Raw genomic sequence first — 72089 nt, 5'->3', positions numbered from 1 at the left:
AAATCTAATAATTCCATCAAAATGGACAGAAGATCAAAACAAACATTTCTCAAAAGAAGACATACAAATATCACATATATACATAAAAGTGCTCAACATCTTTGATCATCAGATAAATGCAAGTCAAAACTACAATGAGATATTATCTCACCCTAGTTAAAATGTATTTTTTTTTCAAAAGAGACAATAACAAATGATGAGGGTGTGAAGAAATGGGAACCCTCATACGCTATTGGGAATATAAATTATTACAACCGCTATGGAGAACAGATTGGAGATTCCTCCAAAAAACTAAAAATGGAACTACCATATGATACTTCAATTCCACTGCTAACTATATACCCCAAAGAAAGGAAATCAGTATATTAAAGAGGTTTCTGCACTCCCATATTTATTGCAGCACTATTCACAATAACTGACTTGCAAGCAACCTAAGTGTCCATCAGTGTAAGACTAGATAAAGAAAATATTGTGCATGCATGTGATGGAGTACTATTCAGCCATAAAAAAGAATGAGATCTTATCATTTGCAACAAAATGAATGGAACTGGAGGCCATTATGTTAAGTGAAATAAGCCAGGCACAGAAAGACAAACTCCACCTGTCATCACTTATTTGTGGAAGCTAAAAATTAGAACAATTGAACTCGTGGAAATAGCGAGTAGAATGATGGTTACTAGTGGCTGGGAAGGGTAGAGGGAGGTGAGGGTAGTAAGGATGGCTAATGGGTAGAAAAATATAGTTAGAATGAATAAGATCTAGTACTTGAACTCATAACAAGGTGACTACAGTCAAAAATAATTTATGATACATGTTTAAATAACTAAGAGTATAATTGGATTGTTGGTAATATAAAGAAAAGATAAATGTTTTAAGTGATGGATATCTCACTTACTCTGATGTAATTATGATGCATTGTATGCTTGTATCAAAATGTCTTATATACACCATAAATATTTATACCTACTACATACCCACAAAAATTAAAAATTAAAGTCCAAAGTAAGCAGAAGTAAAGAAATACTGAAATTTAAAGCAGAAATCAATGAAAGTGAAAACAGGAAACCAATAGAGAAAATCAACAAAACCTAAAGCTGCTTCTTTGAAATGATCAATAAACCCCTACCCAGGCTAATCAAGAAAAAAAAAAAGGGAGAAGACACAAATTACTAATATACGAACTGAAAGAGAGGCCATCATTACAGATCCCATGAACAATGAAAATACAATAAAAAACATTTATGCACACAAATGTGATAGCTTAGATGAAATGAAGGAGTTCCCTGAAAAGCAAAATATATCAAATCTCATACAAGGGGAATAGATCATCTCAATAGTCCTATACTTATTAAGAAAATGAAAACAATTTTTTAAAAAAGCAAACATGTGCATTACCCCAAAAGTTTCTTTGTATTTGATTTTTATTTTTTTAGTTCTTTAGAAATGAAGTCTCGCTATGTTCCCCAGGCTTGTCTCAAACTCCTGACTTGAAGTGATCCCCCCACCTCTGCCTCCCACAGTGCTGAGATTATAGGTGTGATCCACTGTGTGCAGCCCCAAAAGGTTCTTTATGCACCTTTATAAGCCTTCCCTACTACCCCTTAACCTGCTGGCAATCACTCATCTGATTTTTTACATTATAGTTACATGAAACATGTATTTCCCTAATGCCAATGGTGCTGAGCACATATCCACATGCTTATGCAATCACATAGGCTTAATTTTCTAGAGGGTTATATAATAAATGGTGTCATATGATATCTAGCCTTCTGTAACTAGTTTCTTTCACTCAGCAAAAATCATTTTGAGATTCATCCCCATCGTTATGTGTATGTTTTAATAGTATATTATTTTGTTGCCAAGTAATTCATTATATAGCTATGCCATAATTTATTTTTTTCATCTGTCAATGGATATTTGCACTGTTACCAAGGGTGGCTATCACAAATAAAGCTTCTGTGAACACTCATGCACAAGTCTTTGTATAGGTATATTAAATGGCAGAGATTAATGGATGCATATTTAACTCTTTAAGGAATTACTAACCAGTACCAATTTGCATTCCGCCCCCCAGTGTTTAACAACTGGATTTGAGGCATATCACAAATATTTGGTATTATGAGTCTTTTAAATTTTTACCAATGTAACAGATGTATCATGACATTTCAGTGTGGCTTTAAGATTTCCTAATTCCTAAAATTATTGAGCATCTCCTCATATGCTTGCTTGAAATCTATAAAACTTGTTTGTTAAAACATCTATTCAAATGTTTTGGCCATTATCTAATTGGGGCATTTATTTTCTATTTGAATCTTGAAATATACTTCCTTTGTCAATGCTTGGCAAATATTTTCCTTCAGTGTGTGGCTTCTCTTAACATTGTCTTTGAAAAGCAGAGATTTTCATTTCAATGAAGTCAGATTATCAAATTATTATTTTATGAATCATGCTTTTGATGTTACAGCTGAGAAATCTTTTCTATCCCAAGCACACAACATCTTATCATTTGCTTTTTTCTAGTTGATCGCTTTAGATGTTATGTTTACATCTATGATTAATTTTTAGTTAATTATTATTAAGTGATGTGAGTTCTGTAGGAAACTTCAATTTTCCTCACTTATAGCTAATTATTGCCACAACATTTGTGTAAGAAATGTACTTTAGCCACTAATTGCCTTCTCAGTTTTGTAAAAAATCAATTATAAATGTATGGTTGGTCTATTTCTAGTATTGCAATTCTGTTTCATTGTTTTATCTTTCTGCTTTTGTGCCAGTGCCACACTTTTCTGAATGCTGTAGATTCGTAATAAACTTGAAATCACCTAGAATTAACTTTTCAACTTTGCCTTTATTGTTCAAGTTGTTTTTGCTCTTCTAGTTTTTTTTTTTTGCATTCCAATATAAATTATAAAATCAGCCTGTCAATTTTACCAAAATACTAGATAAGGTTTTGATCAGGATTGCTTTGAATACATATGCCAATATGACAAGAATTGACAACTTAACAATATTGTGTTTTCTGGTCCAGGAACAAGGTGTAGGTCATCTTTTTTTTAGATTTTCCAAAGATTTATCTCAGATTTTTGTTTTGGTGTGCATGTAAATCTTTGGTCAGATTTATTTCTAAGTACTTCATATTTTCATACAATTGTGATCAGAATTTCTCTTTGAATTTCAATTTTTGAAATTTGTCGTATACAGAATTACAATTGATTTGCATATTAATATTTTTATTCACTCTTGTTAATCATACTCATTAATTCTATTTTTAATAGAATCTATTATGTTTTCTATGCAGATGATTATGTTTTACATTGAAAATACATTTTTAATTTTTTCTTTCAATTTGGATTATTTTCTTTTTGTTACTTTTTATTTGTTTGTTATTTTGCTTCAATGTTTGGCTACGGATCTTAAGAGAAGAGCATTCATTCTTTCATCATTAAAATCAGCTAAATTTTTGTTGTTATTGTTGATGTCCCTGATGTAGTAAAGGAAGTTCTATTCTTAATTTGCTAAGAGTTTTGGTCAGAAATCGGTGTTGAATTTTGTCAAATGCTTTTTCTGTAGTTACAGAGATAATTATATGGCTTTTCTTTTTTTTTAGTTTATCAATATAATGGATTATAATGATGCTTCCAAATATGAAAGCCCAACTTTCCTAAGGTTAACACCATGTGATCATTATGAATTAGCTTATTTTATGAAGTTGGGCTGGATTTGCCAGTCTTATGTTTAGAACATTTGCGTTTATAACATGAGGAATGTTCATTTGCAGTTTTCTTTTTTTGAAATGTCTTTTTCTAGTATTGATATCAGGGCAATTCTGGCCTTCATAGAATGAGTGAGGAAATATTTCTTCCTCTTCAATTTTCTGGAAAATGTATTATTTCTTTCGTTACTGTGTGGTAGCATTTATCAATAAAGCCATTTTGCAGATGTGATTTCTTCATTTATTAAAAATGCAATTCAACTAATTTGTATATTAATATTTTGTTATGCAGTCTTGTTAATCATACTTATTAGTTCCATTTTATAGAAACTATTATGGCTTTTATACATAAATGAAAACATAGATGTCAAATGTACGGCTATTCCAATTATCTAGTTCATTTTGAGGAACAGTCAGTATTGTGTTTCTATTGAATTTTTTTTCCATTTCATATAATTCTGAATATATTCTCAAATTTGTTCCTAATATTTCGTATTACTCTTAGTAAAACTGTAGAATATTCAATGAGGCACCTCTCTTATTCCTGATATTTGTAACTTGTGCCTCATTTTTATCTGAACATCTGTTTTAGCATTCTTACTAATAAAGTTTCTCATCAAATAAACAACTTTTGATATCTTTTTAATTTTTTGTTTTGTTTTGTACCATACTGATTTCTGCTTTGAATATTATTAGTTATAGTATGTTGCTTACTTGCTTTTTCTAGTATTTCTTGGGTGTAAAGTGAGGTCACTGATTTGTGACTTTAAAAAATGTTCTAATATTGGCAGTTTTTAGTGCTGTAATTTTCTCCTAAGTCTTCTATTGGTAGCATCCCACAAATTTTGATATTTTGTATATTTCTTTTCACTCAGTTTGAAATATTTTATAATTTCCTTTTGATTTCTTCTTTGAACCATAGCTTATTCAGAAATAGACAATTTTGTTTCCATCTATTTGGGGATTTTTTTAGCTATCTTTCTGTTATTAATTATTTAAGTTAAATTTTATTGTGATTGCAGATTGCCCTTTGCATAACTTCATAATTTTTAAATTTTGTGAAGGTGAGATGTGGTGGCTCACACTGGTAATTTCAGCATTTTGGGAGGCCAAGACAGGTAGATCACCTGAGGTCAGGAGTTTGAGACCTGCCTGGCCAACATGGTGAAACACTGTCTCTTCTAAAAATATAGAAAATTAGCAAAGCATGGTGGCATGTGCCTGTAATCCCAGTTACTCGGGAGCCTGAGGAAGGAGAATAGCTGGAATATATGAGGCGGAGGTGGCAGTGAGCCGAGATCATGTCATTACACTCCAGCCTGGATGACAGAGTGAGAAAAAAAAAAAATATTTTGAGCCCCAGCAGATCAAAGGGAAGAAGGGAAGAGGTGAGTTGAAAATAAGAAGTTTCCAGGCTCTGCCTCTAGTGTAGTTATGCCAGGCTGATGGCATACAGTTACAGCTCTCTACATACAGCAATTTGTCTGCAGGTTATTTGAGGCCTATGAATAGCAAAGGCATCCCCACTGTTTACCAGCTGTATCCCTACTGGTTTCCCTATAGCATGCCTACACTCTTATACATAGTCTCTTATTAAACTCCTCTCATATTATCCAATTCAAGTGCCATCAGCATTTGCTAGTACCCTGACTGATATACACCATCATGATAATGTAAACATTAATGCTGACTTAACCAAAAACTCTTATTATATTGGAAAATAAGGAGGAAAAATATGTGGGTGTATTTTTAAAGTTTTATTTCACTTTTAATTAACACATAATAAACATATATATTTATGGAATACAGTGTGTTGTTTCAATACATGTATACACTGTACAATGATCAAATCAGGACAATTAGCATATCTGTCACCTTAAAGATTTATTTTTTTTGTGGTAAGAACATCAAAATACTCTCTTCTAGTTATTTTGAAATATACAATACAATATTGTTTACTATAGCCACTGTGCAGTAGAACAGAGAACTATTCTTCCTAACTGGATTATTGCACCCATTGATCAATCTCTACTCATAACCACTATTTCTACTCTGTACCTCTATGAGATAAGGTTTTTAGATTCCACAAATGAGTATGATCATGTGGCATTTGTCTTCCTCTGTCTGGCTTATTTCACTTAACACAGTGTCCTTCAGGTTCATCCATGTTATCACAAATAACAGGATTTTATTATTTTTCTTGGCTAAATAGTATTCCATTATGTGTACATATCACATATTCTTTATGCATTCATCTATTTAGGGACATTTAAGTTGATTGCATATATTAACTACTGCAAATAGCATTGTGATAAACATGAGAGTACAGATATCTCTCAACATACTAATTTCATTTTCTTTGGATATATTCCCAGTAGTGAGATTGTTGGATCATATTGTAGTTCTTTTTTCTTAAATTTTTTAGGATCTGTAAACTGTTTTTCATACTAGCTTTCTAATTTACATTCCCAGAAACATTGTGTAAATGTTTTCATTTCTCCACATCCATGCTAGCATTTTTTTTGTCTTTTTGATACTAGTCATTGTAATTGGAGTATCTCACTCCAATGTGGTATCTCACTATGATTTTGATTTACATTTCCCTGATGATTAGTGATATTGAGCATTTATTCATTTACCTGTTAGCCATTTGTATATCTTCTTTTGAGGAATGCCTATTCAACTGCTGTTGGAAATAAGAGTTCAGAGTCGCAAAGAAAATGATCACTCAAAGGATTTCTCAGCAAGGCAAATTTACTTCTGCAGAAGGGTGCTGCTTGCTCTTCTGGTTGCTGGGAGAGCACACTGAACAAAAGACAGAAGGGGTTTTTATCCCTGAGGCAGTCAGTCCCTGCTACTGTGTCTGGTCTCCATTGGCTGGAGTTGGACCACACAATCTAAGCTGATCCCAGTTGGCTACTTCAAGTGGAGCAGTGGTGGGAGCTACAGCTGCAGAAAGGACAGTTTTGGAACTAAGGGCACCAAATAAGGAACAGATGTGGGTTGTTACAGATTGGGAATGGATGTGGGTTACAGATTGGCAATGGCTGGAAGGTTGTTTACCATAACTAGGAGCAAGGAGGCAAGGAAGTTAGGCTTTGAAAATCGAGGACAAAAAACAAGGGAGTTGAACAAGTGGAACCTTTGAAGAAGAACTCACTGTATCCAACAGTGCTTTGCCCACTTTTTAGTCAGATTATTTATTTTCTTGCTATTGAGCTGTTTAAGTTCCTTACATTTTTCAAATGCTACCCGCTACTCAGATGTATAGTTTGTAAAAACTTTCTCCCATTCTGTAGGTGGCCTCTTCACATGTTGATTATCCCTTTTATTGTGCAGAAGCTTTTCAGTTTGATGTGATCCTATTTGTCTGTTTTTGTTTTTGTCCTCTGTGCTTTTCAGTTTTTATTCAAAACAGTGCTTTCCCAGACCAATCTAATGAAATATTTCTATGTTTTGTTCTAGTAGTTTCAGTTGGGGTCTTACATTTAAGTCTTTAATTTGTTTTGAATTGATTTTTGTAAGTTGTGAGAAATAGAGATCTAGTTTTATTCTCCCTGCATGTGAGGATCCAGTTTTCTCAGCAACATTTATTGAAAAAAAAACAAAAACTCTTTTCCCTAATCTGTGTTCTTGGGGTCTTTGTAAAGAATCATTTGGCTGTAAGTGCATAGATCTATTTTTGTATTTTCTATTCTATTTCATCTTTCTGTGTGTCTATGTCAATACTATGCTGTTTGGGTTACTGTAGCCTTATGGTATATTTTGAAGTCAGGTGGTGTGATGCTTCAAGCTTTCATCCTTTTGCTCAAGATTACTTTTGCAGCTATTTGTGGTCTTTTGTAGTTCCATACAAACTTCAGAGATTTTTTCTGTTTTGGGGAAGAATATCATTGATGTTTTGACAAAAGTATATTGAACCTGTAGATCACTTTGAGTAATATGGGCATTTTAACAATATTAATTCTTTCAATCCCTGAACAGGGAATACCTATTTATTGTGTCCTCTTCAATTTCTTTCATTAATGTTTTATAGTTTTTACTATGGAGATCTTTTACCTCCTTGGTTAAATTTGTTCCTAGCTTTCTCTCTTTTTGTTGGTGTAAGTGTTATTATTTTCTTGATTTGTTTTTCAGATAGTTCAGTAATGGCATATAGAAACACTAGTGGTTTTGTATGTTGATTTTGTATCCTGCAACTTTATGGAATTTGTTTATTAGTTCTAACAGGTTTTTTTTAATGAAGTCTTTAGGGTTTTCTATTTATAAGATCATGTCATCTGCAATCAGGTAAATTAGCTTCCTTCTTTACAACTTGGATGTTTTTATTTCTCTTTCTTGCATAATCTATCTGGCTAGAACATTCAGTATAATGTTGAAAGAAAATGATGAAAATGGGTATTCTTGCTTGAGTCCAGGTCTTAGAAGAAAAGCTTTCAATTATTTTATGGGACAGACTAAGATCAGACTATGATCTGTCTGATTAAATGGTTGCACTTGAAAATATGTATTCTGCTGTTGTTGAATGGAATGTTTTATAAATATCAATTAGTTCAAATTGATTAATAGTATTTTTCATTTCTATTATTTGCTTCTGACTTTTTAATTGTTTTGTGAATTTTTGAGAGGTTATTGATGTCTCTGACTACAGTTGTAGATCTGTTAATTTCTCTGTGAATTTCTAGCACTTTTTGTTCTATATATTTTGAAGCTTTCTGACTACACATATAAATGCTTAGGCTTTTTATGTCCTATGAAAAAAATTACATTTTATCTTCATGACATAAGCTTCTTTATAACTTGTAATATTTTTTGCTTTGAAATCTACTTTGATATTAATATAGCTATTCTAACTTCCTCTCAACTGTATTAACATTCTATATATTTTTCCACCTTTCATAGAAACCTATTTTGTACACCCTTCAACAAATTCTAATCACCTTGTTCTTCCTAGACCCTCAGCTCAATCTCCCCAACAGAGAGAGTACCCCAGGTTTTACCTATGTTCTCTGCACCACTGTTTCAAAATTTACTCAATACATTAAGCTAATAAATCCCAGGGCTGACATTATTTGTTTTCTATCACTCAAAGATCATTATATTTTATGTCATAATATCCAATGTCTTGAAAATTTTTGTTTCATATTTTTGGCTTTACTTTTTGCTTGTTGTAGATGGACTATAAATTGGTCCCTGTTACATCATTTTACCTGTAAATACAAAATCTCAGTTTTGAAAAAATTTACATTCACTTCTTTTGAATAAAATGAAACTTCTTCCCGTGTGTGAGTCATTTTTACCTGTTTTTTTCGTTGTTAAGATTTTGTTCACATTTTTTCTTCAATTTTCTATTAGATATTTGTACCTAACCTATATATATATTTTTCATTTCTGATGAAATGTTTTTTCAACTTTTATTTTAGATTCAGGGGGTATATGTGCAGGTTTGTTACAGAGGTATATTGTGTGATGCTGAGATTTAGAGTACAACGGAACCCATTACCCAGATAATGATCATAGTACCCAATAGGTAGTTTTTCAGCTGTTATCCCCTTTTTCCCTGCCCCACTTGTATTCCTCATTGTCTGTTATTTCTATCTTTATGCCCACATGTACTCACTGTTTAGCTCCCACTTGTGAGAACATGTGGTATTAATGTTCTCCAGTTGCATCTATGTTGCTGCAGAGGACAGGATTTCATTATTTTTCATGACTGCATAGTATTCCATTGTGTATATGTACCACATTTTCACAATCCAATCCACCATTGATAGGCACCTGGGCTGATTCCATGTGTTTACTATTGCAAATAGTGCTGTAATGAACATGCAAGTGTATGTGTCTTTTTGGTAGAACAATTTATTTTTGTTTGGCTATATACTCCATAATAGGATTGCTGAGTCAAATGGTATTGTTAGTTCTTTATGGAAACTCCAAGGCCCCAGCAACACATCATTGTATAAGGAAAAATAAAGTGCTTCTTAGAAAAAATAAAAGTAGGGGAGGGTACAGCACTTGTTCCAATATTGTTTTTGCATGCATTGTGAATGTCTCTCAGGTGAGATGTGTAGGAAGCTATAAAGCAACTTTCTTAAGGGTCTCAGAGAGTAGAACAAACTCTTTTATGCTCTTTTCATTTCTCTCACCTAACATTTCTGCTCTTTGGGAATCCAAGCCCAGAGATTCAAAACAGAGACATGACCATTTTCTTCTCTCTCTCTCTCTCCTCAATCTTCCCACGTTAATTCACGCAAATAGATAACTTCAATTTTCTTTCCCCTCATCATATTATTTCACCACCATAGAGTGCCATGGCTTGCCAGTTAGGTTGACCTAGATGGAAGACATATTAATACTCTGAGAATAAATTCTAAGATTTGAACCAACAAATTTGGTTTTAAAAAGCAGGAGGGATTTAGACATCTTCTCTATTCTTAAGCCTCCACTCCAATTTTATTTCCTTCTTAAGAATGTCAAATACCATCCCTCTTCTGCCCATGTAAGAAAAAGTATCCTTCTTCTACTTTGCAGCTGGGAATTCAATTTAAGAGGAAATTAAAATGCATTGCTAATTGTTACAAAATATGATTTCGAATGAAATGTTTAGTGGCCATCTGAAATTCTTCTTTGAGTTTCCTAATGGCATAGTTCCCTGGTTTTCTATTATTTTATGTTTTTACCAGTGTTTTTACTCCTTTTCTGTGACACATTTTGAAAATAATTTCTTCAGACTATCTAAATCAGTATTTACCTGTTTAATTTTTACATAGCCAGTTTTCTCTAACTTTTCTTTTGTGCCTTCTTGCTTTTTAATTTTATTTAGGGTTTTCGTCTCTAAGATTTAAAAGTTTCTTCCTAAAGTTTTGTTTTCTAGCATTTGGTTTATGCACTTCAATTTTTTGTTTTTGAGACAGAGTCTTGCTCTGTCACCCAGGCTGGAGTGCAGTGGCGCAATTTCGGCTCACTGCAAGCTCCGCCTCCCTGGTTCACGCCATTCTCCTGCCTCAGCCTCCGAGTAGCTGGGACTACAGGCACCCGCCACCACGCCCGGCTAATTTTTTGTATTTTTAGTAGAGACGGGGTTTCACCGTGGTCTCGATCTCCTGACCTCGTGATCCACCCGCTTCGGCCTCCCAAAGTGCTGGGATTACAAGCGTGAGCCACCGCGCCCAGCCTGCACTTTAATTTTTAAACAGACTTTATTTATTAGCGTACTTGTAGATCACAGCAAAACTGAGCAGAAAGTACAGAGAGTTACCCTATGCTCCCCTTCCCCCACATAAGCATTCAATTTAATTTTTATATTTAGGCAAGTAATCAGTCAAGTTATCCTGGTATACTAAATTAGGTATGGGATTTTCAGTAATGCAGACGGGTCACATTACTTTGCTGTGACTAAACACATATATCTGCTATAAATTGTCAATTTATATAGCCAAAAGTACAGGACATAATGAAAATTGGCTCCACAGAGGAGAAGCTGATATAAGATATCTTAAAACAGCTTTGCCTCTATTCCTTGGTTTCCTAAGGAGCAATGTGTTTAGTCCTTCTTAACATTCCATATGCAGGATACTGTCAGATAAGAGAAAGAGCAAATTCTTGCAAGTTATCTATTCATTCTCAGGTTTAAGCTACCGTTTCAAAGATATTGTACTAACACATTATGCACCTCTATAAGAAAGTATTTAAAAACACTGGGCTTTTCTATTTATAAGCCAAGCTCAGCACTCATATTGTCTTTTGGGGGAAAAAGCAAAATCTATTCCCAAGTGTTCCTGAGCATTACTTTGTCTTCTGCTTTTTAGTGTCCAAGGTCAATCACCCCAGTTAATCCCAGCATGGTTTCAAGTAATGAGATTGGAACAACAAGGAAGATTAAAAAAATATTTGTTTCCCCTTACCGTTGATGCGTGGTATTGTATCAATTCACTGCAATTCCTTTTGTAGTCAGACACAAAACTACTGGTTAACATTGGTTAATATGAGATTTCCTTAACAAACTTTGTATCCTTAAAATATTTAAGCATTTAACAGCTTCTGGTCTTTTGTTTGTTTATTTGTTTGTTTGTTTGTTTATTATTATTATAATACTTTAAGTTTTAGGGTACATGTGCACAATGTGCAGGTTTGTTACATATGTACCCATGTGCCATGTTGCTGTGCTGCACCCATTAACTCGTCATTTAGCATTAGGTATATCTCCTAATGCTGTCCCTTCCCCCTACCCCCACCCCACAACAGTCCCTGGAGTGTGATGTTCCCCTTCCTGTGTCCATGTATTCTCATTGTTCAATTCCCACCTATGAGTGAGAACATGCGGTGTTTGGTTTTTTGTCCTTGCGATAGTTTACTGAGAATGATGGTTTCCAGTTTCATCCATGTCCCTACAAAGGACATGAACTCATTATTTTTTATGGCTGCATAGTATTCCATGGTGTATATGTGCAACATTTTCTTAATCCAGTCTATCATTGTTGGACATTTGGGTTGGTTCCAACTCTTTGCTCTTGTGAATAGTGCCACAATAAACATATGTGTGCATGTGTCTTTATAGCAACATGATTTATAGTCCTTTGGGTATATACCCAGTAATGGGATGGCTGGGTCAAATGGTATTTCTAGTTCTAGATCCCTGAGGAATCGCCACACTGACTTCCACAATGGTTGAACTAGTTTACAGTCCCACCAACAGTGTAAAAGTGTTCCTATTTCTCCATATCCTCTCCAGCACCTGTTGTTTCCTGACTTTTTAATGATCACCATTCTAACTGGTGTGAGATGGTATCTCAGTGTGATTTTGATTTGCATTTCTCTGATGGCCAGTGATGATGAGCATTTTTTCATATGTTTTTTGGCTGCATAAATGTCTTCTTTTGAGAAGTGTCTGCTCATATCCTTCGCCCACTTTTTGATGGTGGTGTTTGTTTTTTTCTTCTGAATTTGTTTGAGTTCATTGTAGATTCTGGATATTAGCCTTTTGTCAGATGAGTAGGTTGCAAAACTTTTCTCCCATTTTGCAGGTTGCCTGTTCACTCTGATGGTAGTTTCTTTTGCTGTGCAGAAGCTCTTTAGTTTAATTAGATCCCATTTGTCAATTTTGGCTTTTGTTGCCATTGCTTTTGGTGTTTTAGACATGAAGTCCTTGCCCATGCCTATGTCCTGAATGGTATTGCCTAGGTTTTCTTCTAGGGTTTTTATGGTTTTAGGTCTAACGTGTAAGTCTTTAATCCATCTTGAATTAATTTTTGTGTAAGATGTAAGGAAGGGATCCGGTTTCAGCTTTCTACATATGGCTAGCCAGTTTTCCCAGCACCATTTATTAAATAGGGAATCCTTTCCCCATTGCTTGTTTTTGTCAGGTTTGTCAAAGATCAGATAGTTGTAGATATGCGGCATTATTTCTGAGGGCTCTGTTCTGTTCCATTGATCTACATCTCTGTTTTGGTACCAGTACCATACTGTTTTGGTTACTATAGCCTTGTAGTATAGTTTGAAGTCAGGTAGCATGATGCCTCCAGCTTTGTTCTTTTGGCTTAGGATTGACTTGGCAATGTGGGCTCTTTTTTGGTTCCATATGAACTTTAAAGTAGTTTTTTCCAATTCTGTGAAGAAAGTCACTGGTAGCTTGATGGATGAGGCCAGCATCATCCTGATACCAAAGCCTGGCAGAGACACAACCAAAAAAGAGAATTTCAGACCAATATCCTTGATGAACATTGATGCAAAAATCCTCAATAAAATACTGGCAAACCGAATCCAGCAGCACATCAAAAAGCTTATCCATAATGATCAAGTGGGCTTCATCTCCGGGATGCAAGGCTGGTTCAACATATGCAAATCAATAAATGTAATCCAGCATATAAACAGAACCAAAGACAAAAACCACATGATTTTTTCAATAGATGCAGAAAAGGCCTTTGACAAAATTCAACAACCCTTCATGCTAAAAACTCTCAGTAAATTAGGTATAGATGGGACGTATCTCAAAATAATAAGAGCTATCTATGACAAACCCACAGCCAATATCATGCTGAATGGGCAAAAACTGGAAGCATTTCCTTTGAAAACTGGTGCAAGACAGGGATGCCCTCTCTCACCACTTCTATTCAACTTAGTGTTGGAAGTTCCGGCCAGGGCAATCAGACAGGAGAAGGAAATAAAGGGTATTCAATTAGGAAAAGAGGAAGTCAAATTGTCCCTGTTTGCAGATGACATGATTGTATATCTAGAAAACCCCATTGTCTCAGCCCAAAATCTCCTCAAGCTGATAAGCAACTTCAGCAAAGTCTCAGGATACAAAATCAGTGTACAAAAATCACAAGCATTCTTGTACACCAATAACAGACAAACAGAGAGCCAAATCATGAGTGAACTCCCATTCGCAATTGCTGCAAAGAGAATAAAATACCTAGGAATCCAACTTACAAGGGACGTGAAGGACCTCTTCAAGGAGGACTACAAACCACTGCTCAATGAAATAAAAGAGGACACAAACAAATGGAAGAACATTCCATGCTCATGGGTTGGAAGCTTGTGGTCTTTTAAAGAAAATTGGTTCCAATTAATTGTATTCTTTTTCTGTTTGAATCTCACATTGTCAGAGGTGGTTAATGGGAGACAATTCTGACTCCTTTGTCAGTAACTAACATCTTTGGACTTTCTTTTCTTTCTTGAAGCAAAAGTTTCCAGGCACATCTTGAGTCCTCGTATTAAAGCATGAAATCACTATGTCTCCAAGGACTCCTAGAACCTTTCCACAGAGAAAGATATCAGAGATCAAAACTTGGTACTAATTTCTGGTGTTTCTTAATGCATTCAGGAGGCATAGCACTGTAACACTAGGGTTGCTAGAGACTTCTGTAATAGGAACAAAATATATCATTTCTAAAATCTGCATTTTGAAAAGAATTTTTCTTGCTTTAATAAAGCTCCCCTTGAGAGGCAGCATAGTGTAAAGGACACGGAGACTGAAACCAGACTTCTGTGTTTACCTCTTGACTTCACAGATGATGAGCAGAGAGACACTGGACAAGTTACCTACTATCTCTATGTATCATTTCCACTGTCTTCTTTGTGCCTTAATGCCCTCATGTATAAATTAAGGATAATAACTGTACCTGTCTAATAAGGTTGTCTTAGGAATTAACTCCCTAAGTATTTGGGATTCACTTTAAAAATTGTCTGGCACATAGAGAAGACCCAATTACTGCTAAGGCAATTTTTTTTTAATCTTTTTAATGCAATTTTCTTCCTTTTCCACCAAATTTTGTGCATCTCTGTATACATTGTAACAGAAAACATATTTCTAAATTAGAGTGTTGCTACAAAATACACAAATCTTTATTTTTGTCTTTTTAATCTTTAGCTCAGATGCCAACTAGTACAGTTTTAGATCATGCCTCGTGCTGACTTCACTTAAACAGCAACAATTGAAAAGAAAAAAAAAAAAAAACATTCTCTAAAGTAGCTAGGATACAGTGTATGTGATATGAAACCTGCACCCAATTTGTCTATGGATGCAACGGCAGAGACAAAAGGGACAATAGCATGCTTCTGAAGTTTTGTGTATAACTGCTTTAAAAGCTTCAATTTCTTAGGTCCCATTATTTATCTTTTATCATGGGAAGCTTTAGAGTTGAATTTGAATTACTTAAATGTCTTCAGATACATACAAATATTTTCCTTTTGTTCCTGGCCCTCTCTGATTAGTCTATCAAAACTTTTGATTCCACTGAGGGAAGTCATTGGTTTGATGCAGACAAACATAATAAATGTGGATCTTACTAATACCCTTCAGGCTTCATTCACAAAACAGTGCTAAATACAATTATACTTCGGAGAATTTTTTTGTTATTATAATATTTTGGATATTTTTCACGGATATATTTTACATTTGTAATATGGAAGCTTCATAGAAATAGTTTCAAGAGTTACATTTCTCAAAGTATAAAGTTTCTAAACTTAAAATTTTTGCAATTTGCCATATGGTTATTAGATGATCAGAGATATCTTAGGGAAATAATTATTCATTTATTTACTGAATTATCACAGGAGGTATATTGTCTGCCAAGAAGTCATGTTTAGTTGGCTCAAAGAATGACATAAACTAGCCTTTAGAATTCTGATTTTCATTCTTATTCTCTCTCCCTCTCTCCCCACCTTTCCTCCCGCTCTCTCTTTTTCCTCTATTCCCCCTGTCTTTTTTCTCACTCCTTCTTCTTTCCCTCTTTCTTATTTTTCCTTTCCTATTAGATTAGATGCTATGATAATAAACACTATGTATACTGTAATGTTTTACAGGTAAAACAAGCAGATTTATCTGTCTTATTGCCTGGCTGTATAAACTATATCTTTAGTTCTAGTTATTCCCTAAACTAGAAAGTAGGCCTTCACTAGACATCAAATCTGCAGCCACCTTAATATTGAATTTTCTAGCCTCCAGAACTGTGAGAAATAAACGTTTCTTGTTTAAACCATCGAAGTATTTTGTTATAGCTGCCCAAAGCAAGACAGCTACCATATGCCCTCGCCAAATTTTCTCTATTTATTAACATCTAACATTAGTATGTGAAATTTGCTACAAATCATTAAAGCAATGTGTACATTTATTATTATAATTGACGTGCAGATTTTATTTAGATTTCCTTATTTTTCTTTTAAATCTACACTTCTTTTTTTTGTTTTAGAATCCCGTTCAGGATATTACTTTACATTTAGGGCAGGTTTCTTAGCAATGAATTCCTTCACTTTAATGTTTTTCTTAAAAATTTATTGTTCTTCATTCAAGTTTGAAGATTAATTTACTGGGTATAGACTAATTTTGTGATTTTCTTCTTTCCACACTTTAAATTCTTCAGTTCATTTTTTTTTTTTCCTGGCATGGTTTCTGATGAGAGTCCAATATAGTATTATTTCTCTATAGGAAATATGGAGTTTTTTTATCTACTTTATTTCTGGATTTTCTCTACGTCTTTGTGGTTTCTTTTTGAAGTTTGCGTTAGCAGCAGCGAATTTGTAGGGTTCTGCAGCAACACAATTCTTGCCTCCTCAGAGGAAAAAATTATTCCGAGGAGCATAGGCAGAGTGAGAGACTGACACAGGTTTTTGAGCAGGAGTGAGAGTTTATTTAAAAATTTTAGAGCAGGAATGAAAGGAAGTAAAGTACACTTGGAAGAGGGCCAAGTGAGCAACTTGAGAAAACCAAGTGTGCTGTTCAGCCTTTGACTTGGCGGTTTTTATACATTGCAATGGTTCTAGGGTTTGTGTCTCTCCTCCCTTTATTTTCTCTTGGGATGGGCTGTTTGCATGCACAGTGGCCTGCCAGCACTTAGAAGGGGCCACCTGCACAGTATGTTTACTGAAGTTTTGTGTTTGCTCATTTGAGGTGTTTTTCTCTTACCAGTTGGACGTTCTTAGAAGAATGTTATATACCAAGTAAACTGCCATTTTGCCTCTTAGTTCACATGTTTGAGCCCTTGCCAAACTCCTGAGATCTTATCAGGAAATTGAGCATTGACCAGCTTTAAGTGTTTTCTGTCTATTGGGAGACTGCCTTTCCATGGTGCTGGCTGTGACCAATTATTATTTTAAAGAGAAAGTTTAACAATTGCCTGAACATCACCTGACGGTCACCTGACATACCTGGGGGGGGACCTCTCCTGCTCTGCTCATGTCTGGCTGGGTACCTACTCTAACATTTGAATATGATATGCCATAATGTAGATTTTTTTTTTTCTGGTCCTTATACTCTCTGGTGTTCTTTGATTTTCTGGGATCAGTATTTTTGTACCTGTAATTATTTAGGGATTACTTTTGCATTGTTCCCAGCCATTATTACTTCAAGTATGTGTTCTATTCTTTCTCCTTTATTCTTTTTATGCATATGTTACACTTTTTGTGATTGCCTCACTATTCTTGACTATTCTGTGTTTTTCTCTTTTTCCTTTCTTTAGCTTCTTTGCAATATTCAGTTTGGGACATTCCTATTGACCTATATTCAAGCTGATTCATCCTTTCCTTTAGGCTGGTTTACCATGTCCAGTCCACTGATGAATCTACCATAAGGATTCTTCATTCCTGTTACAGTGTTTTTGATTTATAGCACTGCCTTATGATTCTTAGTTTCTCTCTCTCCACTTGCATTACCCATCTGTCCTTGCATGTTGCCTACTTTTTCCTTTAGAACCCTTCACATATAAATCATTATCTTAAATTCCCTACCTAATATTTTCAACCTCTTTGTCATATCTGAATGTAATTCTGATACTTGTTTTTCTTCTTTAGACTGTGTTTTCTCTTGCCTTTTCGAATGCCTTCTAACTTTTTGTTGCAAGCCAAACATGTGTTGGGTAATAGAGCCTGAAGTAAGTAGACCTTTTGTGTGAAGATTAATGATGATATTGAGACGTGAAGCTGGCTGGGCTTCTGGGTCAGGTGGGGACTTGGAGAACTTTTCTGTCTAACTAAAGGATTGTAAATGCACCAGTCAGTGCTCTGTGTCTAGCTAAAGGTTTGTAAATGCACCAATCAGTGCTCTGTGTCTAGCTAATCAGGTGGGGGCTTGGAGAACTTTTGTGTCTAGCTAAAGGATTGTAAATGCACCAATCAGAACTCTGTGTCTAGCTAAGGGATTGTAAATGCACCAATCAGCATTCTGTAAAATGGACCATTCAGCACTCTGTGAAATGGACCAACCAGCGCTCTGTAAAATGGACCAATCAGCAGGATGTGGGTGGGGCCAAATAAGGGAATAAAAGCAGGCCATCCTACCCAGCAGTGGCATCCCACTCAGGTCCCCTTCCACCCTGTGGAAGCTTTGTTCTTTCCGTTTGCAATAAATCTTGCTGCTGCTCACTCTTTGTGTGTGTACTACCTTTATGAGCTGTAACACTCACCACGAAGGTCTGCAGCTTCACTCCTGAAGCCAGCGAGACCACAAACTCACCAGGAAGAATGAGCAACTCCAGATGTGCCACCTTTAAGAGCTGTAACACTCACTGCAAAGGTCTGCGGCTTCACTCCTGAAGTCACCAAGACCATGAACCCACCAGTAGGAAGAAACTCAGGACACATCTGAACATCAGAAGGAACAAACTCCGGACACACTATCTTTAAGAACTGTAACACACACTGGGAGGGTCCGCGGCTTCATTCTTGAAGTCAGCAAGACCAAGAACCCACCAATTCCAGATGCAATATGAATAGGGGTTTGTCTGTGTTTACTATACTTGTAGGCATCAATGAATTCAAATTCCTCTTATGTACTTATTTTGTCTCCCCATTTGACTTTAGAATCCCGTAAATACTTCTCACAAAATCTGCATGTTTCAAATCTTCCAGCTGTAATGCCCTGTTACTTTATTGGAGCCCTGTTTTATTAGTGGTAAATTGTGAGGGAAGAAATATATTTTTCCACCATATTATTACATCCCAATCTTTAGTGAGCCTATGTCTTTGGAACTTCAAAATCTGGTGTTCTCTGATGGTACAGCTCTCCCCTCCTCTCTTAGATAAAACAGAAGGCTAGGAGGGGGTTAAGCTGAGAAAAGGCTCTGGTGAGGTCTCTTTTCATGAAAAATGGCCTTTCTTATGGAAAATGTTCTGCAAGTTTTTACAATGATTATCCTTCCCCTTCTACTGCCAGAGGCAAAGAGGGATCATTTTTGGATCTTTATAAGGTGAATCTGGTAGAGTGTTTGGATATTAAGTCTGCAAAAGTATTGGGCTATACCAAGACCGTTGCCTCCAGTAGTTTTGCACTTATACTAGGCTACTTGAAACTTCCAGCAATTCATCCAATTACAACTTACGCGTTTCTTCCACGTTATGCTCCTGCTGCTTTGCTCCAAATGATCAGATTTCTACTGGAACTGTGTAAGAATTTCCCTGTCTTTTCAGATTCTGGGTGCCAGTTTGCCCTGCAACCTCGCTTCTCTAATAGATCCAAAAAAGTCATTGATTTTCAGGGTTTCAAGGTTTTTTGTTGTTTATTTTAAGGTCAGAAATGTTGTCTTCCATGCTCATTACATGTCACAGTTAAAACGGAAATTAATTTGTTATACCATTGATAGAAACAAAAACAATTACTCTGCTCAAAGCTAAGAAGTATTTTACGTATTCATTCCTATTGACTAATTTACAGATTTTTTTGTTATATAGTATGTTCAAAATGTCATGCTACATATTATAGATATAAAAATGCAAAAATCTCCATTCCATATTTTACAAAAATTTTATTGTGTATTTGATAAAGTAAAATTTATTGACAAATAACTAAATGGGAGATGCTATAATTTGTGATATATATGTGTGTGCATACTTTATATGTATATAAAATACTTGTTTGCATATACATATGAGTGTGTGTATAAAACACCCGCTCTCCCTGGAATTTGATAAGAAATATCACAGAGCACAGAGATACTTTGAAATGTTAATTTCCTACTCTGGATGTACAATCTGACATTTAGAGAAAAACAAATGAATATCACTGGAAATATTAATAATTACCTTCCTTTATTCTTTTGAAACTTGATTAGTTTAAGTTACAATGGGGAAGTTAACTAGAAAATAAATATATAAAGAATGATCAAATAAGCAGTGTGAAAGTTAAATTGATTGTTTTTATATTAATTGAAATAACCTTCATTATTGAAGAATTACACATGCATTAATCCCCTGCTTCTGTGCTGTGTTTTGCAAAATCATGTAAATTATATACTTTGTCCCTTTTTTTACACACTGTCAAATCTAGGGTTGGTAAAATTTACCCTCAATATTTGTAAAGTGTTAATTGATACCTTGCAACAGTGTGAATGACCTCCTATTGTTTCTTGCACTTTACCAAATTGAATAATAAACCTGAGCCTCTTAAATGAAAGAAAGTTCTTCAAAGATTTATAAGCTCATGACCTGCTATTGTTCTTTTCAAGCTACTGTGACCTTCTTGGCTCATCATTCATTTAATAAAATGAATTCTCTTCTATGGTAGTGCAAAGTTTCTGTTTAGAAAATCAATGAACTTTTCTCTCTTAATAACAGTGTTTTTACAAGTCTAGCCCTCTTAAAACTAAAATCGTTTGAGTTTATTTTTTGCATCTTTTCTAAACTGTAGAAGAATGAGCAACATCAACAACTAGTGCCCTCCCTGGCTTGAAGTTGTGCCAAGTTGTATAAAAGCTCAAGATATAGTTGCATTTAGTTTTGTGGGTTGCATTAAATAAAATGTCATTCACCATTCATAAATGCATACTTCATATTGCAGGAGGTTTTACAGTGAGTCTCTCAAAGACTATTGATACTTTCTAGATATGTTATACAAACTTGTGATATAATTATTCTATAGTATTACTTATTAGTGTGTATGACTCTATCTTGTTTGTAACATCTGATAACAATATTCCCAATGTTTTATAATGATTTTATTTTCTAGGCCAGAATTTTTACCAATATTTGTGTTTTAGATAGGAAAAGTGATGGTAATCTACAATGTCCTTTACATCCCCACTGGCAATATTTCTTTCAGGTTCTAGTCGCATAAAACGAAAGCTATCTTGAAATGTACTCCTTTCAATTATAGACATTATGGTTTGCAATCCCCTTGCCCATTTTGACTGATATATATTATAGGCCTGCCCTGAAAATTACATGCTGGGTAGCTATCTTCCAAAATGTTTATGAATATATAGAAATATAATAAGTTTAGTGCATTAAGCTTTCACATAATACATAAGGATTTACTTAATAATTATTAATAAATTTAGTCACATGTAAAGAAAGAAATAACATCAAGGACATTCTAAAAAGCATTAAAATTTACTCTTGGAATGCATTATATCATTTTGTTCTTAGTAAAGTTAATTTTCCAACCTTTTTTTTTCAGATTCCCCAAGTCGACCCGAGAGGTGACAGTATGCTGGCAGCCCTTGCAGCCCTCACTCACTCTCGGCGCCTCCTTGGCCTCGGCGCCCACTCTGGCCATGCTTGAGGGGCCCTTCAGCCTGCCACTGCACTGTGGGAACCCCTCTCTGTGCTGGCCGAGGCTGGAGCTGGCTCCCTCAGCTTGTGGGGAGGTGTGGAGGGAAAGGCGTGGGCAAGAACCGGGGCCGTGTGTGGTGCTTGCGGGCCAGCATGAGTTCCGGGTGGGCGTGGGCTCGGCGGGCCCCGTAGTCAGAGCTGCCGGCCAGTGCTGCCAGCCCTGGGCAGTGAGGGGCTTAGCACCCGGGCCAGCAGCTGTGGAGGGTGAGCTGAGTCCCCCAGCAGTGCCGGCCCACAGGCGCTGCATTGGAATTCTCGCTGGGCCTCAGCTGCCTCCCCGTGGGGCAGGGCTTGGGACCTGCAGCCCACCATGGCTCCCCCAAACTGTGGGCTCCTGCACAGTGGCCTCCCCGATGAGTGCCACCCCCTGCTCCGCAGCACCTGGTCCCATCCACTGCCCAAGGGCTGAGTGTGGGTGCACAGCGTGGGACTGGCAGGTAGCTCCACCTGTGGCCCCGGTGCAGGATCCACTAGGTGAAGCCAGCTGGGCTCCTGAGTCTAGTGGGGACTTGGAGAACTTTTATGTCTAGCTAGAGGATTGTAAATACACCAATCAGTGCTCTGTGTCTAGCTCGGCATTTGTGAATGCACCAATCAGCACTCTGTATCTAGCTAATCTGATGGGGACTTCGAGAACCTTTATGTGTAGCTAAGGGATTGTAAATGCACCAATCAGCACTCTGTGTCTAGCTCAAGGTTGGTAAATGCACCAGTCAGCACTCTGTATCTAGCTAATCTGGTGGGGACTTGGAGAACCTTTATGTCTAGCTGAGGGATTGTAAATGCACCAATCAGCACTCTGTGTCTAGCTCAAGGTTTGTGAACACACCAATCAGTGCCCTGTGTCTAGCTCAAGGTTTTTGTGAATGCACCAGTCAGTGCTCTGTGTCTAGCTAATCTAGTGGGGACTTGGAGAATTTTTGTGTCTAGCTCAAGGATTGTAAACGCACCAATCAGCACCCTGTCAAAATGGGCCAATCAGCTCTCTGTAAAACAGACCAATCAGCTCTCTGTAAAATGGACCAATCAGCAGGATGTGGGTGGGGCCCGATAAGGGAATAAAAGCAGGCTGCCCGAGCCAGCAGTGGCAAGCCACTGGGGTCCCCTTCCACACTGTGGAAGCTTTGTTCTTTCACTCTTTGCAATAAATCTTGCTGCTGCTCACTCTTTGGGTCTGCACTGCCTTTATGAGCTGTAACACTCACCGTGAAAGTCTGCAGCTTCTCTCCTGAGGCCAGTGAGACCACAAACCCACCAGAAGGAAGAAACTCCAAACACATCTCAGTATCAGAATGAACAACTCCAGACGTACTGCCTTAAGAGCTGTAACACTCACCGCAAGGATCCACGGCTTCATTCTTGAAGTCAGTGAGACCAAGAACCCACCAATTCCAGACACAAACCTACACTTGTGCAGTAATGAGTATGTCCAAGTTATACTTATTTCTCAATGGAGAATTAACTGGAACTAAAACTTTGCCTAGGCAACGTATTAAACAAAAAATATGCATGTGGAAAACTGCAGTAATCATAAATTTGTCTTCTCAAAAAATTATTTGTAAGCAATAGCAGTAACACCATTCCTCTTCCATGCAGCAACTTCTCAAAACACTTTATGCCATTGATACTATCATTGGCCCCGTTTTATAGAGGACAAAATGAGATTCAGGGAGTTTTCTATGACCTCAATTGTCTCAGATGTGGTACGTAGAGAACAAGATTTTAAACTTACTTACTCTCACTTGAGAAACTGGAAGTCATACTCCCTATCTAATTGGTAATAAATGCAGTGTGTAAAATATTCTGCTAAGAAAACTTATTTTTATTATTTCTCATAACTTTTGGAACTTAAAACCAATGAGAATTTTTTTTCCAGTTGTAGAACAAGAAAACCAAAGTTCAGAAAGGTTAAATAAATTGTTCCAGATACTCCCCACTGGTGAACAGAATATTAAGAATTTGAATCTGGGTTTTACTCCATAGTCTGTGTTCTTAACCCCTGTATTGACTGTCTTTATAAAAGTTGTCCTTACTCCTCAAAAACAGCTCTGTATTAAAGTCATTTTAGCCTTTCAAATAGAATAGTATCTGCTTAACAGCAGCTCAGTGGCCCAATTACATCTTTTCATTTTTCAGCTGTATGTTGAACAGTGTTTACAAATATATATTTAATTACATATTTTTATAAATTATTGTTTAGTATTTTCATTTTATTCTTCTCATTAAGATAATTAAAGGCTGTGATAATACATGTATTAGTGGTACTAATAGTATTTGAATTACTATTTCTGTAATTTTAGTAGAGTTATTCTATCAGGATTTTAATTTGATAATTCTCAAGTAATATACGGTAGAAAAAAATACATGAATAAGTTTGAACAAATTCATACATTGAAAATGCTGTTGTAAGTATTAATATCCTTGTGAATGCTAAACTGTTATTTTTTGTCCCCTACTACCATTTCTGGAATAAATGTTAGTAGTTGAAATAATAAATGGAGTTTATAGATTTAAATATGATGGAGTGGCATAAACTAAGAACAGGCTTGTCATATGAGAGTGCAATATTTTGAAATGTTATTGATTATAGTTTTCAGAGAAAGAACACTTTATGCATCATTTATTATTACTAGCAACAATTTTTATTACCTGTATGTCAAATAAATGGAAAGTTTCATCTAACTGAGAAGTTGTTGACATGAGTATCTACCACAATCAGAATAGATTCTATCACAACTTACAGTAAAGAGAGCCCACGATGTGAGAATTAGGGAGAGTATTAAAGCAGAAGAATGTGCCAGCAATAGTATTGCCAGATGGAATTTATATTCCATATTTACTCCATGAAGCTATTGATTATTTGATAGATATTCTTTCTAACACGGTGCTGGGATCTGACTTGTCTTCTTTCCGTTGCTTTTAAACTAGGTTTATCTCAGGAGACAAGATATTTTCTAGGAGAATCAATGAAAGTAAAACTGAATGCTGAAACTTTTACCACCATATTGGCTTCCCTTGTGCTGGGCCACTGATGTACTTCCTCAGATTACAGTATTAAGAATACAAGCTTTAAAGGCTGAGTAGTTTCCTGTAATATTCCAACAAGGTAGAAAGTAGAAAACATTCCAAATCATATTTGGAGTGTTACAGGAGTGTAGAACTGCAGTTCTTTTTACCTCAACACCCACATGCTGGAAGAAAATCTGTTAGAGTTGTGTCAGCCTTTATGAGAGTGTGATTCTCACCAGCTTTTTTATGTGGATATTAAAAATATAGAATCCTAGGCCAAACCATATATCTACAGAATCAAAAAACATAGTTTCAGACCTCAGAATGTGTATTTTAACCAGCACTTTAGAGAATGCCCATGTTAACTTAGGTTTGACAACTAGGGCCACAATGGCTTTTAAATCAGACAAATATGGATTAGAGTGAAAGTTCTGTCAAACGACCTTTCTAAAGCCTTAGTCTCCATTATAACATCATGAAAATAATGATTTTTATTCCATATTATTCTTCTGAAGATACAGTGAAATAATACATAAGAAGCATATGTAGTCCCAAGTATGGCATGTATAAATCAATAAAGTTAGATAGTGTTATTATTATTAGTTATGTCTGTGAGAAAGCTACAAAAAATATTATTGGTTCTTGATCTAGATGAAAGGTTGGGACCATGTTTATGACTTGGGGTTGTGTCACAGGCATCACAAAGGCCTTCATCATAGACATTTCTTAATAAATAATTGCACTCGTAGTTTTTTGACTCACTTTTCCTCTTCCTTCACGTTATGTCAGTTAAACCTCCAAAAAAAATCCAATCTATTCATGTCTATTCATTACTACTGCGCTAATATCCCAGTCCAAACCAACTCACCTCTTACTTAAAATGAAGCAATAGCCTCCTAACAAAAAACACTTGTACTCTTTAAAACAAAAAACTGATGGAGATAGTCCCCTACCTCCATAAAACTAATTTTTAAAACTGTCATTATTTCTTTTTAAAGCCCTTTAATAATGCATTTTTAAAAATAAAAATAAACTAAAAGTTCTTGCAAGTTCTGTTCCCTGCCTACTCTTCTAGCCTCACCTTAAAAAATGTGCCTCCTTCATTTCTGTTTCCCGGACACTATATTTCTTTTTTGACATAGTCTCAGTTATCTCTTCTCGCAGGAATGTGTACATACCACTTTTTGGTTATGGGTTTTAACATATAACTCCCTCAGGTTTCCTGGCTGCTTCTGACTAAATTAGTAGTCCTTTACCCAAGTCATTCGCTTAAGGAATTCTGTCTTAATTCCAGTCTAAATTAAATTACCCCTCCATTTTTCTCTACTTGGAATCTAGATGATGCTGTTATTTCCTCCTAACCCATAACTCTTTTAAAATGAAAATATTTATTTTGTATATTTTTGCTAGTTGGTTTAATGCCTGTATCCACCATGACACTGTAATCTCCATGAAGACATACGGTGTCTTTGTTTTATTCTTTACTATAGTCCCCAAGGCAAGCATACCCATGAAAACATTGGCATGCATTGCATGATTCTCGCCTGAATTAATGATTGGGCAGTTCAGATACTTAAGTACATGTTCTATGTTCATCAACTTGGTACTTTTATTCAAGGTTGTATATGTGTGTGTGTCTATATATATATATATAAAACACATATAAACATAACACATATATAACACACATATATATCATATATATATATATAACATATATATATGTTATTGGGAAGAAGATGTAGCACAGTATCATTCCTATTATTTTAATAAAAGCAAGAAAACCTGCAGAATGTTCAGATCCTCAGCTTTTAGGCTCTCCTTTGGGCAACACTCTTTTAGATGTTGACAGCATAAAATTGGTTCAGCACTCAAGTCTTCATTCTGCGATTATTTCTGTGGGTGAATCAGCAGGCCTGAATAATTCTCTCCTTTAGCAAGTGCTGTGGGACAAGTAATCCAATTACTCCAGAGGCTTTTGTGACATTAAGTGAAGCAATTCAAGAAATCACTAACAATATCCATTTTTAAGATCTAAAAGTATCCTACATTTAAACCTTGAATGTCTTGCTTCTTACTTTCCTTCTCGTTTTTTTTTTTTCTTTCATTTCTTGGAATTTAAGTATAGAAGTTTTTAAAATAGGGTAAAATTATTAGTGCTTCTATGTGATTGTGTCCATGAAGGTATGATAAAATGCAGAAACAGTATAATTTTTATGAAGTAAAAGTTAGCTTTGGATGTCTGTCTTCTAGGATAGCTAAGCAGAGTACATGCCAGATATTTTGCACACATTATTTCATTCAACCATTAAATATTCCCAAAGTAGAATATTATTATTCTATTACGCTAGTATATTATTATTCACATCTTGCAGATGACAAAACTAAGATAAGGGTTAATTGGCATGCACAACAAACTCAGCATATTTAATTCACTCCTACATTTTTCTATTTAACTCAGGAAAAAATCCTAATTTATGTAAGTAAATAAAGCAAAAGTTTTGTCTCATTAAATAGAATACTAAAAGCATAAATAATAAATAAGTCATATATACAATAAGAAGTATTAAAGCTTATAAAAATAAATATAAATATGTGGATGGTTGAAGGAGTGGAGGAAATGAGCTATTTCACATACTGCATTCAAAAACAGCATCTCTAAATATTTTGTATTCAAACAGAGATTTCAATGTAAAAAAGAGAGTGAACTATCAAATTATTCAGGTTACTAACTTCCCAGGACAAGGAATAGCAAGGGTGAAGGCACTAGGTAAGAATAAGTGTGGCAATTAAGGACAGCAAGGTGGTCGGTAATTTTACACAGTTAATAAGGCATAGAATGGTAGCAGCTGAGGATGGAGAAATAGTTCCTTAAAATTTGGGTCCAAAGAGTCCATAGAAATGACATTAAATATTCTTCTAAGCTTTAGAAATGTCACTGGAGGGAGGACTTTGAGGCACAAAGAGGCATATTTTAAAAAATAATTACTATTTTGAGGTATAATTGACATAAAATTGACTTCACTAAAGTGTACGATTCAAGGATTTTTAGCATATGCAGAATTGTGCAACCATGACTAGTATCTAATTTTGTAATAGTCTCATCATCTATAAGATAAATCCAGTATCTATTCCTCACCGTCTCCCTTCTTCCATGCCCTGGTAACAATTTAGTAAATTGCATCAAACAATCTTCTGGTGCAATTGACATGTTTGTGTGATTAATTATTTAATGCCTATCTCCCCCATTGGGCTATAAGAGTACTTAGGTGAAAGAACAATGCATGGCTTTAATTGTCATTCAACAAATATTAGTGGTATAACTGAATGGATTATATAAAAAAATGCTCCTTAAAATTTTACAATTAGATTTTACTTGAAATAAACCCGTTTGTCTCATTTACCTCCCAGTAATTTATGGAGTATTTGTATAATCTATTTTGTAGATTCTTTTCAAACCACATTGCTAGGGATTGTTATATATTCCTTGTGCATTATATTCATATCTCAACTAAACTGCAATTTTAATTCCCTCTTAAGTTTTCTCTTTCATCTGATAATTTTGTTTTAGCTGTAACATTCATTAGGAGTATTCTAAAAATATCTTTTTACATTTTTTCATAAAATATCCATGTTGCTTTCATCATGGCATGAATCAAGCCCACTAATGAATATAACATCACTCATTAAATATATCACTTTTAGATATATTCATTATTTTTTTTTCTACAATGAGAATTGAATTTGGATTTCTCCTAAGGGTCATTTATCAAAGCAAAAACTAATATCATTGTAATGTTTTTTCTTTTCTTTTTTTTTTTTTTTTTTTGAGACGGAGTCTCGCTCTGTCACCCAGGCTGGAGTGCAGTGGCACAATCTCGGCTCACTGCAAGCTCCGCCTCCTGGGTTCACGCCATTCTCCTGCCTCAGCCTGTCCGAGTAGCTGGGACAACAGGCACCCGCCACCACGCCCAGCTAATTTTTTTGTATTTTTTAGTAGAGATGGGGTTTCACCGTGGTCTCGATCTCCTGACCTCGTGATCCGCCCGCCTCGGCCTCCCAAAGTGCTGGGATTACAAGCGTGAGCCACCGCGCCCGTCCATGTTTTTTATTTTCTTGTGTATTTATTTTATTTATTTTTTCTTTTTTGAGACAGAATCTCACTCCGTTATCCAGGCAGAGTGCAGTGGTATGATTACAGCTCACTGCCTGGGCCTCCCAGGCTCAACTGATCCTCCTACCTAAGCTCCCAAAGTTGCTGAAACTACAGGCACATGCCAACATTCCTGGCTAATTTTTAAAATTTGTTGTAAAGATAGAATCTCACTATGTTGCCCAAGCTGGTCTCAAACTACTGGGCTCAAGCAATCCTGCCTTGGACTTTCAAAGTGCTAAGATTATAGGCATGAGCCACTGCATTTGGACTGTTTACTTTTAAATTATTTTACCTTCATTAATGAATTGAAAAATAAAACATTGGAATGAGGTGAAGAAAATGGAAATGGGGTATGCCCCCTCTCTAACTCAATGATATGCTACTGTACACTATTTAACAGCAGACATAGTTAATATGATCTTCAGTAAAGTGACACATTATTTTGTATCCTGGAACTTGAAATCTGCCTGCAGATAATTAAAGCCATGAATATCACATGAATAAATGCCATGCAGATGTGGAAATCTCAAAAGTCTACAAAAGTAGTGGCAGATGTTTGGATTAATATGAAGGGTTGGCATATATGGTAGACTGGAGACACCACAGTCCACCACAAAATTGAAGTTACTTTTTCCATGCAAAAATTCAAACCCAACATAGCAGATGGAATTTTTTTTAAGAAGAAATGGGAAACTCAATTTTTTTAATGTGGTACCTTCCATCTTAAATTATACCATTTAAACAATTTATCAACACTATATTTTCTAACTCTCCATGATCCAAACGCTGTAGGTCTTGGCTAATTTTGTACTATGGATGAGGACTACTCTATTGTATTGTCTTATGGAGAATGTTTGTTTATTGGGTTGTTGTTGTTGTTGATGTTTGTTTTTGAGACTGAGTCTCACTCTGTTGCCCAGGCTGGAGTGCAGTGTCACAATCTCAGCGCACTGCAACCTCCACCTCCCAGGTTCAAGCGATTCTCCTAACTCAGCCTCCCAAGTAGCTGGGACTACAGGCACCTGCCACCACATCCAGATAATTTTTGTATTTTCAGTAGAGACGGGGTTTCGCCATATTGGCCAGGCTGGTCTCGAACTCCTGACCTCAAGAGATCTGCCTGCCTCGGCCTCCCAAACTGTTGGGATTACAGGTGTGTGCCACCATGCCCAGCTGTTTATTGGTTTTTAATTTTTTTATTCAGTGGTAAAGTAAATGAATCATAGTCTATAAGGATAGAAAGTGTTGTCAACGGTAAAATAGTGCCTCTCTAGGAGAAAGCCCAAAGACCTTTGAATAAAAAGCAAAGGGATAATTAAAAGGAGGAAGCACTTTATATTTCATACTTAACCCCTTCTCTTATAATAGAGGCAATTCTATCTTTATCTACAGCATTGTTTCCGAAAGCCCCAAGGAAGGCATCTCTGAGCTTGTGTGGATATTGAACCTTATCATTGGCATGCAAAGGCATTAGCCTTTGGCAAAAAGGGGGGAGGTGAGAATTAAATCTTCAAGATAGCTTCAATTATAGCAGAAGGATTAGTATGTAGCATTTCTCTCTGAGTTCTCACATGCATTTAAGATCCATTGCTTTTTTTGTCTTTTTCATGAAGTTTTAAAGTCTCGCTCTCTCTCCCCTGAAGAGAACAGCATTATCCTTAATTAAAAGTCCTGAGAGAGCTTTAGAGGCCTGTAGTTCAGATTGTATTGTTTGAGTCTTTTCATTTAAGAATTTAAGCTCATCTTGCCAAGTTTCTGATTTTGTTTCAAGATCAGTGATTTGAGGGGCAAAGGAATCAATTTAGTTCCAAGTGATTGGATACTTTTTTACATGACATATAATGATAGCTCCTTAACCTGCTACATGGAGATTCAGATTTTGCTATGTCAATAACAAGAGTAAAACAGGCTCACTGAAAATTTACAGAACTATTAAAAAACAAATATCTAGTAATTAAAAACCACCTCATAAAATTACATTACTTGGTCTGTAGGCATTGAGCACCTTGAAAGTTACCCAAAAAGAATAATAATGTATGGAAGAAATATTTTATTAGGACTGCAAATAGCAGTAGCCTATACAGAGAGATGGGCATACAAAATTCAGGGTTCATGTTTTCACACCTCATCTTCTCATCTGTAAAATTTAGAATGAGAGTATTACCTACCTCAGAGACTATTAAGAAGACTAAATTTGAAAAAAAAAAAAAAAAAAGATATGTAAGGAATTTGAAGCTAGCTGGATGCATCAGTTATGCAGGAAAAACAAAAAGTAAATATAATGCTCATGGAGCTAGGTCTCCCAAGGCTTTTTTCCATTGAGATGTTAAATACAAGCATAGCTGGAAAGTCAAGACATAACCCTAACATAATGTGAGTTATTTATTGCTTTTCTTAAACTCTGGAAGTACCCAGAGTTGTGTGTGTACGTGCATGTGTATGTAGATGCATTTTGTTTTTTTATCTTATCTGCCAGACTTGCAAGTCAGAGAAAAAGTCAGCAGTGCCTTAGCTGTACAACAAATTGTTGAGTGTCAATATCCTCATTAAGAACCATTCCACATAGCATAGCTACTCTTTGGAGCTTTAAATCCAGGAACGTTCTTAGTGTAGCACTTCCTAAGCTCTCATATGTCTTGCTTAGGCATGTCTCTACCTCTCAGCTATCCTTTATCCTCTCAATCATATATATTTACCACAGCTCAACATTCTTTTCTCACATCCATGACATAATATTTCCTGTAAGTTTTTTTCCTTTCATTCTAAATCCTGTCCAAGGACCATAATCACAGGTGCATGATTCACCATGTTACTTATCAGGCCTTTGTTGATAGAAAAGTGATTCAGCTTTGAAAGACGTGCCTGTGATTGACCTTCTCTTTCTTCCCAGAATAACCTCTGTTTTCTTTCAAAACCAGATGTCTTGAAATGAAGGATGAAGAAAATAACCAATTGTTTACAAGATCATTTTTTCATATTCCTTCTATTTAGTTAATTTGTATTTTGCCATATAATTATTTTTCCCTCTGGAACATACAGTCCCAAATTGAGTATTTTCTGAAGGGGAAAAAAGTAATTCAGAATTCAGTATGATCATTATAATATCTCCCTTTCTGGTAATATTTCAAGTAACTTATCACCTTGTACCACCATCCGATTTTAGGCTTTAATAACATAACTACAAGATTCAGGAAACTGATGAAAATGCTCCCACATGCATCTGAGTACTATAGACTAGGTCCAAATTCCGCCACCACCACCACCACAATTTTAATGCTGATAAAGCCATAATTTTCTGGCTTTTGTTCACTGTTCTATTCCAAACTCAGGTCTATGGGAAAAGAAATACTTTAAAAAATAATATAATTTTATTACTTGTATTTTTAGAAAAAAGAAAAGGGAACAATTTTTCATGTGTTTTTCTGCCATCTGTAAATCCTATGCAGTGAAATATCTGTTTATTGATTTTGTCTTTTTTTATATTTTAAGTTTAGGGGTACAAATTAAGGTTTGTTACGTAGGTAAATTTGTGTCATGGAGGTTTGTTGTCCAGAATAGCTCAAGACACAGGTATTAAGTCTAGTACCCATTAATTATTTTTCTTGATCTTCTCCCTCCTCCTACCGTCCACCCTCTGAAAAGTTTCAGTGTGTGTTGTTCCCCTCTATGTGTCTTCCTTTCTTCCATCCTTCTTTTTTTCTTCTTTCTTTCTCTCTCTTTCTTTCTTTCTTCTTTACTTTCTTTCCTTCTTTTTAATTATCTTATTTGTTTTCTTGCTTTTGTTTTCTTCTTTCTCATTCATTCATTCATTCTTTCCCTTGTTTTCTGTCTTGTTTGCTTTCTTTTTCTTTCTCTCTGTCTGTCTGTCTGTCTCTCTGTCTCATTCTGTCACCAAGACTGGAGAGCAGGGTTGCAATCATAGTTTCTTGCAGCCCCAAACTCCTTGGCTCAAGCAATTCTTCCACCTCAAATTCCCGAGTAGCTGAGACTACAAGTGCCTACCACCACACCCAGCTAACTCTATCTATCTATCTATCTGTCTGTCTGTCTGTCTGTCTGTCTGTCTGTCTGTCTGTCTATCTATCTATCTATCTGTCTATCTATCTATCTAGACAGAAGTCTCACTCAGTTGCCTAGGCTACAATTTTATAAGTGAAGGAGAGAGAAAATCTTTCACAGACAAACACAAACCCATGGATATTTGTCACCACTAGACTTTCCTTATGGGCTAAAGCTTAAGGAAGTTTTTAAAACTAAAATAAAAACATGTTATGCAGCAACTTGAAAGCATAAATCCCACTGGTAAAGGTAAATGTATAGAAAAATACATATTGATATTAAAATTCTAATGGTGGAGCACAAATTATTTTAAATCTATTATGAAAGTTAAAAATAATAATTTGTTAATGAATACACAATATAATAAGGAACAAATTCTGACTGTAAGAACACATTGGGTGTGAAGCGGAGTAAAACTATAGAGTTTCTATAAGAGATTAAAGTTAAATTGTTTTAAAATTAAAATAGAATGCTATAGCTACAAGATGTTTTTGCAAGCATAAAGCTCACCACAAAGAAAAAGCATTAATATACACACAAAAGATGAATAGAAATGAATCAAAGCAAAATAATTACAAAATTATCAAATACAAAAAGAGAGAGGAAGAAACAAACGACTGCAAAACAGAAAAAAATTCACAACATGGTAATAGTAACTCCTCACTTACAAATAATTACTTTACATATAGATAGAAAAAATTACCAATAAAAAGATACAGAGTGCATAAAACAATAATATCCAACTATGGTTATATACATGAGACTTGCTTTATATTTAAATAAATGTATAAGTTAAAAGCAAAAGGATAGAAAATTTTATTTCATGCAAATTGTAAAGCAAAAGAAAGTAGGAGTGGCTGTATTTGTAGAAACCTGAAACCTAAAAATATCTTTAGAGGATAAGAAGGTTATTATATAATGATTAAGGGGTCAATTCAACCCTGGAGGTTATAAAATTATCAATATATGGGTACCAAACATCACAGTACCTACATATATAAAGCAAATATTGACAGATATAAAGGAAGAAATTGACAGGATTAGGGTAATAAGAGTGGATTTCAATACCACATTTTTAATAATAGATAGAACATCCAGAAAGAAAGTCACTAAAACAATAATTGACTTGAATAACACTATAGGCCCAAAGGATCTAACAGACACGTTTCCATTCAACAGCAGAATATATATTTTTCTTAAGCACATATGGAACATTTTCCAGGAGAGACAACATGTTAGGTCAAAAAACAAGACTCTGCAAATTTAAAAAGATTAAAATCATTGCAAATATTTTTACGCACCACAGTGGAAAAAAAGAATGTAATAACAGTTAAAAAAGAAAGAAAGAGAAAATTACAAATACATGAAAACTAAACACACTCTTGAAGAATGTGTCAAACAGAAAATTATAACAGGATTTTACAAAGTTTCTCAAGACAAATGAAAACCAAAATCTTCAATAAAATGCCTGCAAAGCACATTAAAAGGATTATTCACCATGATCAAATGAAATGTACCACTAGAGTGCAAGGGTGGTTCAATGCACAAAACTCAGTTAATGTCATGTAAGACATTAACACAACGAAAACAAAAGATCATGTAAATTGGCACAGAAAAAAACATTCACTCATGATTAAAACTCTCAAATAAATAGATACAGAAGGAACGTACCTTAACATTCAAAAACCTATATGTAAAAATACCACAGCAAACATAATAATAAATGAGGGAAAAACTGAGCACTTTCCCTCTAAGATATGGTATAAGGCACAGCTGCTCACCTTAACCACTTCTTTTCAACATAGTACTGAGAGTTGAAGCTAGAGAAATCAGACTAGAAAAGGAAATATTAGGCATCCAAGTTTATAGAGAAGAAGTAATATTATTTGTTCGTAGATGATATGCTCATCTATATAGAAAACTCTAAAGATTCAACAACAAAACAACAACCTGTTAGAAATATAGCCCTACCTCATAGATACTTCTGGTTCAACTTTAGATCACCACAATAAAGCAAATATCCCAAAAAAAAAATCACACAAGTTATTTTATTTTCTAGTGTATATAAAAGTTATGTTTATATTGTACCATCTATTATGGGTGCACAATTTAGCTTTATGTTTAAATAAAAATGTACCTGCCTTTATTTAGAATTTTTATTGCTAAAAAATATTAATGATCATCTATTTCTTTAGTTTACTGACAGTAAAACTTCTTTCAAAATTTGAGCCAATCTTCTAAAACCCTGCTACTGTTTTATCAACTAACTTTATGGAGTATTCTAAACTATTTGTTGTCATTTTAACAATCTTAACAGCATCATCACCAGAAGAAAAAAAAAAAATTTTTTTCTTTGCTCATCCATAAGAAGCAATTTCTCATCCAGTCAAATTTTATAACGACATCACAATAATTCAGTCACATCTTCAGGCTTCATATCTAATTCTACTTCTCTTGCTATTTCCACTGCATTTGGAGCATTTGCAATTACTTATCCACTGAACTTTTGGACTCATCAACATCACTCATGAAGGTTGGAATCAACTTCTTTCAAACTCCTAGAAATGTTGATATTTTGACCTTTTCCAACCAATCCATGAATGGTATTAATGGCATTTAAAATACTAAATCCTTTCAAGAAGGTTTTCAGTTTACATTGCCAAGGTCCATCAGAGGAATCACTATCTATGGCAGTTATAGCCTTACAAAATGTACTTTCTAAACAATAATACTTGAAAGTCAAGATGACTCCTTGATTCAATGGTTGCAAAATGAACGTTTTACTATCAGGCAATAAAATTTTAATCTCCTTGTATGTCTCCATCAGAGCTCTTGGGAGACCAGGTCCATGGTCTATGAATAGCAATATGTTCAAATGAATTTTTTTTCTGAACAGTAGGTCTTAACAATAGACTATAAATGTTCAGTAAACTGGCGGGCATGGTGGCCCATGCCTGTAATCCCAGCACTTTGAGGGGCTGAGGTGGGCGGATCACGAGGTCAGGAGATCGAGACCATCCTGGCTAACACGGTGAAACCCTGTCTCTACTAAAAATACAAAAAAATTATCCACGTGTGGTGGCACGCACCTGTGCTCCCAGCTACTCGGGAGGCTGAGGCAGGAGAATGGTGTGAACCCGGGAAGCAAAGCTCGCAGTGTGCCACTGCACTCCAGCCTAGGCAACACAGCAAGACTCCATCTCAAAAAAAAAAAAAAAAGTTCAGTAAACCATGCTGTAAACAGATGTGCTTTAATCAAGGTTTTTTTGTTCTACTCATAGGCCAAAGACAGGATTAACTTAGCATAATTATTAAAGAACCTAGAATTTTCAGAGTGGTAAATGAGCACTGGCTCTAACTTAAAGTCACCAGCTACACTAGCCCCTAACAAGAGAGTTAGCTTGTCCTTTGAAGCTCTGAAGCCCAGCATTGACTTCTCCTTTTAGCTCTGAAAGTCTTATTTGGCATTTTTTTCCAATAGAAAATCTGTTGTTTATTGTAGTCACCATCACTAATTATCTTAGCTACATCTTCTAGATAACCTGCTGCTGCTTTTACAACAGCATTTTCTATTTCAACTCACACTTTTATGTTATGGTAATGGCTTCGTTCCTTAAATCTCATGCCTCACCACTGATGCCTTCAAATTTTTCATAAGCTTTCTCACCTCTCTCAGCCTTCATAAAATTGGAGAGTTATGGCCTTGCTCTGAATTAGGCTGTGGCTTAAGGGTATGTTATGGCTGGTTTGATCTTCTATTCAGAAAACTCAAACTTTCTCAGCCATAATGCTGTTTTGATTTCTAATCATTTGTGTAATCCCTGGTGTAGCACTTTTAATTTCCTTCAAAAAATTCTGTTTTGCATTCACAACTTGCCTGTGTTTTTGGCACAGGAGGCCTAGCTTTTGGCTTATCTTGGTTTTAGACATAAAACTTTTGATTTAAAATGAGAGACGTATGGATCTTACTTTCACTTGAACACTGAGAAGCTATTGTAGTGTTTTTATTGTCCTAATTTTTATATTATAATGTATCAAGAAATAGAGGGATGGTGGAGAATGAGAGAGATGAGAAAATGGCCAGTTGGTGGAGCAGTCAGAACACATAAAATTTATTAACAGGTTGCAGTGAGCCGACATCACGCCACTGCACTCCAGCCTGGTCCATCACAAAAAAAAAAAAAAAAAAAAAAAAAAATTATTAATAGAGAGAGAATGGAGCAAAATGACGAAATAAAAGCCTATACCATTAGTCTTCTTTCCTGGATACCCAAATTATAACAACTATCTCTACATACAAAAGCAACATAAGAATCAAAACATCAGGTGACCAATTACAATACCTGATTTTAACTTCATGTCACTGAAAGAGGCATTGAAGAAGGCAGGAGAAACAGCCTTGAATCACTGACACCACTCCTCTCCTTTCCCCTGAAAGAAGCTGTGTGTCACAGAGAGTCTATGTAGTTGGAGGAGGGAGAGTGCAGTGACAGGGGAACTTTACATTGAATTGAGAGCAAGGCTGCGCTGGGTTCACCTAGCATCCACACATGGAGGGAGCATTTGGACAAGATCTTTCCAGAGGGGAATCTCCCATCCCAGGGGTCAGAACTTGAGTTTCCTGGAAAGCCTTGCCACCACAGGCCAACATTCTCTGGAGTTCTAGATAAACTCAAAAGGCACTCCAGGACACAAAAACTGCAATTCCTAGACAACTCTTAGTACTGAGCTAGGCTCAGAGCCAGCGGACCAGGGTGGCATGTAACCTAGGGAGACAACAGCTAGGGTGGCTAAGTCAGTGCTTGTGCCACTTCTCCCCCAACTCTAGGCAGTACATCTCACAACAATGAAAATGACTCCTTTCTTCTGCTTAAGGAGAGGAGAGGAAAGGAGAAGAGACAGTAAAGAGGACTTTGTCTTGCATTGTGGATACAACTCAGCCACAGTAGGATACGGCACCGGACAGAGTTTTGAGTCCCCATTCCAGGCAATAGCTCAAAGGTGACATTTCCAAATAGACCCTGAGCCAAAAGGGAAACTGCTTCCTTGAAGGGACGGACCAAGTCCTGGCAGTATTCATCACCTGCTGACTAAAGAACCAATAGGCCCTAAATAACCAAGAGCAATATCTAGGTAGTATGCTGTGGACCTTGGGTCAATAATGAAAAAAATACCCTAAAAGCAGCAAGAGAAAAGACACAAGCAACATACAATGGAGCTCCAATACGTCTGTCTCCAGACTGTTCAGTGAAAATATTAAAGGCCAGGAGAGAGTGGTTTAACATATTTAAATTGCTGAAGGAAAAAACTATTATCCTAGAGTAGTATATTCAGCAGAAATATCACCAAAATATGAAGGAGAAATAAAGACCTTCCCAAACAAACTAAAGTTATGGAATTGTATTAACACCAGAACTACCCTAAGAGAAATGCTAAAGGGAATTCTTCATTTTGAAAGAAAAGGATGTTACTGAGCAAGAAGAAATCACCTGAAGACACAAAACTCACTGGGAATCATAAACGCACAGAAAAACACATAATATCATACCATAGATATTGTGGTGTGCACACTATTCTTATCTTAATTAGAAAAATTAAATAATTAAATATTTAACAAATTAAAATTACTACCTATGGCAACTTTCAAGACGTAAGACATAAAGAGAAAAAACAAAAAGGTAAAAAGTGGGAGAACAAATTTAAAGTGTAGGGTTTTATATTTGTTTTCTGTTGCATGTTTGTTTATGCAACTAGTTTAAAGTTGTTAGTTTAAAATAGTACTTTATAAGATATAAGCTCAGTTTATAGATCTCCATATTTCATTAACTCTTCATCCCACACATTTGCAGAATAATATTCAATCCAAGATTCCAAGAAAAGTGCATAAAAATTTCTGAAGTTTTTTCAAAACTTCCTTCTATTCCAGTTCTATGCTACATCTATTCCCAATGTTTCTATCTCCCTGAAATCTGATCTCTGTCACCTTGACTCCATGAGCCTGTCGTCTTCTGCTTGCGCATCCTCTTTTTGCACTTTAGTCTGGAAACTGACTATATAGAAAACTAGAAGACTACGGCCCTCAGTTAATATATTTCCTATCTCTCAGGAATCAACATTCACTACTGTCTGTTTTCCAACTCTTAAAAAACATTGTTTCTTCTTTCGCCCAATTTTCTAATTTTGTAGGAATAATATGTATATTTACTTTTTCTATATTTGGTTCTTAGCCAAAATAATCCCCCCACATACACAGCCACACACACATATGCTGTTCATTTAGTTTCTCTGGAGAAACTTGACTAATACAGCTGGAGATTCCTTTCTTTCTTTGATCTTCTTTGGAAATGGAAGTGTCTGTAATTGTTATACTATGCCAGACCCACTATTACATGTTGGGGACAGATTTTTAGTTTACATTTTACTTGATTTTTAGTTTAATTGTCTCATAGATAGAGAGGAATTTGTCCAGGGATGGGTCATATTAATTACTTTATTTTTAATTTTGCCTTTATCTTTTTTAGGGTATTTTCCACTAGCATATACAGTACAATGCTGTGTTTTAAAGTAATTTTTATAAATTATTTTCTTTATGGTTATAAATCAAGCATAATATATGTACAAACACATACAACACACATACACACATATACATACACACAAACACATATACATACACACACATATGCTTGTAATTAAACTCAATGAAGGGTGAACCACAGAAACATGAAACAACAAAATTATCATCAAACTTAGGAAGAAAGGAAAAAAGCTCGCTAGGGCAAAAATGAAAAAACACCTCCAAATAGATCTCATTTTGCAGATATAACTTTAAACCTGCACAAATAATTTACATAATTTTAAACCTGAAGAAACTTTTTGAAAAGACAATTACTGTATTTCAGAGACAAAATGAAACTGGAAGCTAACTGTATATTTTTATGTTTTACTCCTGCTTTTCTTAAATAAATGGAAACCTAATTTGAACACTTTTCTGCCTAATTTCCCTGAATATAATCTGAAATTGTTCCACAGAACTATTTAAAGATATTCCTCCTTCTTTCCTTTAGCTGCATGATGACATTGTATAGATGTTTTGTGGTATATTTAATTAATTCCCTATTGGTGTTTTCTTTCTATTTATTTGCACTTATAAATTATACATTTGTCTTTTGGAATTCTTTTTAGTATATCTTTGGAATAGATTCTTAGCAGTGTGATTGCTGAATTAAAAAAAAATACATGTATATGTAGTTTTACTAGGTATTGTCAAACTTTCCCCCGATTAAACTATTTTACACTACAGCAATTTGTAAAACAACTTGTTTTCTCACAGGCTCAATAGGTAAATATGGAGTCAAACTTTTGGATTCGCCTATCTGTGAAATGGAAAATGCTTCCCTCTGTATAGTTTTAATTTGCGTTACTGTAAGTGAAGCTGAATTTCCTTTTTTATGGTAAAGAAAATTTGCATTTTTTCCCCTGTGGACCCTCTTCACATTATCTACCTGTTTTCCTATCATGTTTTAGGCTTTTCATTTTCCATTTTTAGAAGTTCTTTATATATTAAGAACATTTATAGTTACTCTTCACTGAGAATTGCAAATAAAATTTGCTTACGGTGTCCTTAGGTCTCCATAAGTTTTTTAGGTTAGAGTCAAATTTATCCATCTTTCTGATGTTGAGTCTGGATTTTAAATTATTAGTAGAAAAAATTTACCACATTCCCAAGTTTTAATTTTATCCATGTTTTATTTCTTGAATATTTTAGATTTTTAGATGTAAATCTTTGATCAATTTGAATAACTTTTGTGTAGATTCTGAGAAAAGTGTCCATTTACATATTTTTTTCTGTTAAAATTACTTGTATTGAATTTTCTTTAATAAGAATTTTAATAAGTTAATTTATCCTACAAATTAAAGAGGCTAATTTCATTGCATATTATATTTCCATATATGACTTGGTTTGTATGTTATTTTATTTGTACTGTTGGTCCTGTTGTTTATTTATGCAGCAATATCACATTTATTTTAATTATTGAGGTTTTATAATTTGTTTGAATATCTGATAACAATTGCCCCATTCATTGCTGTTCCATTTTATGCCTTTTGTGGTCATTCTGGCTTGCTTAATCTTCAAACTGATTGTTATAATAAACTTATCTAACTCAGGCAAAACAATCAGACAAATAAATAAAAGCAAAAACTTAATGGTATTGCCATTTTTGCATTAAATTAACTTGGGAAGGAATGACATCATTATGGTATTGAATTTTCTTATTCAAAGATGATACATGAATTCTTATTTGTTTAGGCTACGTTTGTGTCTTTTGGAAGTCTTTTACAATAGTCTTAGTAAGATTTTGGATGTTTTTCATTAAGTTTATGGTTAGGCCATCAGATTTGTTTTACTATACTTTCCAGATATTGTTGCTGTCAGTGATTTGGCCCTACCTGCATGCATTTTGGGACTCATGGAGTTACTTTGTCAGTTGGTTTTATGGTGTATGTTGGCTGTGAAAATTTTTGTTGTTTTGTTCATTTCTTTGCTATATTTTGTGGGATGATTTAGGGATATTAAAAAACTGCTGCCACTGTAACTTTGCCTGGCATGCTCAAAAATTTTTGAGTCTACATATTTTCTAATATAAAATTTTTGTTACCAAATATGCAAAATATATTTCAAAGATTAGGTGATAATTATCCCAAAGACACACATCCAATCACAGAAACAGTATAATGTATAAAATTCTGCTATTTAGTGCTTACTAATTAAGATAGACAAAGCAAATGGAATCTGCAAGAACCAGGATAACTGATTTGGAACCAAACATTTCAGTTTGCTTTGTCCAGCTGTCCCTCTCAATATGTGATCTTTGGCCTTATTTTTATTCTGTACCCCAAAGAAAGCAGATATTTTAGTTCATGGCAAAAATTTCCATTTAATTCATAATTGTCATATGCAGAAGAAATTTTGTGAATTATTTTACAACATTGACCTCAATGAAATTTAATCACGTTATGTAAATTCAACTGGGGCAAGGAATTATCGAACAAACATACAGATTGTTAACATACAACTATCTACAAGGAGACAGTAGGGAATGATTACTGGTGGAGCAGGACATGTGGAGGTCATTCATCTACTTAACAACATGATCTCTCTAGTTATGGTGGCTCTGAACAATTCTCTGGAAAAAATCTAATGCTAATTGGGCAATGCTACAATTTCCATAGAGTGGATATAAGAAGAATAACTTCCCACTCACAGAGTCTGGAGTTGTCTCATGCAGAAATGAAATCGTTTTGCTAGTAAGATGGTCATTAAAACAGTGGCTTACACAGGTTATTATACTTTCTCTCTCATAAAGAAATCCAGAGGAAGTCAATCCATGGTGATTACTTTCTACTCAGCCATTCTTAGTATATGATTTTTCTATCTGAGGTCACGTCACTGTCACAGGATGCTTATGGAAGAACCAAACATTATTTCTGGCACCAAGGAAGAGGGAATAAGACAAATATTCAGGGAAATAGGCAACTTTCTAGCTAAATTAGAGCCGTTTTCAAAAATTGTTCTCAAAAGTATTACTTTCCATTTACATTTCATTCACTCCTAGTGGCAAGGAAAGCTGAAAAAGTTTGTTGTTGTTGTTTTTCCATCCTGAAATAAAGTTGTTATGCTGTTACTAAGGAAGATAAACAGAATGGATATTGAGTATGCAGCCATCCTTCTCTGCCACAGGATTAGACTACATTTACCATCTGTCTGGTTGCCTCTTTTTTAGTCTGAATAAGAAAAAAACAATTGTAATACTTGTAAGTTAAATTTTGAAGATAGTATTTTAATAGCTTTTTTTTTGCACTTTTCTCCCCTAACTACAGGTATTATTATTTAGCTGTCTTTAAAAATCCAGACAAAACAAACATAACGAAAGCATTTGTTGCTTGAATGATTGGGCACTCATCCTGAAAAACAACAACAAAAAATAACTATGCCATTCAATCTTTGTATATATAAATCCTTTGTTTGTTTGTGTTCCAACATGTTTAAGCATTCTACTGCTTTTTGTTTAAAAAAATCAGTACAGCAACCATGAAAAGTTTAACACCCAGGCAGATCAAGATGAATGCGGCCATTCCTGTTAAGTAGGACATTGTTTGTGCTATAGAAAGAAGATGTATTACCAGGAAAAAATGATATATATATTTCTGCAACATCTTGTAACCACACTCCATTAGAAATGATTACCACCACAATGCTGTATGGGCTGAACAGGTTCACATTTCTCTAAGATACAAGGGCAAGAAAAAAACCAGCTGCCAGGACAGTATGACCCAGTCTACTGCTCTGCCTGACCTGTGTCAGGAGTAATCTCAATCAAAGCTGCAACCATCACCATGTTAGCCAGGGCACTTCTAACACTGGTGACTTGTTGTTGCAGCCCTGGGTCTAAAAATAACAACAATTCATCAGTGTCAGTGCATGAAAAACTGAATTTCATAATAACTTAGAATTGTGGACTACAGTAACACATAAAGTCAGTTTTGTTATTGTAATCTGTTCTTTCTAATGCAGCAAATTGGCTGCTTTCTGACTAACATTTTACCCATTTCTCTAATCAGAGGCAAAAAATAAAATAATATTTTTCAAAAATTTACAAATGTCTGAATATACATAAGAGAGTATTTTAATACTCTGTCATTTTGAAATAATTTACCACTGACAATTGCTCTCTTGGTATTTTGAATTCAACTAATAATGAGTGTATTCTTAAATATATATTATTATCATATATTATTATTATTATATATTGTTCTTCCATACAAGAAGAGGTTCAATAAATACCTAATTCTAATGTTACCCTAAAACCATATTGAAACCATTGAATTATTTAGGGATGAATATTATGTGCTAATGAACCTCATTTTTTAAAACTCTTATTTTAGGTTCAAGGGTACACGTGCATGTTTGTTATATAGGTAAATTGTGTGTTATGGGGGTTTGGTTTACAGATGATTTTGCCAGCCAGGTAATAAGCATAGTACCTGGTAGGTAGTTTTTGAACCCAATTTTAATCTTATAATAGCATAGAAGATTTCACAAATGAAACCTCAGCATGATCCAGCTAACAGCTGGATTCATAACAGTTATATGGGAAAATTTGGAAGTTCAAAGGTGGACATAGAAATTGATTTAGAGTAACTCATGAATTCACTAAACTGAGTTTTTATTAACAGGCTATTTAGAGTAAATCTTTTCTAACAATCAGGAACTAATCAACCTTAATAGAAGAGATAATTGATCCAAATTATTGAGACACAATTTTTTTAAGTAGTTTTAAAATATTAAGTGATTTTTTCAACTTATATTGTTATTTTGTTTTTTTCAACTACTTTGTTTGTTTGTAGTATCGTGAGTTAGAAGATTTCATTCTGGCTTGCCATATTAGGAACAGTTGAATTTAACCATCTGGAGCTAATTAAAACATCCCCTAATATTACAAATCTCTTGTCTAAAATCTGATGAAATTTGTACAATTATTCTGCCTCCCTCAGAGATTAGTTGCATCAAACACATATTAGTGAACTATTTAGACATATGGGGGACAATAAGTTCAGTATTGTATATGGTTAGAAATCAGAGAAATCCAGGATCAAATGTAAGCTCTGAGACTTGATAACTGAGCTCAGTGAACTTTTTATTCATTCAACAAATATTCATTAAGCAATAACAGGATTTCTGGCACTAGTCTAAGAGCTGAGAGTGCTGCAATAAATACAATACATTAAGTTCTTTATTCTCAACAGCATGATAGAGAAGTGAGAATCTAAAACACAAATATGCATTTCAGATGGTAATACTATTATTAAGAAGAATAAGCAGATTGAGAGCATTAGATAGCCAGTGTAGGTTGTAGAGACATTTTAGTAGCCGCAGAAAGGAAGTGATAGAGAACAGGAGGGAAGTATAGCAGGGAAGCATGTGAGGTTATACAACAAGCAAGGGAGCAAGGGAGACAGCAGGTGAAGTTACGGAGGAAATCAAGAATCAGATCATTTGGGCCTTTGGACCGTAATAAGCACTTTAGATTTTGGATTTAACTGCAACTTTTTAATCTGACCGACAGTGTTTTTTTTTTTTTTTTTTTGTTTTGTTTTTTTTTTTTTTTTGTTTTTGTTGTTGTTGTTGTTGTTGTTGTTTTGAAATGGAGTCTCGCTCTGTCACCCATGCTGGAATGCAATGGCATGGTCTCAGCTCACTGCAACCTCTGCCTCCCGATTCAAGTGATTCTCCTGCCTCAGCCTCCCGAGTAGCTGGGACTACAGGCCCACATCCAGCTAATTTCTGTATTTTTAGTAGAGACACGGTTTCAGTATGTTGGCCAGGGTGGTCTCAAACTCCTGACCTTGTGATCCGCCCTCCTTGGCCTCCCAAAGTGCTGGGATTACAGGTGTGAACCACTGCGCCCGGCTCTGACTGACAGTTTTTAAAAGATCACACTGGCTACTTATCTTAGCTGATATAATTTCGACCTGGGTGGCTTTAAGGACAAACATTAATTTTTTAAACTTCTGGCTGGAAGTCTGAGATCCTGGAACCAGCATGGTTATTTTGTTACAGAGGGCCCTCTTCCTGGTTTACAAACGGCACCTTTTCACTGTGACCTCACATGGTGGACAGAGAACTAGCTCACCTCTCTTATTCTTTTTAAAAGGGTATTAATTCGATCAGGAGAACCTCACCCTCCTGACATAATCTAAAGTTTATTACCTCCTAAAGGCCTCATCTCCAAGTACCATAGCATTGGGGATTAGGGTTTCAACATAAGTTTTGGAGGGACATAAACATTCAGTCCATGGCAATATCATAAATAGAATAGACTGTGTGAGCATAGGAGAAAGAGGCAAGGTCTTATGGCAAGGAAACTGATTAGCATCTATTATAGTAGTCTAAACTCTAGTCAGTAAAAGGTAATGGTTAAATCATACTATAGTGGTAGAAGTAGTAAAAAGTGGCCAATTTTTAGACAAGCTGGCAGTCTTTGCTAATGTATTGTATGTGGATTGTGAGAAAAACTTGACATAAAGAACAACTCGATTAGCTTCTTTAAACTTTCATCTCCTCAAATACACAATAGAGAACTTATTTACTATAATATGGAGTTGGGAAAACTAAATTTCAATGTAGGAAAGCATTTACAGTTATTATATGTTATAAAATCAACATATGTATTATAAAATAATTATTATATTATTGTATAATATATAATAAGTAGCAATGTTAATTTGAGACCAAGGACAAAAATTGTTTTAAAATCCTCCAGTAATAGGCAAACTAAAGTTGCAGAACTTGGCTTTTCTACATCCATATAGGGATTTTCTATCCCAGACACCTTTGTTCATGTGTCTGTACAGGTTAATACTTTCATAATCAGGTAGAAGCAATTTTAATTCATGCCAAGTTATATTACTTTAGAAGTCATCTATCTTCTGTTTCCTTTAGAGTCAGTCAACTGACCCTAAAACCGGAAGAAGCATTGCTTCTCATCCTTATTCAGTGGTGGCATACTCAGTAAATGATAGAGTTGTGTGGCACTTTGTGATACATTGCATTTGTATAATTATTATAAGAAAAATTTAAAAAGCAAATAGTAGAGACAGTGTAAAATTGAATTTGTGTTAATATTTAAATAAAATATTTTCAAATTTCTAGAGAGATAGTTGACCTTTCTTCCATTAATATCTATCATCTATCTCTCTATCATCTATCTAGCTTTATGTAAGTATAATTTTTAATACTGTTTTATACTTGAAATGTCTACATTCAATTCCTAATCATGTTATATTTTTCCAGGGGGAGATTATTTGTTCTTGAGGAAAGCCGTCAATGAGAACATTTTGAAAACAAGAAAATAGTCTCCTTAGTCTGGAAATAGTCTAACTATTAATAATTTGTAGGCTCTGGTAGATAAGACTGCTCATCAAAATTATATATATGATTTTATGTGAATATGTGGACCTACATTTTTAGAAGGGAATTTAATATTCTTTTAAAACATGAGAAAAATAAATAAAAATAATGGGTTTTATGTATGTAATTTCCATCTCTCAGAAATGGGCAATAGTTTCAAATGATTTTATTTATTTATTTATTTAAAATGTATTCATTTTTCTGAACAACTGTGACTTTAAAACTATCTTTTAGGTAATCAATTTCTTCCTGGCTTAGTCTTGTGAGGGTATATTAGGATTTATCCATCTCTTCTAGGTTTTCTAGTTTGTGTGTATAGAAGTGTTTATAGTAGTTTCTTTTTTTTATTTTTCTTTCTTTCTTTTTTTTTTTTTTCTTGAGACAGAGTCTTGCTCTGTCACCCAGGCTGGAATACAATGGCCCAATCTCAGCTCACTGCAACCTCCGCCTCCTGGGTTCAAGTGATTCTCCTGCCTCAGCATACCGAGCAGCTGGGATTACAGGTGAGTGGCACCATGCCCGGCTAATTTTTTGTATTTTTAGTAGAGACAGGGTTTCACCATGTGAGCCAGGATGGTCTTGATCTCCTTAACTCGTGATCCACCTGCCTCAGCCTCCCAAAGAGCTGGGATTACAGACGTCAGCCACAGAGCTCTGCTTTTCATAGTAGTGTTGGGAACAGGCCCCCAAATCTGGCCATAAACAGGCCCCAAAACTGGCCATAAATGAAATCTCTGCAGCACTGTGATATGCTCATGATGGCTATGATGCCCACACTGAAGGTTGTTGGTTTACTGGAATGAGGGCAAGGAACACCTGGCCCACTCAGGGCCGAAAACTGCTTAAGGCGTTCTGACCAGAAACAATAGCAGGAGCGATCTGTGCCTTAAGGACATGTTCGTGCTGCAGATAACTAGCCAGAGCCCATCCCTTTGTTTCCCATTTTAGTTCATCTATAATCTATAGAAACAATGCTTATCACTGACTTGCTGTCAATAAATATGTGGGTAAAACTTGGTTCATGGCCTTCAGCTCGGAAGGCTGTCAGCCCTCTGATTCCCACTCCGCACTCTATATTTCTGTGTGTGTCTTTAATTCCTCTAGTGCCACTGGGTTAGGGTCTGCATGACCGGGCTGGTCTCAGCAAGTAGTTTCTCATGGCTGTTTTTATTTTTGTGGGTCAACGTTACCTTTGTCATTTCTAATTGTGTCTCTTTTTTGTTTGGATCTTCTCTTTTCTTCTTTATTAGTCTAGCTAGTTGCCTATTTTATTATTAAAAGAACAACTATTGGATTCATTGCTCTTTTAAATGGTTTTTTGTGTCTCAATTTCCTTCAGTTCAGCTCTGGTTTGTCATTTTTTGTCTTCTGCTAGCTTTGGGCATGATTTGTTCTTGCTTCTCTAATTCTTTCAATTTTGAAGTTAGGTTGTTAATTTGAGATCTTTCTAACTTTTTTATGTGAGCATTTATTACTATGAGTTTTCCCTTTAACACTGCCTTAGCTGTGTCCTAGAGAGTCTGGTATGTCATATCTTTGTTCTTATTAGTTTCAAATAACTTACTGATTTCTGACTTAATTTCATTATTTACCCAAAAGTCATTTAGGACCATGTTGTTTAAGTTTCATGTAATTGCATGGTTTTGAGCAATTTTCTTAATCTTGAGTTATATTTTTATTATCTTGTGGTTTGAGAGTGTGTTTGGTATGATGTTGGTTCTTTTACATTTGTTGAGGATTGTTTTATGTCCAATCATGTGCTCAATTTTAGAGTATACACCATGTGATGATGAAAAGAATGTATATTTTGTTGCTTTTGGGTGGAGAGTTCTGAAAAGCTCTATCAAATCCATTTGGTCTAACGTTGAGTATAGGTCCTGAATATTTTTGTTAATTTTCTGCCTCTATGATAGCAGCCAGGAAGAAAATGATTCCCTGAACAGACCAATAATGAGCTCTGAAATAGAATCAGTAATAAATAGCTAACAAACAAGCAAAAAAGCCCAGACCTCATGGATTCACAGCCGAATTCTATCAGATGTACAAAAATGAGCTGGCACCCTTCCTACTGAAACTATTGAAAAACAAAACAAACAAAAATGAGCAGGAGAGACTCCTCTTCAAATCATTATTGATACCAGCATCATCTTACCAAAACCTGTCAGAGACACACACAAAAAAGAAAACTTTAGGCTAATATCCTTGATAAACATTGATGCAAAAATCCTCAACAAAACACTTGCAAACTGAATCCAGCAGCATATCAAAAAGCTAATCCACCATGATCAAGCAGACTTCTTCCCCAATGCAAAGTTGATTCAACATTCACAAATCAATAAATGTGATACATCACATAAATAGAACTAAAGACAAAAACCACAAGATTATCTCAATAAACACAGAAAGACTTTTAATAAAATTCAACACCCTTTCATGTTAAAACCTCTCAATAAACTAGGTGTTGAAGGAACATACCTCAAAATAATAAGAGTCATCTATGACAATTCCATAGCTAATATTGTACTGAATGAGCAAAAGCTAAAAACATTCCCCTTGAAAACCGGCACAAGACAAGGATGCTCTCTCTCAACACTTCTATACAACATAGTATTAGAAGTTCTAGTCAGGGCAATCAAGCAAGAGAAAGAAATAAAGGACATCCAAATAAGAAGAGAAGAAGTCCAACAACCTCTGTTTGCAGACAACATGACTCTATATATAGAAAACCCTATAGTCTCAGCCCAAAAGCTCTTCTAGCTGATAAACAACTTCAGCAAAGCTGTAGGATACAGAATGAACGTAGAAAATTATTAGGATTCTTATACACCAACAGCAGCCAAATCAAGAGCCAAATCAAAAAGTCAGTCCCGTTTACAATTGCCACAAAATAATAAAATACCTAGAAATACAGCTAACTAGGGAGGTGAAAGATTTCTACAATAAGAAGTACAAACCACTCTTCAAATAAATCAGAGAAGACACAAAGAAATGGAAAACCATTCCATGCTCATGGATAGGAAGAATCAATATTGTCAAAATGGCTATACTACCAAAAGCAATTTATAGATTAAATGCTATGCCTATCAAACTACCAATGACATTCTTCACAGAAGTAGAAACAAACTATTTTAAAATTCATATAGAACCAGAAAAAGAGCCAAAATAGCCAAGGCAGTCCTAAGCAAAAATAACAAAGATGGAGGCATCATATCATCCAACTTCAAACTCTATGTACTACAAGGCTACAGCAATCAAAACAGTATGAAACTGGTACAAAAACAGACATAGACCATATGGAACAGAATAGAGAGCCCAGAAACAAGGCTGCATATCTATGACCATCTGATCTTTGTCAAAGCTGACAAAAACAAGCAATGGGGAAAAAACTCCCTATTCAATAAATGTTGCTGGGCTAACTGGCTAGCCATATGCAGAGGATTTTTACTAGACTCCTTCCTTATACCATATAAAAAAACACAAAATCGATTAAAGATTTAACTGCAAACCCCAAAACTATAGAAATGCTGGAAGACAACCTAAGCAATACCATTCTGGGCATAGGAGTGGGCAAAAATTTTATGACAAAGACACCAAACGCAATTGTAACAAAAGCAAAAATTGACAAGCAGGAGCTTTGGCACAGCAGAAGAAACTATCAGACAACCTGCAGGATGGGAATAAATTTTTGTAATCTATGCTTCTGACAAAGGTCTAATATCCAGCATCTGTAAGAAACTTAAACAAATTTACAAGAGAAAAACAACCGCATTTAAAAATGGGCAAAGCACATGGACAGACACTTTCCAAAAGAAGACATACCAGTGGCCAAGAAGCATATGATAAAAAGCTCTATATCATTAATCATTACAGAAATGCAAATCAAAACTACAATGAGATACCATCTCATGCCAGTCAGAATGGCTATTATTAAAAAGTAAAAAACAAAAACCAAAAACCAGATACTGGCAAGGATGTGGAGAAAAAGGAACACTTTTACACTGCTGTGGTAAAAATTAGTTCAGCCATTATGGAAGGCAGTGTGCTGATTCCTTAAAGACCTAGAGGCAGAAATACCATTCAACCCAGCAGTGCTATTACTGTATATATAGCCAAAGGACTATAAATCATTCTACTATAAAGATACATGCAAACATATGTTCATTGCAGCACTATTCACAATAGCAAAGACATGGAATCAACCTAAATGTCCATCAATGACCGTTTGGATAAAGAAAATGTGGTACATCTAAACCATGGAATACTATGCAGCCACAAAAAAGAACAAGATCTTATCTTTTGCAGGAACATGAATGGAGCTAGAAGCTATAATCCTTAGGAAACTAAAGTAGGAACAGGAAACCAAATACCACATGTACTCACTCATAAATAGAAGCTAAATGATAAAAACTTATGAACACAAAGAAGAAAACAACAGACACTGGGGTCTACTTGAGGGGGGGGATGGGAGGAGAGGGAGTAGCAGAAAAGGTAACTATTGGGTATTGGGCTTAATATGTGAGTGATGAAATAATACATACAACAAACTGTCCCATGACACATATTTACCTATGTAACAAAACTTCACATGTACCCCCAAACCTGAAATAAAAGTTTTTAAAAAAACTATCCTTTAAATTTACTCATATAAAAATAAATGCTATCTGTATAAAATGGAGTTCATTTTCATCAACAAGTAGGAAATAACAGGCCAGGAGGATCACTCATATTTTGTTTTAATAAAAAGTGATTCATGCTGGATATAGTGGCTTACATCTGTAATCACAATACTTTGGCATGCCGAGGTGAGAGGATTGCCTGAGACCAGCCTGGGCAACAAAGCAAGGCCTCATATCAACAAAAATAAAAAAAAAATCTTAGAAACAAGGCTCATATTATATAAAAGCATTTTGAGCTTGAAAAACATATTTCATCTTTATAATTTCAAAAGCCACAAAATGTAATATATAGTACATTCACTAGGTCTAAGTCTTAAAATAAACCAATGTTCTTAGGATTAAATATTTTAACAAGAATGCTATAGAAATATATTTTCTTTCTGTAGTCCAGCAATCTCAAAACTTAGTGTACTTTTAATGCAATAGTGCTCATCTACAAAAGACTAATGAATCATTATTTTTTTCTTATGAATATTTCTCAAACTGAGATTCGTATTTCTCTACAAACTAGCTGTGATTAAAAATAATAAGCCAAACCTTAGATGCCCACTACAGGGCAAAATTAATATTTAATTATATTAATTAATGTCACATTATTATTGGTGTCCTGAAAAGCAAGCTAACTACACACACACACACACACACACACACGCACACAAACATAATAGAATATGTATATGTAAACTTTGAAACTCAGATTTCTGAGACCCTACAATGGCAAATTAAACAGAAAAAATTTTTAGTGAAAATATTTATATGTGTTAAAGACTGTAAGATTATCATATTAATAAACATCACATTTGTTAATTTGTACAGATCAATGGGAAACTATACTTGCTATTTTCAAGTAATCACTTGAAATTCATATGAATTTTTGAATTGATAATACTAGTAAACAACTATTATAGAATTAAATACTCAGAAATTTATTCAAACCTATTATTAACCTCCATTATCTGATGAAGTCTTCAAGACTACAACTAGCAAAGTAGGCACTTCAAGTACAGAAGGTCAAAGTCTGAAATTTTTACACTTTGTCCTGTCAATATCACTTTTCTAATCTGGGGTCTATGAATAGATTTGGGTAATCTGTGAAGTTGAATGAGCAATATTATAAATATATATTTTCCACTTACCTCCAATGGACATTTTACATTCCATTCCATTTTGATCGTAGGCAAAAAACCATAGTAATGCTTATTGTACCTAAGATGTGAGGTTTGATCACTCCCTTTACAGTTGTTATAGATATCTCAAAATATCTTTTATGCTAATTGATAGACAAATTATAAGATATTTTAATTTTATATTTTAGTAAAGAAACATATATTGCTATATATAAAATATTTTATTTTAAAATTTTCCCAATGACATTTTAATATAATTGACATTCATTGTAATTGTATGCATTTCTTATATGCATTTAAGTTCTTATTCTAAGTAGAGATCCATAGGTGTCAACAATGGATGTAGACTCCCATTGCGGTTCATGGCAAAAAAGAAATTCTGTTAGGTCAAGTGGATTGAGAACTCTCTTTAGATCATCTTCATTCTTACTGATTTTCTGCCTGCATGATACATCAGTTAATGAACAAGGGACAAAGTCTCCAGTGATAATTGTAAAGTTATCTATATCTGTTTGCAGTTCTAACATTTTGACTTATGTATTTTGATGTTCTGTTGTTATATGCATACATTTTTAAGGTTCTTATCTCTTCTTGGAAATCTGTGCCATTTATCATTATGTAATATTTCCCTTTATCCCTAATAATCTTCCTTGTTTCCAAGTCAGCTTTTCCTGAAATTAATGTAACTTTCCCTGTTTTCTTTGGTTAATGTTGGTATAATATATCTTTCTCCATTTCTTTACTCTTAACCCATCTGAGTCTTTATATGTAAGGTGGTTTTCTTGTAGGCAGGATATAGTTGTGGGGTTTTTTTTAATCCAATCTGACAATTTGTGTCATTTGATTGTTATTTTTATGCCATGCACATCTAAAGTGATTATTGATATAGTAGGATTGAAATCGACCATATTGCTAATGTTTATTTTTCTTTTAATTGCTCTGCCTTTTGTTTCTTTTTTAAATTTATTTTTACTCATGTTAATTGAGCATTGTTTATAAATCTACACTATTTTAAAATGTATATTGTCAATCCAAGGGTAACCAACACAAATTTTTTTCAGGAAGTATAAATGAGATGTTCACAGAGGATATTACGTAAGTATATCTTCAAATAATATTATACTTTTTCATATGTAGTACAGCTATTGTTTAACAGAATGATCCTAATTCTCTGATGTTTCATATCATTGTCATTCATTTCACTTTTATATATGCTAAAAACATCCAATTTACATTTTCACAATTATTACTTTAAGTTAATTTTAGAGCAATTAAGTATAAATACATATATTTTACTTGACTTATTCCTTTTCTGATGTTCTTCTTTATATGTATTCAAGTTTTTAACCTACATCAATTTTCTGCTGTCTCAAAAACTGTCAACATATTTTGTGGAGTAGATGCACTGGCAATAAAATTCTTCAGTTTTTATTGTATGAAAAAGTTTTTATGTTTCCTTTCCTTTTTAAAAATATAATTTTTAAAAGTTTCATATTTATTAACTAATATAAGATAGTACACAAAATTCCCATTTTATGATATTTTACATTAATATGATACATTTTGTTATCAAACCAATTAACAAACCAATATTTTTATTTTATTATTAACAAAAAAATACATTTTATTCAGATTTTCTTGATTTTTATCTAATGTTCTTTTCTGTTTCAGGTTCCCCTAAATAACCATATTACTTTTAGTTATCATAGCTTCTGAGGTTCCTCTTGGTTGTGACAGCTTCTCAGACTTTCCTTATTTTCAATGACTGACAGTTTTTAGAAGTACTGATTAGGTATTTTAAGGATGCTCCTTGTTGGAATTTATCTAATTTTTTTTTCATGACGAGGCTGGAATTGTGGATATTTAAGAGGAAAGCCACAAATATAAAGTAACATTCTTATCACATGGTACTAAGGGTACATACTAGCAACATGATTTATGACTGTTGCTTACCTTGATCACCAGGCTGAGATAGTTATTCTCAGGTTTCTCCCCTGAGGTTTCCCTTGTTTTCCCTTTTCCACATCATACTCTCAAGAGGAATGTATTTTTGCATAGTCGGCATTTATGAAGTTTTGATATATGCCTCCTTCCTTTGAAGGGCATAATATCTATAAATTACTTGGCGTTCTTCTGCATGACAGATTTGTCTCTGCTCTTCCAATTGTTGTTTATATTTTTATTTATATTGTATGGATTCATGAATATTCAATTTACACTTTGTATTATAATCCAATACTACTTTATTTTGTTACTAAATCATTTCGGCTTTGGAATGTGGATCTCTTTTTGTTGGTTCCTGTGTCCTCTTCTTTGACATATACAAATCAATGTTCCTTCTTTTTTGTTTGTTTTTGTACTTCCTTACTTTTTGGCATGATGGTTTAGGCTCATCTTGTATATTCTGCCCCAATCCTAGCAGTAACCATTTCTCTAAGGAGCCTCAATTTCTTTTCTTTTTTTCTTTTCTTTTCTTTTCTTTTATTTTCTTTCTTTCTTCCTTCTTCCTTTCTTCTTCCTGTTTTAAAGAATGATATTAGAAACTAAGATCTAGGTTCTTGTTGTACTCACTGCTAATGGGGTATCAGTGCTTTCAGGCCTTCTCAGCTAACAAAGCAAGTCAATACACATGTTTTTGCTAACCTATTTTTATATATACATATCTAATTTTTTCTAAGTAGACATTTGCATTTATATTACATTAAATATATATTAATACTAATGTCTCCAACTCTAATCCATTACCATATACACCATTTTGGCCTCCCTTTGCTAACATGTAAATTCCCACTCAGATAGTAAAAAACCTGGCTCTCACTGTTTGTCATCCATTTAGGTCATTGTTTATTTTCAGTATATATGTATAATTGTACCAGAATAGTTCATCATTACCTTCATGGGAAATAAGTTATTCAGCTCCATCATATCACATCAAAGGTGCATATTATCAGCAGTACTTATATTTGTGTAACAAGAACCTTCCTTGTGTGCTGTCCATTTTTTCTTTCATCTTGTAGACTACTCATTTCAAAAATTACTTAAGTCAGCATTTTTTCTTTTTTACCTTACACAAAAATTATTTCATACTTTTGTAATAATCAATTTTTCTTGTCATAGTCTTCATTCCTTCCTGGGAGTCCTCAAACCTCCCCAATTTTTTTTTCTAATTTGCATATATTAAGTTTCCATCTTTATGCTTTCTACTAGTTTTGAAAAATGCATAAGATCATGTATTCAACAAAATATCACACAGAATAACTTTGCTACCCTAAAAATACTCTGTGCTTTACTATTTAATTCTCATGCTGTGTACCTACCAGAGCTTCTGGGAATCAATGACTTTTATTGTCTCTATAGTTTTGTCTTTTCCAAAACATCATATTATTGAAATCGTATCTTTTTTCTTTTTTCTTTTTTTTTTTTTTTGGAGATGGAGTTTTGCTCTTGTTGCCCAGGTTGGAGTACAATGGCACTATCTCAGCTCACCGCAACCTCAGCCTCCCAGGTTCAAGCGATTCTCCTGCCTCAGCCTCCCAAGTAGCTGGGATTACAGGCATGTGCCACCACGCCTGGCTAATTTTGTATTTTTAGTAGAGACAGAGTTTCACCATGTTGGCCAGGCTGTTCTCAAACTCGGACCTTAGGTGATCCCCCCGCCTCAGCCTCCCAAAGTGCTGGGATTACAGGCATGAGCCACTGCCCCTGGCCCTCTTTTTTCTTAATTAACTAAAGACTATCATAAATTTAGATTTCCTTAGTTTTTACCGAATAGATAAATTATTTGGCTTTCTTCTTCATGGGAGATTTGTCTGTTTTCATGACTTACTAATTTGCTCAATTATGTATTTATATCAGTATAGATGCACAGGTATTTATTTTATCCTCTATGTTATAATCCAGCACTACTTCATTGTTTGCCAAAATTGTTCCAGCTTTGGCTAGTAGAATTTCTTTCACTTGGCTGCTGTGTCGCACTTTGATATATTTCCAACTGTCATTTCTTTTTTTTCCTTCTTTTTCTTTTTTAGTATTTCCTTACTTTCTGGCATTATAAGATACTCCAGACTCATCTTATATATTTTCTGCCACAGTCCTAAAATCAACCATTTCTCCAAGAAGCTCCACTTACATTTATTGGAGAAACCAAGATGTGGGAATAGATGTGCATGCTGCTACTGTGTGTTTCTTCAGCTCCGATAAGGGGACAAAGCAAAAAATACATATATATGTACACTAACATGTGTATAGACATATTTTATAAATACTTCTATATGTAACTGTTCATATATACATAAAGTTAAATAAATTCCCAATGAAATATGTAACTTTAATCCATATTACCAAATGTATCATCCTACTTTCTACCTCTTGTGTATCTACAAAATCCTACTCCAACTGTGAGAACCTGACTCATAGTGTAAGCCAACTTTTTTCTTAATTCTTCAATTTCAGTATACATCTATAGTAGTATCAGAAATGTTAACTCATATTTCTACAGAAAACAACTTTATCAAATAAATTCCTTATGAGCATTTTAATTTTGCCTTTAATCTTAGAGACTCCATTCATTTCTGAAAATACTTAAATCAGCACTCTTTTCCCTACCCCTTTAGTGGGGTTGTTTCCTATATTTGCAATAAAACTAAATTATCTTGTCACAGTCTACATTGTTTCCTGTTAACCCATGACTTTCTTTTTGTTTGTTTGTTTTTTGTTTTTGAGATGGAGTCTGACTCTGTTGCCTAGGCTGGAGTGCAGTGGTGCCATCTCACCTCACTACAACCTCCACCTCCCAGCTTCAAGGGATTCTCCTGCCTCAGCCTCCCAAGTATCTGGGACTACAGGCATGCACCACCACCATGCCCAGCTAATTTTTGTATTTTTGGTAGAGACGGGGTTTCACTATTTTGGCCAGGCTGGTCTCCAACTCCTGACCTTGTGATATGCCTCCCTCAGCCTCCCTAAGTGCTGGAATTACAGGCATGAGCCACTGCATCCAGCCTATCCCATGACTTTCTATGTAATTTTTTAAAATTTGTTTTCATTAAGGTTCTTTTTGATTTTCTGTATTTCTACAGTTCTTGACAAATGCATAGTGTCAAATATCCTTATTTACAGTATCATATGAAATAGTTGTACTCTTTAAACATTTCCTGTGCTTCACTTATTCTCAGCCTCTAGTAATTATTTGATCTTTTATTATCCCATTAGTTTTGCCTTTCCTAGAACATAATATAGATGGAATCATATAGCACATAGCCTTGTAAGCTGGCTAATATACATTTAAGTTTTTCCTGTTATTTTTTGGCTTAATAGCACAGATTGTTGATGCAATGAAATATTTTTTCAACAATCTGAGCTATCAAGCCAAACAATAACCTGGAAAAGCCTTAAAAGTATATTAGCCAGCTGACAAGGCTACATGCTATATGATTCCATCTATATTATATTCCAGTTTATTTATCTGTTCACCTATTGAAGGGCTTCTTGGTATATTCCTGTTTTGGGTAATTATTCATAAAACTACTACAAACTTCTACCTGTAAGTTTTAATGTGAACATAGATTTTAAACCATTGTGTAAGAACCTCAGGGCATGGTTGTCAAATTGTATGGTGACATGTTTAGCTATGTTGGAAGCTGCCATATTGTCTTTGACAAAGGATATACTATTTTATTAACACACACCCATCAGCAATAAGTAGAAGCTCCTTTAGAAGCTCCAATTATCCCTGCACTATTTGAGGAAAAGCCATCATTTCTCCATTGAGTTGCCTTTGCTTCTTTGTCAAAGATCACTTGACTGTATTAGTACGGTTCTATTTCTGAGCTTTGTACTCTGTTCCATGGGTCTATTATTTCGTTAATACAATGACTCCTTAGCTACTGTAGCTTTATGGTAAATCTTTAAGTTGAATAGTGTCAGTCTTCCAACTTTGTTCTTCTTCTTTAATATTGTGTTGACTACTCCGGATCTTTTGCCCTTGCACATAAGCTTTATAATAAGTTTGTTGATAATAAAAATTAGTTTGCTGAAATTTTTATTGGGATTAAGTTGAAGTTATAGATAAATTTGGAAAGAAATGGCATTTTAAGAATACTGAGCCTTCCAATATATGAACACAAGATCTTTTCATTTACTTGGGTAGTCATCAATTACTTTTAAAAGAGCTTTGTAGTTTTCCATGTCGAGTTTCTGTGCATATTTTGTTACATTTATACATATTTTAGAGTCATTATAAATAACAATATGTTCTTAATTTAAATTGCTCATTGCTGGTGTATGGGAATGAAATTTATTCTCTATATTAATCTTATATCCTGTGTAAACTTGCAGAAATCATTTATTTCCAGAACTTTTGTCAAATCTCTGGGATTTTCTACATAAACAGTATGTCATCTGCATGCAAAGACAGTTTTATTTAGTTTTTCCAATGTGTATATTTAATTTTTGTCTCACTGCATTAGCTAAGATTTATAGTATATTGTTGAATAGTAATGACGGAGATAATTTTGAATACAATTTTATCTTATTGTGGTAAAAACCCAGCATGAGACCTGCCTTTTTAACAAACTTTAAGTGTACAATACGGTACTGTTGACTGTAGGTACAATGTTATATAGCACATCTCTGGAAATCATTCTTCTTGCTTAACTGAAACATTTTGCCCATTGATTGATTAGTAACTCCCCATTTCCTCTATCCCCAGGCCCTATAAGCTACCATTCCACTCTGATTCTATGAATTTGAGTATTTTAGACACCTCATATAAGTGAAATCATACAGTATTTATCTTTCTGTGACTAGCTTACTTCACTTACTGTGTTTTTACTTTAATTTCATTTTACTATGGCCTCAAGTTTCATCAATGCTGTCATGTATTACAAAATTTCCTTCTTGTTAAAGGCTAAATAATATCCCATTGTATATATATACCATATTTTTTTTATCCAGTCATCTGTCAAAGAACATTTAACTTGTTTTGATATCTTGGCTATTTGTGAGAAATTGTGAGAAAAAAAAATTGCCAGACAATTTGTGAGGAAAAGAAATAAAAAGACCTCCAAATCAGGAAGGAAGAAGTAGAATTGTTTCTGTTTACAAGTGGCATGGTCTCATATAATGAAACTTTAAAGACTCCATTAAAAAATGTTCGAACTAACAAATGGATTTAGTAAAATTGCAGGATACAAAATTAAAACACAAAAAAATTGTGTTTCTATGCATTAACAATAAACTATTTTAAAATAAAATTAGAAAACCAATTTCATTAACAAGCAATAAATTAATTAGAAGCAAACTACAGAGATGAAGGACTTATATGTTAAAAACTATGAAACATCAATAAAATAAATTTTAAAAGACACAAGAAAATGAAAAGACATCTTGTGTTCACAGATTTAAAAACTAATATTTTTTAAATGTGCATATTTTTCAAAGCAATCCACAATGTTGTCATCATGAAAACTTCAATGGTATTTTTTACAGAAAAAAAAAAGAAGAAGAAATTTTATAATCAACTAGCAACCACAGAAGTCATAAATAGCCAAATCAATCCCAAGAAAGAAAAACAAAACTGTGGTTATCTCACTTCCTGATTTCAAAATATAATACAAAGCTACAGAAACCAAAATGGTGAGGCAATATTTGCTTTGTTCTCAATATTAGAGGAAAGCATCTAATTTATCACAGTTAAATATAATATTTACTATTGATTTTTTGTAAGTGTTCTTAATCACATTGAGCAAGTTCCCCTATATTGTCGTTTGCTAAGGGTAATTATCATAACTGGAAGTTATATTTTGTCAAAACTTTTCCTGCATCAATTGATATGATTGTATGATTTTTCTTCTTTAGTCTGTTGATTTGGTGAATTACATTAAATGATTTGTGAATGTTGAACCAGTCTTGCATACCTGAAATAAATCCCAATTGACCATGAAATATAATTATTTCGATATATTGTTGGATCCAATAAGTTAGTATCTTTTGAGAAGTTTTGCATCTAGGTTCATGAGAGATACTGGTTTGTACTTTTCCTTTCTTGTAATGTTTGTGTTTACTTTTGGCATTAGGGTAATTTTTGCCTCTTAGAATGAGTGGAAAATCTTCATTCTACTTGTAGTTTCTGGGATAGTTTGTGGAGAATTGGTATTTATTCTTTAAATGTTTGGTAAAATTTACCTCTTAAAATCATTTGTTCTTGATGCTTTCTTTTCAGAAAAATTATTAATTTTGGTTTAATTTATTTAATAGATATTGGTGTTTTCAGATTATATATTTCTCCTACATGAGTTTGGAAGTTTGTGTTATTCAATAAGTGAATCAATTTCATCAAACTTTTAAAATTGTAGTGTTCATGGAATAAACAGTGATGGCCTCATGGAATCAACAGTGATACCCTCTTTTTTAGTTCTTTGTTTGTTTGTTTTTTGTTTTTGTTTTGGCTTTTGTTTTTTTGAGACAGGGTCATGCTCTGTTGCCCAGGCTGGAGTGCAGTGTCATGATCTTGGCTCACTGCAACCTGTACCACCTGGCTCAAGTGATTCTTGCACTTCAGTCTACAGAGTAGCTAGGACTACAGGCACACGCCAGCATGCCCAGCTAATTTTTGTATTTTTTGTAGAGATGGTCTTTGGCCATGTTGCCCAGGTTTCTCTCCAAACTCCTGACCTCAAGCGACCCGCTTGCCTGGGCCACTCAAAGTGTTGGGATTATAGGCGTGAGCCACCACACTCTGCCCTCTTTTTCTTTTATGATATCAGTAAACTGTGTCTTTTCTCTTTTTTCCACTGGTTAAATTGAACAAAAGTACATCAATCTTCTCAGTTTACCAATTTATTAATTATATTGAAATTTTCTAAGAAAGAGCCTTTGGTGCTTCTCTTAAAATCACGGTTTTTTTTTTGTTTTTTTCTTTTGTTTTTTCGGATATCTAGATGAGGGTTTGTACTAGGACCCTAATTCTCTGATGGTCTGAGAAAAGCTGTCTATTTTCAGGTTGTTCATCTTTTCTCTTCTTTTAATATTCAGCATGGAATTTTCAAGCTTTTTACATATCAAAATTGAAACTAAGTCTGTCTGAATTTAAATATGTATATGTATACATATATATGTCTTAAAATATTTTTCTCGTTCTCTTGTTACTTTTTAAAATGGCATTCTGTTCTCATTTATGATTTCAATTTCTCCTTGTGGACTTTTTGAATGACTCTTTAAATAAACCTATTCTACTTCGAAATTATTTTTATTTATTTTGGTCACATATTTTATTTTTTAAACCTTTGTTTATCCTTTTTTTAAATTTTGTATTTTTTTAAGTTCTGTTGATCCAGAATGGGCCATTCATATTTAACAATGATGCCTGCAACTATGGGAGAGAAACTCCATATGTGGGGAGAATCTGTTCAATGTTATTCTTTATTTTCTGCGCTGGAGCTTAGGGCTGGTTGTTTTGCTGGGCAGAAATTCACTCCTCTAAGGTGCATTTGACATTTTTAAGAAAAAGTGTTGACTCTTAGTTTCTTGACATTCTGAATATAAAGTAAGATAGACACATTGGTGGTTTAAATGCTTTGCGTAACTTCAATTAATTTCCTTGGCTTTCAACCTCATGACTTGCCTCTAACATTCCTGATGTTTCCAAATCGAAAGCTTCCCAAGCATATTTGGGCAGGATTACTGAATATTCTAACCTGCAGCTTCTGCCAACTTATTTTATCAGTTGGCATTCCTCTCTCTTCATTTAGTGTTTTCACAATCTGTTGAAATCTCTTCTGATTTTTTTTCCTTTCCAATTCTTTTGACTATTTTAAGCCCATGTACTTTCTCTTTCTGTAATATCATTTAATCACATTTAGGAAAAAGGTAAAAGAGAAAAATGTGTATACAGCAAGCCTTATTTAATTGGAATTCCCACCTGAAGTGCTTCAAATAAAATTTAATATAAATTTAAGCTATTTTGAAAGATTCTAAAGATTATCACTAATTTATAATATTGTCATATTTGACAGTTCACTAAATAGGGCAGAGAAAGTCTCAGAAGCCCAGATTATTTTTCTAACAACATTGACTTCCAAAAGGGAAGAAGTGTGGTGATTGTTCCTTAATTGTTACATTTTGTGATCTACTGATTATTTTTAAAGACAGCAATCTTTATACTTTTCCAAGTAAAAATGTTTTAAAATAAAAAGTCTATTACAGCAATATTTTTATAAATGTAGACATTTTATTATGAATGCAGAAGAAAGATGTAAACTCCTAATAAGGATCAAAAGAGATAGTGCCATGTCTTACATATAATCTTTCTGGGTTAATACACTTGTTTTCTGAAGTTGGGAAACAATTGCCTAGCAAAATTATTGAAAATGATCATACAACACAGTAGCCTTTAAGAAGCACTTTATAAGGCATATGTGCTTTGCTATGATGAAATTTAACCCAGCCTTTCTAATTCTCATCATTGACTTTATTAAATAGCCCCAATAACTCTGCTGACAAACATTTAATCATGAAAGCCAGATCTATATCAAATATTATAGCATAATTCACATTTTAATGCTGACTAGACCACTGGCAATTACAAGCAGCACCCAGAGATAGATAACACATAATTTATGCATTTAAAAATGTTTTGTTAAGCAAAAATTGACAAATAGGATCTAATTAAACTAAAGAGCTTCTGCACAGGAAAAGAAACTATTCATATCAACAGAGTAAACAGACAACCTACAGAATGGGAGAAAATTCTTGCAATCTATCCATCTGGCAAAGGCCTAATATCCAGCACCTATAAGGAACTTAAACAAATTTACAAGAAAAAAACAAACAACCTCATTAAAAAATGGCGAAGGACATGAACATACTCTTCCTCTTCTCAAAAGAAGATATACATGTGGCCAACAAACCTATGAAAAAAAAGAAGCTCAACATCACTGATCATTAGAGAAATACAAATCAAAACTACAATGAGATACCATCTCACACCCATCAGAATGGCTGTTATTAAAAAGTCCAAAAACAACAGATGTTTGTGAGGTTGTAAAGAAAAAGGAATGCCTTTACACTCTTGGTGGGAGTATAAGTTAGTCCAACCATTGTGGAAGACAGTGTAGCAATTTCTTAAAAACCTGGAGGCAGAAATACCATTTGACCCAACAATCATATTACTGGGTATATGCCCAAATGACTATAAATCTTTCTATTATAAAGATACATGCACACATATGTTCACTGCAGCACTATTCACAATAAGCAAGACATGGAATCAACCTAAATGCCCATCAATGACAGACTGGATAAAGAAAATGTGGTGCACATACACCATGGAATATTATGCAGCCATAAAAAGAAATAAGATCCTGTCCTTTTCGGGGCCATAGATGGAGCTGTAGGCTATTATTCTTAGCAAACTAACACAGGGACAGAAAACCAAATACAGCATGTACTTGCTTATTAGTAGGAGCTAGATAATGAGAACATATGGACACATAGTGGGGAACAACACGCACTGGGGCTTATTGGGTGTGGGGTGGGGCATGGGAAGAGCTAGAGGATCTGTAAGAATAGCTAATGGATGCTGGGCTTAATACCTAGATGATGGGGTGATCTGTGCAGCAAACCACCATGGCACATGTTTATGTAACAAACCTGCACACCCTACACATGTACCCCTGAACTTAGAATAAAAGTTGGTTTGTAGTTCTCCTTGAAGAGGCCCTTCAAATCTCTTGTTAGCTGTATTCCTATGTATTTTATTCTCTTGGTAGCAATTGTAAATGGGAGTTCATTCATGATGTGGCTCTCTGCTTATCTGTCGTTGGTGTAAAGGAATGCTTGTGATTTTTGCACACTGATTTTCTATCCTGAGACTTTGCTGAATCTGCTTATCAGTTTAAGTTTTGGGGCTGAGATGATGGGGTTTTCTAAATAGAAAATCATGTCACCTGCAAACAGAGACAATTCGACTTCCTCTCTTCCTATTTGAATATGCTTTATTTCTTTCACTTTCCTGATTGCCCCAGCCAGAACTTCCAATGCTACATTTAACAGGAGTGGTGAGAGAGAGCTTCCTTGTTGTGTACCAGTTTTCAAAGAGAAATCTTCCAGCTTTTGCCCAGACACCCATTCAATATGTTATTGGCTGTGGGTTTGTCATAAATAGCTCTTATTATTTTGAGATAATGTTCATCAATACCTAGTTTATTGATGGTTTTAACATGAAGAGATGTTGGATTTTATCAAAGGCCTTTTCTGCATTTATTGAGATAATCATGTGGTTTTTGTCTTTGGTTCTGTTTATGTGATGGATTATGTTTACTGATTTGCATATGTTGAACCAGCCTTGCATTCTTTGGATGAAGCTGACTTGATCATAGTGGATAAGCTTTTTTACTTTCTGCTGGATTCAGCTTGCCAGTATTTCATTGAGGATTTTTGCATCCATGTTCATCAGGGATATTGGCCTGAAGTTTTCTTTTTTTGTTGTGTCTCTTCTCTGTTTTGGAATCAGGATTATGCTGGCTAAACTAAGTTTTACATATTTTAAGGTCTCAATTTGTTCTTTAAAAGTATGTAATTGCTATAAAAATAATAGAGAATTCAGAGAAAATGTTTTAACAAAATGCTAATATCTTTTTTAATTTTATTATTATTATACTTTATAAAAAATGATGAGTTCATGTCCTTTGTAGGGACATGGATGAAACTGGAAATCATCATTCTCAGTAAACAAAATGCTAATATCTTTTGCAATTATATTTAAATGCAACAGGGATGCTATTTGAAATAAGAAAAAAAAAAAACAACCAACCCCATCAAAAAGTGGGCAAAGTGTATGAACAGACACTTCTCAAAAGAAGATATTTATTTGACCAACAAACATATGAAAAAAGCTCAACATCACTGATCTGATAAATGCAAATCAGAACCACCATCAGATACCATCTCACACCAGTGAGAATGGCTATTATTAAAAAGTCAAGAAACAATACATCCTGGCAAGGCTGTGAGAAATAGGAATGCTTTACACTGTTGGTGGGAATGTAAATTAGTTCAACCATTGTGGAAAAGAATATGGTGATTCCTCAAGGATCTAGAACCAGAAGTATCATTTGACCCAGCAATCCCATTTCTGGGTATATACTCAAGGATTATAAATCATTCTACTATAAAGACACATGTACACGTATGTTTACTACAGCACTATTTACAATAGCAAAGTCATGGAACCAACCCAAATGCCCATCAATGATAGGCTGGATAAAAAAATATGATGTACATATATACCTTGGAATACTATGCAGCCATAAAAAGGAATGAAATCATGTCCTTTGCAGGGATGTGGATGAAGCTGGGAGCCCTCATCCTCAGCAAACTAACACAGGAGCAGAAAACCAAACACTGCATGTTCTCACTCATAATTGGGAGTCGAACAATGAGAACACATGGACACAGGGAAGGGGAACATCACACACCAGGATCTGTTGGGGGATGGGAGTGAGGGGAGGGAACCTAGAGGACAGGTCAACAGGTGCAGCAAACCACCATGGCACACACATACCTATGTAACAAATCTGTACTTTCTACACATGTATCCTGGAACTTAAAGTAAAATTTTTTAAAAGTTAGAAATATAAAAAAAATCAACATGTTTTGTTTTTGCCTTTTTGTTTATTATTGTTATGTTTAATCTGCTGAAAAACAACCTGAAAACAAAACTATTACATACAAAACACTTTTAAAAAACTAGGTCATTTTCTACATATCAGTCAGATTCTTGAAGTCAATGTAAAAAACAAAAAATATGTTTCTGGAAGGAGACTTAAAAAATGTTAATGGACAACCTTGGTATTGAAAGCATTTATTTCACTTACATACACATTTTAAAAATGGAACAGCTGCAATTTATCCTGCAATCAGTTCCAATATCTTATTGTTTTTGTGTAGCTCTTAATTTTAAATTAAAATTGATTTGCAGCCACAAAATTAAATGCCAAATTGACAAGTATATCTGAAGTATTTCCAAAAACAATAAAAATGTTAAAAGACAACTGACAAAATTTAAATGCTGTCTAAACTAAGTTTTGCCTGTTTTAAGGTCTCAACTTGTTCTTTAAAAATATGTAACTGCTATAAAAATAATAGAGAATTCAGAGAGAAAATGTTTTAACAAAATGCTAATATCTTTTGTAATTATATTTAAATGCAACAGGGATGCTATTTGAAATTAGAATAAAATTTAGTTATCCTAATTTATAAGTTCAAATCTAATTTTAGAATCTATGAGATTGCCTACAAAAATGGTTTCAAATATTTTTGTAAGAAATGTTTACTTATTTTAGAAATTGTGTGATACAGATTTAACATATAATATTATTTTTAGCCCCAAATTGTTTAAGTGAATTTGATAAACTAGATTATTATGTATAACCATTTCTTTCAGTTAGTGGTACTGGAGCAGATGATCATGGATTAATAAAGTTGCCCATGACAAAATCCTGGCCCTTCTGACCCCCTAAGCCAGAATTCTTTCTATCATTGTTTCAGGCTTCAAAATGGTGAGAAGATAATGAGAAAAGGAAAGAATCTATGGAGAAGAAGTAAGGAGAAAGTCATTGACAATTGTCAAAATCTTTCCTCATTACTTTTCCAGGAGTGATGTCTATCCTTTTCTTCAAACACATTCTGTATTCTAGGAATTCTGAATTATTTTGGATTAGTCAAACTCACTATAAACTCTATTGTAAGTATTTTCAAATAACTTACTTAAATAGGAACATTTATCCTTCTGGCCACTTTTATGGGCTATTTCTTCTTTACCTATCATGACATTTTTGCCATTTCTAAAGATCACCAGAACTAAGAATGGTAGCTTTCCCATGTAATCATTTCAAAGCTAATCATGACATGCAAAATATTATTTAGTTATTTGTTTTCAGAAGGATTATCTTGTACTCAGAGATGGTATTCTAAAGTCAGTATGTAAAAAAAAAACTAACATCAATATTACCCTTGAAAATCACCGAACTTGTTTGAGTTCATTGTAGATTCTGGATATTAGCCCTTTGTCAGATGAGTAGGTTGCAAAAATTTTCTCCCATTCTGTAGGTTGCCTGTTCACTCTGATGGTAGTTTCTTTTGCTGTGTAGAAGCTCTTTAGTTTAATGAGATCCCATTTGTCAATTTTGGCTTTTGTTGCCATTGCTTTTGGTGTTTTAGACATGGATTCCTTACCCATGCCTATGTCATGAATGGTATTGCCTAGGTTTTCTTCTAGGGTTTTTATGGTTTTAGGTCTAACATGTAAGTCTTTAATCCATCTTGAATTCATTTTTGTATAAGGTGTAAGGAAGGGATCCAGTTTCAGCTTTCTACATATGGCTAGCCAGTTTTCCCAGCACCATTTATTAAATAGGGAATCCTTTCCTCATTGCTTGTTTTTGTCAGGTTTGTCAAAGATCAGATGGTTGTAGATATGCGGCATTATTTCTGAGGGCTCTGTTCTGTTCCATTGGTCTATATCTCTGTTTTGGTACCAGTACCATGCTGTTTTGGTTACTGTAGCCTTGTAGTATAGTTTGAAGTCCTCCAGCTTTGTTCTTTTGGCTTAGGATTGACTTGGCGATGTGGGCTCTTTTTTGGGTCCATATGATCTTTAAAGTAGTTTTTTCCAATTCTGTGAAGAAAGTCATTGGTAGCTTGATGGGGATGGCATTGAATCTATAAATTACCTTGGGGAGTATGGCCATTTTCACAATATTGATTCTTCCTACCCATGAGTATGGAATGTTCTTCCATTTGTTTGTATCCTCTTTGATTTCATTGAGCAGTGGTTTGTGGTTCTCCTTGAAGAGGTCCTTCACATCCCTTGTAAGTTGGATTCCTAGGTATTTTATTCTCTTTGAGGCAGTTGTGAATGGGAGTTCACACATGATTTGGCTCTCTGTCTGTTATTGGTGTATAAGAATGCTTGTGATTTTTGTACATTGATTTTGTATCCTGAGACTTTGCTGAAGTTGCTTATCAACTTGAGGAGATTTTGGCCTGAGATGGTGGGGTTTTCTAGATATACAATCATGCCTTCTGCCAACAGGGACAATTTGACTTCCTCTTTTCCTAATTGATACCCTTTATTTCCTTCTCCTGCCTGATTGCCCTGGCCAGAACTTCCAATACCATGTTGAATAGGAGTGGTGAGAGAGGGCATCCCTGTCTTGTGCCCATTTTCAAAGGGAGTGCTTCCAGTTTTTGCCCATTCAGTATGATATTGGCTGTGGGTTTGTCATAGATAGCTCTTATTATTTTGAGATACGTCCCATCAATGCCTAATTTATTGAGAGTTTTTAGCATGAAGCGTTGTTGAATTTTGTCAAAGGACTTTTTGCCTCTATTGAGATAATCATGTGGTTTTTGTCTTTGGTTCTGTTAATATGCTGGATTACATTTATTGATTTGCGTATGTTGTACCAGCCTTGCATCCCAGGGATGAAGCCCACTTGATCATGGTGGATAAGCTTTTTGATGTGCTGCTGGATTCGGTTTGTCAGTATTTTACTGAGGATTTTTGCATCAATGTTCATCAAGGATATTGGTCTAAAATTCTCTTTTTTGGTTGTGTCTCTGCAAGGCTTTGGTATCAGGATGATACTGACCTCATAAAATGAGTTAGGGAGGATTCCCTCTTTTTCTGTTGATCGGAATAGTTTCAGAAGGAATGGTACCAGCTCCTGTTTGTACCTCTGGTAGAACTCGGCTGTGAATCTATCTGGTCCTGGACTTTTTTTGGTTGGTAAGCTATTGATTATTGCCTCAATTTCAGAGCCTGTTATTGGTCTATTCAGAGATTCAACTTCTTCCTGGTTTAGTCTTGGGAGGATATATGTGTAGAGGAATTTGTTTATTAACTCTGTTTGGTGAACTATCTTTGAGTATATAATTATTGCTTACTTACTCATTGTTCCCAGAAAAATCTGGACCATAGCATGATTTTCTCTTTCCAGTGTAAACATATTTCAGCTACTGTGGCTTTGCAGAGATCTAAAGGCTGTATTATTTTTCTAAGTTGTTGACGACGGCAAGTGCTTTCAAGCCTCAGGCTTCTGAAGGCATTCTAAATAGCAAATAGTTTCTACTCTGAAAAACTGTGAGGAACACTAATACTGAAAAACTTTGGCTTAATAGCATATGGAACAAATTTGCCCTAAAAGTATATGGAGGGAAAAGTACTTGTGTTACCATAATACATATTCTCAAGATAAGGCTAGACATAGTTAGATATTGAGCTAATTGTTATCTAGAACACAAAATTTACTCATCAATTTATTTTTTTAATCAAATATTACAAAGAACATTTTTGTGCACTGGCCTTTTTAAAAACATAATTCTGCCATTGACCAGCTTGGAAGCTACTGCTGGAAAGGCGTATTTTGTCTGATACAGCCCTACAGCCATATAAGCAGTTTCTTTCTCTTGAGATGTTTTATTCTGCAGGACAAATGTTATGGCTTCTAGCTATTCAATCACCACTATATTTTAAACAAACAGCTATCCCTATGTAGGTAAGCCCTACAGCATTTAGATATAAAATGTATGCAACTACTTGGTAAGTGAAAGATTTAAAGAAAGTAGTGCAAACTCCGGTATAGATTTCCATTTTAAATGAATCAACTTTACTGCAGCAGCAGTGAGATGTGAACTCGGGATGTTAGCCTTTTGTAGTTACATTCATTTCCCCTGCTAACTCTGATGAAGCAAAAGCTAGAATGCAAATTTGCATATAAAAGTAAGTGATAACATTTCATTCTACCAAAAAACCTATCAAATAAGAGAGTGTTCTATAATTCTGTGATCGAAACCAACTCTGGTAGTAAAGGGGTGACTAAAAGCTAACTCAAGCCTCTAGCACATAAATCAAACCTAAGTTATTTTTCTAACCTTCCTTGAAAGGCTCTAATCAAATTGCTCCCAATTATTGTTTATTTGATTTATTCTTCCCAATGAATTGACTGTAAGTTACCTATTATGTAAATATAAATTGAACGGTATATTTTGATATTAATGCTCTAAGTCATTAGATCTACTTTCACTAAAAATTTGTTTTTTGACTTTCAGTTAAATATTTATTTTACTCTTTTTTCAAATATTTATTCTTTTGATACTGACATTTTTGCTTGCCTTTATATAGCCAGAAATGTCTATTATATCTCAGGTTTCTAAATACTTATTCATTGAGGACCTATTATAGGCACTAGTGGGTGATTTAGCTTAGTATTATCTGTCTCTGTCTTTCTCTCTCTGTGTATGTATGTATGTATGTGTATGTAAACATATATGTGTATAGTAGTGTCTATCTATATGGTTCCTTTCTGCTATTCAAAATGTAGCAAAATCATGAAAAAATATACAAAAAAATTTCTAATAATTTAATATAATTTCCTCTTCATATATTGCCAAAATACATTTTATTTTTACCTTGTCTACTTAATAGATAATTATAGAAATAAAAATTAGATTAATATGTGCTGAAGAAAATAATTTTATTCTTCCAAAGATGACTAAGATACAAATAGATATACACATACAGATATGCAAATATTCATGCAGATTAATTTGGCAGATTGGAAAACAAAATAAAAAATCTGAGTACTGCTTTAATAGCTGCATTCTAATTTCTTAAATATTATGAACGCTTGATGAGAAAAATGATAATTATAAAAGTCATTTCTTCCCTGTTTTCTAACTTACATTTTTCTTTCTGGCTCTGAATATTACCATATGTGTACTATCACAAAGATTTAGTAAAAATGTAGTAAAAGGCACAAGATTCTTTCATCATTTAAATGTAAGTCTTATATGACACGTTGTTGTTTCAAAAACTTTCAAAGAACTACTTCAAACATTGTGGGAACTAGTTCAAATTGATGTTAGGTTTCAAAAGATTATTGATTTGCTTAATCATTTTATTGTATACCAGTTAATAATTATACAGCATTTGGACATAGAAAGGAAGGTATCAATCCACTCTCATGGACTATCTTGAAGTAATTATGACACTCTTTCACAAAATACAAGCAAAACCTACAAGAGATTCAGTCGATATAAGCTTTAAGTCTATGTCTAGGTGTCTAAAAGATAAATTTAATTAAAACCAAATATCATTCAACCACAAGTAACATAAAATCAAATTCACATTGAAAGTACTTTTATTTGGCTGTGTTTTAATATTAATCTTTGATTTTCAATTTTGTTTCTTTTTCCCTTACTATGTCATTAATAACATCTACCAAACTTGAGGGACACTATTTTGAACATTTGCTTCTTGGTCATTTAGTTCTCAGAC

This window comes from Hylobates moloch, unplaced genomic scaffold (assembly GCF_009828535.3).
Source record: "Hylobates moloch isolate HMO894 unplaced genomic scaffold, HMol_V3 SCAFFOLD_2, whole genome shotgun sequence".
Taxonomy (NCBI): Eukaryota; Metazoa; Chordata; class Mammalia; order Primates; family Hylobatidae; genus Hylobates; species Hylobates moloch.
This window is presented reverse-complemented; position numbering follows the sequence as displayed.